Source organism: Stegodyphus dumicola, chromosome 5 (genome assembly GCF_044657685.1).
Source record: "Stegodyphus dumicola isolate Sdum_Otavi_A_Nest chromosome 5, ASM4465768v1".
NCBI lineage: Eukaryota > Metazoa > Arthropoda > Arachnida > Araneae > Eresidae > Stegodyphus > Stegodyphus dumicola.
In genome coordinates, this window is record NC_140772.1 from 193,207,072 (window position 1) to 193,279,160 (window position 72,089).

Below are 72,089 nucleotides of genomic sequence, written 5' to 3' on the forward strand. Positions count from 1 at the left end.
TGCAAAATGTGAGTTTTCATGCACGATATTTTCAATGTTCGTTATTTCCCGTAATGATCTATTTAAAATTTCAGAGATGATTGAATCTCACTCTCCATTCTTCTAAGCGGATGAAATTCTGTGAATTCTTGCACGATTCATTCTTTTTTTTGGACGAGATCCCTATGCATTTAGAAATACGATTATTTGAATACTGAACTGTTTCTGATCCCGTGAAAATATCTTCATGACTTTAAAGAGGAGCATGAAAAAAATTATATGATCCTTTTACAGAATTCGAGAATATTTACAAAATCCTGGAAGTCTGGCCATTTTAGCATGATAAGAAAACAATTTTACTACACCTACAGAAAATCAAAACGCCTTCATAACGGAGCCCAGCATAGCGTTGTCGTACCCTTATGCAAGTCGGCCGCGGTTCGAAACAATTGCAACGCAAAAGAGAGGTGCGCAATTACATGCTATAATAGTTCCATACAAAAAATTTCAACGTTTTACGGATGATTACTTTTGAATTATGTGAGATGCACACATACATACATACTTATGTACAGACATCACGGAAAAAATTTCTTTTGGTTCCATTTTAAATCCATATTACAATCCGTTTTGGAAACAGAGTCCTTTATTCTGTACGTACGTACAAACGTCACTCAAAAAATTCGTCCTGATGGATTCGGGAACTGTCGAAATGGATATTTCTGTTGAAATATAATACCCAAGATTTTTGCCATTTCAATACTTCCTTTACTTCGTACAAGAAAATAAAAAATGAAAGAAAATAATTTTTTAATTATCACAGACAAAATTTTTAATCTGAAAATTTCAGGTTCTATGCAGCCTTAAATTTCCAGATTAAATATTTTGTTTGCGATAATTTTAAACAGAGACCCTCATTGGGCCTGGGATATTAACCGTTGGATTATATTGGGCCTGGGATTATAATCTTGGAGCCGAAATCCAAGGCTCCAAGATTTTCAAGAGCCACTGCTCTCTTATTATCATTATTATTTACGTGTTCCGCCCTAAGGCACTACACGGAAGGGATGGATGCCTTAGCGGAGGGCTTCCTAAGGGAAACTGGCTCATATTAACACGTTACACATGGGGAAAACCACGAAAACGCCCATGCAGCCAGCTCGTTCGTAAAATTCGAACCTAGGACCGAACTACCAATATTCACTTTTCCGCTCGGCCGCTAATCACTGCACTAAAAGCAAAGAAATTTAAGCAGCAGCTATTAAATATAAATGTGTGCAAAGAGTAAATATTTTCGGAATGGTATTCAAATCTAATCATGCTCAGTATTACGGTTCAAATTCTGAAAATATTTATTAAAACACTAAATAGAACAAAAAATATGTCTTAAGCTTATTCTTCTAATTTCTATTAAAATTTTTTGTGTTACATTCAAAAAATTAATTCAATTATAATTCCTTTTCTAAAATACAGTCAGTCATTTAACACAGACCATCACTGTATTTCTTTTCTCAAAAATAGAGCGTCTACTTTTGAGTAGTTTGCAGAAAGTTCTTTATGAAAATCTGGATGTTTAGTATTAATATTAAATACTTTTTTCTTGGAGAGAAAGATTCAACTCATTCATTTTTTAAAAATACCAGCTAGAGAGAAGATATCAGGCATACCAATTTTGATAGCAAAAATAAGTGGAGAAAATAGATGTTTTATTTAGAAGAAATACTGGAAGTTCATCTTTTAATTTTAAGGCTCTTTTTAGAACTTGCGTTGACATACGTTGACCATCTTTATTTCAGGCTAATAGAATAATGATCCAAAATCTGAGCGTATTTCCTCATATAGAATACCAATGTGTCTAAGCATTCTTAAAATTAGAATATTCATTGTTATAGAAACTTTTGATGAAATCTCATTTTCGAAAAATCGTAAATCTTCATGAACACACAGCGAATATTTTTGGCATTTGGACAAGGTTTTTACACTTCTTGTATAAACTTAAAATATTTCTGATGAAACTCAGCATTGCTCAAGCTGGCAAAACATAGCAAGCTCCAGTGAATTTTACCTAAAAAAACATAGAGAATTATTAATAACAATAATGATAAAAATATTGTATATATAATTTTCTATTACAACAAAAAGTTAAAAGCATTAAAAATATTTATTTTCATTCAATGAATTCACTTTCATAATGTATTACCATTCAAAAACGGGTAATAAATGCCAATATGTTAAGAATGATCAAACTAAACATTTTCAAGATTTTTCTATTTAAAATTCCTGTATAAAATATTTTCGTTACTTTTTTTTATCTTCCTTTATTTAAATATGCATCAGCTTTTCAGAAAATTCACTTATTGAAAATATGATTAAAGTTAACGTTAAAAGATTAAATCTATTTACAAACTCCCAATTTCACACTTATTTGTATGATGTAAATAAATAAATTAATTTAATATTTTTTGTTCGTTGTATTTTCCTTGTTATTTTTTCTATTTTGTTCAATTAAATATTACCAGAAGGAATTTAATTGAATGGTATTGTGCTGCCATCTATGAATGAAAATAAGTATTAATAGCTTATGACGGTAGTATTTATTTATTTATTTATTCATTTTTTATTTAAAATATTAAAAAAGAAACTCCTAATATTGGCTTGTGAAATGAATAAAATGTAAGAAAATTATTAATTATTTCTCATGCTATCTGAAATATTTTCACAGTTAAGAATATCCACGAATCGATTAATCATAATCGTTTTAATCGACATGTTTTGTCACCTGATTGTTGTGTGTTCAAATTTTATTCTTTTTTTCTTGTGATAGTTATTTTTTGTTTTATTTCACTTGTCATTATTACATGTGCTTTTACTAAATTTGAGCGCCATATACTTTAATTGGGAGTTGTCCTTTTTACATTTAAAGGTGTGTATAAATTTTATGATTACTGCAATCGTGTTTTCATTTCCTCTGTGCAGCAAGTTTCATTGCTGATCTGTTGTTTGTCATATTCTTAGCATTTCTCTCCAAAAAAATTCATTGATTGTGTAATCTGCAAACACCCGTTGTCAATAATATACCTTTTACTTTTATTTTATAATTTGGAGATAACCATCCTTTTATATTGTAAATTTATTTAGTAAATTAGAACCGCCTTTATTATATTTCTTATACGGTAATTTTTTGCATTTTTTATCCAAATTTCTGTTTTATCCCGCTTGCATAATTGTGTCTTTTAAGACTACATGATTTACAATGGCTGAAAAATTAAAATAAAAGTACGACTTATTCTACATATTCTGAAATATATAAGTTATAATACAAGAAGAATAAACATGAATTGCACTGGAGTTTGTTTCATAAATGAATATTTTGATTATCACTTTATGAAACTCAATGTAATATTAAGGGCTTTCTTGTTTATTAGTCATTTATAACCATCTATTATAATCATTTGGCGTAAGTCCAGTTATTTTGCATATGTATTTAAAATGTACAAAATGCTGCATATTTAAAAATTGCTCTTTGCTTTTCAAAGTCGTAGATGAAATACAAGTAAATTTAAATATGTATTATTTTCGTGTTTAGTCATTTGTAGTTTTGTACAAATATATATATATATATTTTCTATAGTCTAGCATGATAAGTTATTATTTATTTTCTCCTGATCATGAGATTAAAAATTTAGCATTATGCTTATTTGTAATTTATACATAATCTGCTAACTTTTTGGATGCTTTTATCTTTTGATTTTTCTTTTTTTCAAGATTAAGAGAATAACAATCTTTATGAACATGCAGTTTTTAAAATGAACATCAAGATTTCAGATCAACCAGTATTATTTACATAATGAGCATAAATTTTAGTTTTCTTAATTATACTCACTTAATTACTATTTGTTTCAATATGTTACATATTTAAATTTATGTTATGCATTTGCAAAAGATGTAATTTTGACCTTCTGTAAACAGAAATCAATGAGAAATTATTCATGAAGACAAACTGAAGCATATTAATTAGTATAGTCTTGTTTTTTCTCCTTCAGATTATTATTCTTTTGAATTTTAGACAATATGTTGTACAGAAACTATGATCTGAATGTTTTAATTCTCTACAAATAATGTATCTGCATTATCTCCTTTCTTTTCTAGAAAGATTGTTATTTTTTAAATTATTTTTATGGAGTTTTATACTTGTAAATTTATACCACAATGCATGCCATTATTAAAACCATTAAGATGTATAATTCTGACCATGTATTATGCAAATAATTGTAATTTTCTGTTATCTGGACCAGATGTGCATATATGGGTATGTATGTACATATGTATGAATACATATGTATGAAGGTATACACACATGCACAAATATACACATACATGCCTATATACATATGTTTCTGAATTTGGTCCAAATGAGGAAAAAGTGTGCAACAAATGCGAACAGTATATTTTACATATTTTATGTCAAAGTGCATTATCGTAGAGGTAATTTAAATATGGAGAAACTGAATAGGGAGGGGACAACTACTGAAGTATGTTAAGCTTAAAAACTTTTACAGCCCATTATCAGATTGTCATTTGATTTGCATACTAATTTAGAATTGTTTTTCTGTGTTTAGCTTCCATATGTGTAAGCAGTTTATTTATCAGTTTTAGAATATATAATTTACATATTACATATTTAATAGCACTTGTTATTATTATTAATTAAAATTTTTTTCAAAATTTTTTAGCTACGACTAAGATGTCTCTCAGTAGATCTAACAACTTTCCAGATTATGGATCCACAGATTCCCGGTATGGTGGAACAAGACCAGTTAGACCACAACCTAAATCAAATTTTGGTATGATTTATTTATGCTGAGCACTGCATATCATTACTTTTTCTAACTGTGCGATTGTAGTTATGCAAGGTTATTTTTGTATTTACATATTCCTTCGGAATGGAAAGTTGAGTTATAGCTTTTAATATTGGTAACTTATACGTACTTTCCACTGAAATAATTTTTCTTTTTTACTTTAATTTCAGATATCACACTATATCATCAACTGTGTGACGATATTAGTTGCAATATATTTTCTATAAATAATAATGGTAAGTTCAAAACTCTATTTCTGTCAATTGTAATTTATTATTTGTCAACATGACTTTTTTATATGTGTAGGGGGAGGAGTGTAGCTTAAAATGAAGAACTTTATTTATTAAACTGATGCATTTTTTTTTTTTTTTTTTTTTGTTTAGTAACAAAATCAGATGATTTCTAAATTTTATACAAGAGACTGAAAATGGACAACTGTAACAAAAAGTACAAATTTACCTTTGTGTTTTACTTTTATATATATAAAAAATCAGTTTTTTATTTCCTAATGAAAAAGTATATTGTACTTTTTCATTGAATTATAACAATACTTCACTTGAATACTTCACTTTCACTTGAATTATAACAATACTTCAAGTGTTGTTATAATTACATAACATGAAAACACACTACAGCATAAATGTAAGTTTAGTAGAGCAAAGTAAAATTAGGTCCATTTTTAGAATATGTAGTAAAGTAGTATGATGATAAATTAAAAAACTGAATGTGCACATGTATGGTTGTCAGTCTCTTGCCATAAAGAATTTCTTTCTGGGTTTCTATTGAAAGAATGTGCCAGAATCATTCTGTTTACGAAAACAGAAATGATATAGGGATTACTGAAATGAATTTTAGTCTTATGTCCTGTACTGAAGAATTTTTGTAACTGTATGTTTTTCTGATGTGAATGATGAATGAAAATTCATATTACATGGCGAAAATTATTTAGATATTATTTTGATAAAGTACACTGGTTTCATGAGTAATTTGCTTACGGAATGGAAGATAGTTTTTACAAAACATAAGATTGAAATTTACGGGCGCGCGTTTATACACTGGATATAAAAATGATAGATTCAAGATTAAGGAATGAGCATAAAAAATTAGATTTCTATATGTACCTAAAGGCTGTTTATTTAAAAGAAATTACATACTTTAAGAACTTAACAATTTTCATTATTTGTTATTACTAAAACATAGTCTTATCATTAAATATCATTAAAATAAAAATACTTCCTTCACTCATCCCAGATACCGAGCAATCCAGAAAAACTAAAGACAAAACTTGCTCACTTACCTGGGTAGTGTGATGTTGAATCTGTAATAAAAACTCTAATATGTTGATTTATCTAATTATATTCTCACTATACTACAAAATATATACATTTTTTAACAATTATCGGGAAATTTTTCTGGCCCCGAAAGTTATTACACAATCAGTTCACGTCACGAGGTCGAAAGGGGAAAACCCTTTTTTTCTTCCTACTTCAATGACAGCCAACGCCATCTGTGTCTCGTACATCAAAATGAAGAGATTTGTTTTTAATATTTGTTAGATACAGCTAATCAGTTTCACAACATTATTGGATAACATGAAAAGTTCATCATCTTCGTCTTCCGGTATATCTTCAGGCACATCTTCAAATTCTCTTTCATCTTCACCATTATCATTCTGATCCATAAATAAATAATCATTATCATGCATTTTTCTTTCACCAACACCTAATGTCCTTCCTGCAGCAAAATTAATGTCTTTGCATTTTGAAATAGCACTGTTTGTTTCTTTTCACGGGAGCCATATTTACTACTGTAAGGAATACTAGATCAGCTGTATTTCAACTAAAGCAAATGCAATTTACTAAATCCTCCAGTTTTCAATTAAAAATCATGGGTTTGAATATAGAAAGAGAAAACATCTAACTCTTAATTCAACAAATTCATTTAGGTTTGAAGTACATTCTTATTCCAAATTATATACCTCTTTTCTCAAAACCTTACAAAAGCTTTCTTTTGGACACTTGCTAATCCACCCTCTTTGCAGGAATATTTACTCCCTCAAGCATTTAACCCACACCCGTATTGTTCCCCTTATCGATTGTCAATTTGGTATACCATAGTTCAAAAAGCTAGGGCAAATCTTCGAATAAGTGACCTCAAAAGATAAGAGCATTGCACATGCGTCTTTTAGGTTGTTTCTTGATGAAATGGGTGCGTGTTATACAGTGAATATACTTAAAAATGTAGCTTGAAATTATAGATGCATGTTATACACTGGTGCACATTGTGCGTCGGAAAATACGGTACATAGAGTATAACATTAGTTATAAAGAAAATTGTTTCAATTAAGTTGCCCTTATGAGTAGATTCTACCAAATTAACACATGATGCAGTTTTTTAATCATGAAATACTAATGGTGAGAAAAGTTATATTGTTACTAAATCAAATTTTATGACACAACATGTTTATTGATAAAAATTATATATTCAAAACTGAATTAAAATTAATTTATTACGTGCAAGAAACATTGTTTATCCTTGTGTACCGATGTTTGAAATAGTTAATATTCAAAGACATTTTCAAAGATTAAAAGAAATTATGCAGTTTATAATTTTTTAAGAATGTTAAATAATCTAGAATTAAAGAAAAAATTTCTTGATGCAGAACTTGCAAACAGTGGCTTTGTGCTGTCAAATAGGCTCATAAATTTATAGAATGTTAAGTAACTTTGAGTTAAAAAAAAGCTTTTATGATCTAAAACTTGCAGACATTGTCTTTGTTTACCTAAATTAATTTTCTGAATTCTGCACACTGATTGATATCTTTGGGAAGTGGAGTATGTGTACTGCTACACACACACACACACACAAAATAAATAAATAAATAAAAAATACACATTGATTTTACACAGATGATCCAGTAAGTGGTATTCACTTTACCATGAGTCTTAAGTGGAGAAACTAAATGAATCAGATAAATGAAAACATTATCATTAAAATACATTTGATACACATTACAATGTCTCAATTTCATTAGTTTATTTGGTAAAGGTATATTTTAGGGTATCCCTTGGCGATTTTTGGCGGTACATGGATACCAATGTGTTTGCAATTCTTTGACTTGTTATCTTGGCTTACGTAGTGACAATTTTTGTGCCAAAAGTTGCCGCAACACAAAGCCAAAATAACAAGACAAAGAATTGCACAAACTCGGTATCCTTGTACGCATCGCCCTATTTTCACTTGAAAAAACATAAGAGAATTGCACAAACTATGCCTTACGCACTTCCTTGGGTTTGTCCATGTACAAATAATATATTTTCACTTAAAAAATCAAAGGAGCACCAAATTCTACAGTGGAGGCAGACAAAAAATACATAATCTCAATAAACTACATTTTTTAAACCAAACAATAAAATGACATAAAAAAGGAAAAACATGTTATGCATTTAAGCACTGCACAAAGCAAATATCCACTTACCTTATTTAGAAATTTGTTCGTCTTCAGTCTGTGGCATACAAAACTCCTTAACAGCATCCAAAAACTTCCTAAAATTATCTGAACTAGAATCCGTATATCGGCGTCGCCACATAAATTCACAAAAATAAGAATAAAAAATATACTATGTAGTTCCAGACTGTCCGGAAAATGGCTACTAAGTAAACCTTCATTTACACACCAGTCAATTAATGCACTTTTCCCCTTTCATTCCAAATCATACAGAAACTTCAAATTAATCTTACTACATTCAGCCGTTGTACCGTCTAAACAATGAAACGAGCAATGCACTTCCTAAGCAACACACACCACAAAAGCCCTTGCAAAACATCCCATGATTCAAAATTTTCCGGAATAATGCAAACGATTGTCATAATAGGGTTTCCATAACATTCAACTACCATAAATCATACAACAACTTGGTGATAAAAGAAACAAAACTTCGCGATAATACAAGGAGTACCCTAAAGTCAACTTTAACCGTACAAAACACAACTTGGTGATAAAAGAAACAAAACTTCGCGATAATACAAGGAGTACCCTAAAGTCAAATTAACCGTTTATTTATTTTGTTGAAATCCACAAGATTGCATTTCTATCTGAATAAAAATAAATTAAATGTTTGCTATTATAATGAATTCAAATTAATCTTTGGTATTATATGTTAATGTTATGTTGGCTAAAGTATTTTTCCATCTACTCTGTTTCCGGTTTAATTTTTATGTTTGTGTGTTTCATTTTTTATATTGCAGTCACAGCTTTAGAAAAAGCATCTAAAGAAGTTGGAACCCAGTCTGATACTCCATTACTAAGAGAAAAAATGTAAGTGCTTTCCCCCCTTTCTTCTTCTTCTTCTTCTTTTTTTTTTTTCAATTAGCTTTCTATTTAAAACAGAAAGAAATAGGATACAATATGCAAAAAAAAAAAAAAAAAATTATTTATATGCCTCATAAAACCAAATTAACTGTCTGTATATATACTTTTTTAACGTTTATTTATACCCTAGAAAATTCTCTTAAGATCTAGAAAGTAAATTAATTTCACTTGTCAGTACTTTGCATTAATCACTGGAGTTTGGATGTGGATCGTTGCAGTATATGACTGTTTGTTTTGTAATTATCTGCAAATTATTATAGTTTTATTTTTAAAACAGCCTCTGTTACTTTTTGCAGTTAATTTATGTTCATAATTTTTGGAGGACTTTTTTTCATTAGCAGCTTTAGCAAAAGGCTGCATTGCCAGCTGTGAAAAGTTCCTAAATGTTTTTCCATCTAAAAGAAAAGTTGTTTTAAATATTCCCAATAACAGTTTTATTTTTTTGCCTAGACTATAGACAATTTGGATGCATCAGCTAGTACTTTGTTCATTAACAACTTTAAAATGTGCAGGTATTACAAAATAAAGTATGTGCATATAAACATTTGCATATGTGAATTCAATATATATATTTACAAATATTGTTTCAAAATAATATAGTAAAGTTAAATTAAATTTAAATAATTCTCTTGCACCATTGCTGTAAGGAATGAAATTTGAATACAGTCAAAAGTCTTTAATCCGGATTCGTCAGGACTTCGGCGATTCCGGATTATTGGTTTTTCCGGATTATAGATCATCAATTTAAATCTGGTAAGATGGCATGCAGAAATTATAAAATTAAAAATATGAAGCCATAATTTATGAAATGAAGAGCAATTATGATCTAAAAGGTATCAAAATTCACAAAAAAAAAAAAAAAAAAAAAAAAAAAAAGCTTAATATTTATTTGTTTACTTTATTAAACATTTCTTTCAACGCGCACATGCGTAAAGCATACATTATGCATAGTCGAAATTAGAAAATTGCAACCGAAAACTATTTGATGTGTATTCGTGATATTTATAATGATGAGGAATTTGATTTAAATCATACCAAAGATGGAGTACATTGAGATTTTTTTATTATATAGTTCCTATTCCACTGTTACTATAGAATGTTTGGTGCTCTTCTGATATTGGGAGCAGATTAAAAAATGTATGTATGGATATATGTGTTCATGTATGTATGTATATGTGGGTATACGCACACACACATATGCGCATAGATACCTACACACATGCGTGCATGCATACATTTTTTGGTAGTATTCTGTTTTGAGGACCGTAAAAAATTGCAGCGAAAATGTATGTGCAAAAGCGCCGAATCTAGCAAACGTGCCCATTTAACAGCGCGCCAAATCTAGCATACGCGCCGATTTCAAATTGCGTAAGTTTAGATAATTCTATTTTTCTTAAGACGGCATTGAAATACTAGTTTAATTTTTAAATCCGTATTTGATTTTAAATCCTTTTTTGATATCCTATGGATTTAACAATTTGGGAATTGCCCATGAGGAAAAGTATGCAATAGAATTTTTTCAAAGAAAAGATATCATTCATTATAAAAAATTATGTTTGAACAACCAACAAGATGAAATTATGCTTTAGTGATAACTTGGTAGTGAAATAGCGATGCATAAATCCATTCAGTTATGTTTAGCCTTTTTTTATATAAATTATAATAATGATCTGAAATAGTTATTTACTCTTATGCTTCCATTCAGTTATGTTTAGCCTTTTTTATATAAATTATAATAATAAAAAAGTATTATATGAAATTTACCTTTCATATAAATTAAAACAATAATCTTTTGATAGTTATTTACTATTATACTTCCTTTCTTGCGTTAGGGCTGCCGCAATTATTTTTGGCAGCACTGGCATCAACAATAGTTTGGCGATTTTTTATGATCTTCAAAGCGGAAAAGTACCCATTTTTTAATACGGTCCCAATAACAGAAGAGTACTGAATATTTGTATTCTGGTTACTGTAATATGTTTGCTTAAGTGACTTTTTCATTAAAAGCAACTTATGCAGTTTATACAGATACAATTTAAATGCTATCTAGGGTGTATTTTTGAACATGCTGGTCTGATAAGCATTATTCATCATCATGAGTGGCTTCTTTAACTGTTGTGCATTATAAGTTGCCGTCTAATATTCTTCTGCATCCATATAAATGTCATTAAACACTATCCAGTATATGAGAAATTCAATCAAACATATTTATTCTTTTAATTTTTAAGATAAGCAGCTGAACATGAAATGTAGTAATATTAACAAAACTGAATCATCACTTGAAGTAAAAATGTGTAGTTCGTAGATTCCTTCGCTGCCTAGAATGTGCAATTCGTAGATGTTTTTTTAAGTTAAAATGCATCGCTGTGTACATGGATTCTTGTCAAATATTTTTGGTTAGAAACTTTACGTTTTTGCTATCTAAATTTTTTTGTTTTTGTTTCGGAATTTTAGCTTAAATTTTGTCTTAATTGGCGAGAAATTTGGTTACCTGAAGGCGCATATAAGAGTAGTTTCAATTTTTGAATAAATTATATTTGTTAAATAGAAAAAAAAAATAATACTATTATTGCTTTATTAACCTTTATATATAATATTAGATATATTTTAAAAAGTACTTTGAAAAGTTTAAATTTTATGTATTTTATGTCTTTCTAATGTACCTTGATGGTACAATTTATTCTAATCATTTTTTTACAGACATGCTACACAACAGAGTACAAAGGACCTTGTTAGCAGTACTACAAAGTTTTTAAAAGACTTAACCACTGTAGTTGCCAAAGGAGGAAGGGTAATGATACTTTTAACTTTATTAGTGTTTGAAAGATAAACATATCAGAAGCATCTAGAATTCTAATTACTTATGCTCCTGAATTAACTCTCTGTCTAGAAAGTATATCAGTTTCAATCATACCTATTTAGTATTTTTTATTCTGGTCAAATTCTAGATTTAATTTTTGATTAAAACTTGGGAATTCTTTGTAGATTAGAATCCTCTTCAGGCTGCAGATACTTCATGTACAAAAAATAAATATATGAATTAATAGTCAAAGTTGACCTTTTCTCAAAATTTTAGTAGCTAAATTTCCTGACCAGTGGTAGTTGATTCTGGGCTCAACTTCTAGAAATTGCATCAGCTGTCAACATGGTGTTTTGGGGGTTTTTTTCCACGTGTGATGTGATTATATGCCAAAATTCATTCAAAAGTTGTCCATCAAGGCATTCCTTCCACGACGGAGAGTTCTTAAGTGCTTTGCTATAATAATTGACCTAAACTATGAGTTTTGGTTTATTCTGCTAAACTTAGCATTAAATATCTCATATTAATCATTAAGCAGCAAAGAATGTTCTGTATTTCTTTAATATAAAGTAGAATATGTTTTCAGTTATAAAATATAGTGTCATTTTTAAAACATGGAAAAACAAAATTGGTGATATAAGGCCACATTGCTGTCATTTGTTTTGATATAAGGTTGTTTACTTAAGATGCTTTTCATGCTTACTTTATTATATAGTTTAGCTTTCTATTAAACTTAAAGTGTTATTGGTTCTTTTATAATCAAATTGTGATTTTATTTTATTGTGTAGGAGCATCGACTGCAGTGTGAAAGAGTTCGAAATGAATTTCGAGCTACAGTGCAACGTTATGACACATTACAAAAGGTGAGCTGTAATTTTTGCCTGCAAATAAATTTTAGTTGTTTTACGATTAACTTTGTAACATTTGCCAAATTTCATGTAAATAAACATATTGTTACGATTTTTTTCTTTCTGACACCAGTTGTTATGTCATTTTCTTCCTTCACATTCATACTGCGCTCGTGTGGGTTTGGAATGAATAACGACGACACTTGATGAAGTATCGAAACACACTTTATTGGCCGGTATTAATCAGGAAAGTTCCCAAAATCTCATTCACAGTCGTCGAACTGTTATAAACATGCTGACACGATCAGCGACACAGCTTTCAGGTTATCAAGCTATCACGGTGGAAACAGCTTCAGTGCAGGTTATCAAGCTATTACGATGGAGACAGCTTCACTGCAAAGCACCAGAATACAGCTCCCCACTCTGCTTGGTCGTTCTCGGAACTCCCTGTACTCTCAAGAATCTCCATGCTACAACTCGCAATGCACTTGACGACACACAGAGCACGCTCCCGACTCTTCGGTTCAGTCATTCCTGGAGCTCAACAGGCTCTCTTGACAGATGCACTAACCGCGATACACTACGAGACTCTTTTGGGCACTCGGCACTCGCTGTCCGGCTGTCAAATTGATCGACACAGCAGGGATTGAATTGCTAGACGAGACACCTACTAACTAACTCTTCGTGTACCAGCAGGGTTTATGTAGCTTTCGGCTGGTGTTCGAGAACATATTGGGCTAAACTGGTAAGAATTCATTCCAGAAGGTTCTCCATCCGTCCATGGTATATCGCAAATTTTGTTGCCAAATGTGGTAATCCTGCCTTCCTTGCTATTTTATGGTAACTCTAAAACTGCTTTGCAGGGAAGCCATCTCACTGTGTCTGTACATTTTGTAACAATATAACCATTTGAAATGTTAACACTGAAATTATCAACCAGGGGAGTACTGTATGCATTTTTGACATTTAATGGGATTATTTGAAAAAGTATTTTTTTCCTCTCCCATATTAAATAGCTTTCATCTGTTTTTTATGATAACTCTTTTTAAAAAATTGCTGAGGTGCCCATCCTATAAGCTGTTTCGTATGTTCGTTTGTTGTAAAATAGTAATTATTTATATGTCGCTTAGAAAAACCAGGTCTTTAAAAGTGAAATACAGTTATTACATAGGTATAGAAAACAGCATGCTAGAGATTTTGATTTTTTGTTTGTTTGTTTTTTCTTTTCTATTTGGAACTCTAAAAAGTTACCTTGACAAAAGAATTAACAAGTGATTTTTTTTTTTTTTTTTTTTTTTTGTAATTCTTGTGCATTGTGAATGGAAAAAAAAGTTTCTACATCCGTAACATGATATTGAGGTAAACTATTAAGTTCAAAATTGGTGCATACACTCACTTTCTGTGGATGACAGCAATACAGTATGGTGAAGCAATTTTTTCAAAATTCAGTTTAGATTTTGTAAATTAAATCTTCATTTTATAAATAAATAAAAATATCAGAATTTTATTATTTGTACCATGAAATGGAGTAGATACCAAAAAAAAAAAAAAAAAAAAAAAAAAATCTTTTAAACAAACTTTGTATAAAAATTGCAACTTAATTTCTGAACTTTCGGTGAAATTTTGAAAATTTCTCAATTTTTTCCCTGCTATTAATATCCTTTATTAACTTAATTTCTGAATTTTTGGTGAATTTTTAAAAAAATTACAGTTTTTTCAACTATTTTACGTTCATTATTAAAAAAATTAAGCATATAAAAATGTATTAAATATAAAGTTTTTAAAATTTCCGTAGATTATAAAACAGACTCTTCATCTCCTTTTTAAAAAAGAAAAATATACTGAATGGGTGATGTTCTAAAGCATTGCAATCTGAACCAGAAAAGGAAAGGAATCCCTTCTTTTCAGCCATCACATTCCTTGGAAATATGCTTTCAACAGTATGATGTCATTACATAACTTAATTATTATTACTGCTTCTGTGCAGATTTCCGTGCATTTTGTATTCACTTCATTTTATTAATCTTAATAATAAAGTTTAGGGATTGATTACCATTTAAAATTATGTGCAATGAAATGTATTGTATGTATCGTTTTAAACATTTTCTGCTTCATAAGTTTATATACACTTTCCTCGGCATTTCAATTTAAAGGTTGATTTTCTTAATTTTTTTATGATAGGTAATATTATATTCTTGTATGGGTTTCTAAAATTCTAGCATCCGAAAATGTATCCATTATAAAGATATGGAATCTGTGTTTTTTATTTAACAAACTCTCTCCTCTTCATTTAAAATAAGAATTATCAAAGCAAAACTGTTAATTAGATACTTTTTAGAATTTTTTAAAACTAGTTGCATTTTTATAAGCCCTTAAAAAAAATAGTTTCAGAAAATGATTGCAAGGACTCTTGAATCAGCATCTGCTGTATAAATTTTTCTTTTTGCAGCATAGTCTTACATTATAACACCATTTCGTTGCTTCTTTAGGTGTAAAATACGATTTCATTTTGTAATTTTCCAAACTAAATCTATTAGTGTGAATTGTTCCTTTTTCTTGGAAGAATTGGTACTAATGTATTTTTCTTTTGACCATTTTCGGCACACAGAAACTGTTGCCAAACAGTGCAATTTAGCACCGAATGGATAAACATGATGTCTTAATGCATTCATAAGATCGTTGGTTTGGTTTTATGTACCCATGATTCTCTTAGTTTAGTTAATTTTTTTATAAAGAAGGATTATAGTAATCAGTATATCTTTGTTTTTGAAAGAAAAAAAAAAAAAATGTTGAAAAAAAATTACTCTGTAAACCTTTACAAAACTATGATATTGGTTTTTAATATTTCTCCAAAAGGAAAGAAATTTAAATGTGAGTTCTAATAAAATGCTGCCGTAACTTCATGCTGGTGTAAGATGGAGCTATTATACAATGTAAATTCAATTTATTCATTTTCTATATGGACACTTTTAAGGTAATCACTTGACAGATTTTATAAGTTGTGCTGAATACATTATTTTCTAGCAGTTTGTATCTATGGCATCATAAAATATAAAAAATAAATATGTGATTAAAATAAAGAACTCCAGATCAAGATATCTGTATTTATTTGTAGCAATTAGGTCCAAAGATGAAGCAAGCCATGATACAGAGCCAACAAACAAGCAAAAACATATGGACTGCAGACGAAGAGGATGAGAATCAGTCATTAATGGAAGCTGAAAATATCCAACAGCAGCAACAAATTCAAGAGGAGTTAGAATTTGAACAAGTAAGTTCCGTTTTCACATATATGTGTAGTTTTCTTTATTAATTTTATGTATGTATCTTATGATCTTTAGTTTAAAAAACACAATAAAATAAGTAAAATTTCAATAACTGAATTTTGAGCTATGTAAAATTTTCTGCAAGTTGAAATGAATATTTTTATACAGACATACTTATTAATATTAACTTATATTGACTTGAAATATTTAACAATTCAAACTTTTTTAAAATAAAACTGAAATTTTTATGTATTTATTTTGAAATGAAGGTCATAATTATTCCCAAACCAATGAAGATCGTGCCCTACATGTCATTTTATAGACCCTTTAAATCTAAAATTTGGAATTACTATGGATCTTTGAGTATGGGAATTTTTTAAGTATCTGAAATGTAGTGTGAATATATTTTCTTTATTTATCACTTTTATATGGCAGGCTGCTGCAATCAGATTGTTTTATGTTTTTATTATGTATTTCTGTATGGCATAATATATATGTTGAAAGTTTAGTGTTCATTTAGCTATAGTATTGTAGTTTTTTCCTTAAATTTGATTAGGACCCCACATTTTTATGACACTGTTTGGAGTATAGTGTCTTCTAGCTGTGTAATTGGTTTCAGTCACCAGTCTTGGTATATTTCCTTGATTGCTGAATATGTCTAAAGATCCTTGATAATTTAGTCTTGATAACCCTGCTCACAGAACTTTCTACAATTAGTTTTTTTTTTTTTTTCTTTTACATTGTTGAAAAATTTTGAATTGCAAATTATTAAAAAAAATTAACTTTCTATTATATCTTATCTATATATTTCTGAATATAAGGTGATCCATGTATAAGCCAAGAGTGTTTTTTTTCTTGCAAAATTTACCCAAAATTCAGAACCCACATAACCACATAGAAATAAAAAGAAATTCCTGTAACATTCAAACGTGTCGTTATGAGGGGCAAAATGCTGCCAAGTGTGTTAAATGGGTCGAGTATTTTTGAAAATCACTGTAAAGTGAAATGCCAGATGCCTACTACTGTAGTTTTAATGCTGGTAACCTTATCTGAAGCTTAGCACATTTTCCCCATTCATTTATTGTTTTAGTTGTTTTGTATGCAATCTGTGGTATCTGTACTAACCTAATTTTCTTTTCCATTTTATTTTTTGTTTGAAAGATGAGTGTGAAGAGATCCCTACACAGCAGATTTCAAACTGCCATGTAAGGATCTCTTCACTTCATTTCTCTGAGCATAAATAAAAGAGTGGAAGAGGGAAAAGTATTGAAGAAGGGGAGATGTTAGAATAGTGATAATAATAATAATAATAATAATAATAACAAAGTACATTGGTCATCAGCTTATGTTTCATGAAGGAAAACCTCACCACATAGATGCAAGAGTTGTGAATGAATGCTTTTATTGCAACCCATACAGCTATCGAAATGAGGGCACTGAACATTACAAAATCACCTGAATAAGCTCAAAGCAAACCAGTGGATTTCATTGTCTCCATAGGATGAGGCAATAATTTTCTGAATTGACACAATTTATTCATAAGAGAACTTCAGAACTAGAAGGAAAAGTTGAAGCCTTTCAAACAACATGTGATAAAATTACATAAAGAATATAACTTCAAGTTGCATCAAATTGGCAGTATGGAGGAAATTCTCATGTTATTTGAGTTGCTATCAAATTACACTGTTTATACTAAAGACCATTTTTATGAAGGCAATGGGTCATAAAAGTGCTGTTTTGCAGTAATTTTGTACATGTGAAACCTTCTATAATTTACCATCTATAATTAATTTTAAATGAAAGACTGTGTCTAAGGGTGTAGTATTGCCAAGAACAGTACATGTACACGAAAGAGGCTGAATGACTGAGTGTGGCATCTTTGATTAGCTGTAAAGAACATGGAGCCAAAAAAAAAAAAAAAAAAAAAAAAAAGGCAATGTATTTAGTAAATTAATCCATGCTGATTTGGGACTCATTTAAGGCTTATCTTACAGATCAAATGAAAGACAAGTGCCAAAACTTAAAAAACAAAAATGGATGGAATACCAGGAAGACTATATTGATATTCCAACCACTGAATGTTTAAATAGGCCTTTTAAGTGTTGGCTTAGATCTGGTAAATGGATGGCAGCAGGAAATAAAACCATAATGGATTATTACTATTAAATTATTATTTATTACACTATTAAAGTGTGAATTTAAAAAATAAAAATAAAAATAATAATTAGAAAAAGATCTAGTTACAATTGTGCAGTGTGTAATAGATGCTTAGTTGGAATTTTCATATGAAGCAATAGTTAAAGCTTTTAAAAGGTGCTGCATCAGTAACTGTATAGATGGCAGTGTGGACAATTTTATGTAAAAAGGAGAACATAAATTCTACTATCAAAGGTATTCTTAGTGATAAGTTAGTCTGTCCCTCCTGCACTCATCAGTTTTATATTCACATTACTGTGGTTTAATTTTGACTAATGAGCATCTGTTTTGTAGAAAGATAATCCGCAGTCTCTATAAGCAACAATCCTTTCTCTGAAAACTCAGAAATTTTCTCAAATGACTGCCGTTTTTTCCAATGAGACGTACTGAAACTTCACATGTAAAAGCACAATGGAAATATACCCACTTCCAGTGCATAAAACAACTACTATTTCTTCCTTTTTTAATGCTTCTGGGTGCTATTACTGGTACATATTATTCATCTATGCATTGTGAAGCTAATCATTTGCACAGCCTAACAAAGTCTACTCGTGGTACAGATTTCAAAGCTATTGGATATTTCCTTCATGATGTGGCATATTAGATGGCCTAGAAGGATATTATTACTTTTATATAGACATGTGACAGTTTAGTTTTTCGTGCTACCAACTTTATATGCAATATCTTTCTGATGCAGATATGCAATTAATATATTGATTTTCATGATTTTAATTTGATTCATCATTTCTTATACATTAAAATAAATTTTAATGTATGCAGTAATTTCTACCATATCTTGTTTAGCATTATGTGTTTGTAAATATTTACACATGAACCATTATTTTATACTTCCAGGTTCATGTGAAAGTCTCATTAACTTAAATTTTTATTGCTTGAAATTTTTCCCCAGTGCATTTTTTCCTTTTTGAAACTCGATTGCAGAATTTTAATGCAAAAATTGAGTGCAATAAAAATTGAGATGGAGCTTTGATAGACTGCCTTTATGTACTTTGCTTAAATTAAATAATCTGATCTATGAAAGTCTTAAATCATAAATTAAATGTATGCATGCATCTTTACCTGAGGGCAATTTTCATTTTTATAACCAAGCATTAATTTAAGAAATGAATATGAACAGTTTTTCTCTTTAGCATAAATTAATAAAATGTGCAGTAAAAAGTTGATTTTAAAACTATTGTTAGAATTTTCATTATTATCTTAATCAAATCTAATGGAAGAACTTTTATTTGCAATTATTAATATGAGTTCTTGTGTTTGATAATCACAATTCATGTTCAAACAAAACACATTTAATAAAACATTAATATATCTATAATATCATTCATCTATTAATACAACATCTATAACATCGTATATCTATTAACACATCTATAACATTGTATATCTATTACCACAACATCTATAACATCGTACATCTATTAACACAACATCTATAACATCATATATCTATTACCACAACATCTATAACATTGTACCTCTATTAACGCAACATCTATAACATCTTACATGTCCTCTCATAAAACAAAGTGGTAAGAGTTCTATCAATTTCACTCATGCAGTCAACAGCTAAAAATTAGACAGCGCGCGAGAAAAAATGTAAGCTGTGGATTTAGAATCCCTTATTAATATAATTATATGTAATAATTATTAATATGATTAAATGTTTAAAAAACATTTTTTTAGGGTTTACTGTTAGAAAGAGAACAAAGGATTAGACAAATAGAATCTGATATGCTGGATGTCAATCAAGTTTTTCGTGATTTGGCAGCAATGGTTCATGAACAAGGAGATTATATTGGTATGTTTTTAAATGAAATTAGTTATATAATTTGGTGAACAAAAAGTATATGAATAATTTATTTTGTACACATGATTCAATTTTGGTATTTTTAAATTTCTGTTTTTGCGAGTAAAATGCTGCTACTTGTTAAACATCATATACTCTAAATAAGGTACTTACGTATTAACGCAACTAGGCCAAAATTCGCATAAATTGCCAAATTTGGCGACCCTACTTACAGCAACCCTATGTGTGTGAAAATAAACAAAAATTTATTTGTAAAAAGAAAAAATAACACTGGGCGTGTACTACCACAGCAATGGGTTTTCGACGGAATTTGCCGAGAAAAGAAAGAGACTTTTTTAATTACTGTACCTAACAGAAGCGCCGTTACCCTCATGGAAAAAATTTGCGAAAATATCAAGGAAGGAAGCATCATTTATTCGGATTGCTGGAAAGGATACAATACAAGTGAGTTCGAAAATGCTGGATTTCTGCATGGAACTGTTAATCACAAATATAAATTTGTGGATCCCAACACGGGCGTTCACACACAACATGTAGAGCGCATGTGGGGCTCAGCCAAATGGCGCAACAAAAAACACAGAAGAACAGCCCGTCATCATCTTGACTCATACCTTATCGAATTTATATGGCGCCAAGCTCAAGCTGTTAATGGCGAAGACGGTTTTCAATCAGTGCTAAAAGCAATAGCCAAAAGATTTCCGCCGAAAAAATAATTCTGCAACTTATTCAAATTCGAAACCGGAAGGGTTTAATTGCTATTTTATATTTTGAAACAAAATAATATAAAAAACTGTATTAAAAATTATCTGTAATTAATAAATGTACATTTTCTTTCTATTCATACTTTTTTACTCAAACTTACAAATCGTGCCAACCTGGTTGCGATAATACGTAAATACCTTAAATAATTTACATGCTGCTCAGTTGTATGAAAGGATTCGTTTTAAGTTAGTGTATTTACGATATTAGGAGACATACAGAGCATACAAAGCGAAAAAGAATGACAAAGGAAACATCTTTATAAAAAAATATTGGATGATGAAAAATACATTCTTATTTAAAATGTATGCTGAAATATTATTAACTCGTACTTTTCATATTAAACTAAAATCTGAGAAATCATGAATCTGAGATTTTTAATAACTGAACATTAACAAAAGTAATTCCAAAAATTTTGTAAGTTTCTAAGCAAAGTATAATGACAGTAAATCAGTGGAGTATTAATTAAAGATTTGTGGTGACATGGTGTTTGGCTGTGTTAGTTGCATGTTCTAGATAATAAACAACAGTATTAATGATTAACATATTTAGTAACAGCTTACGAAACTTCAGTAATCTTCAGTAACATTTATAAAGGTATAAACAAGAAAATAATTGGCATTATTTGCGTCAGAACAATTATATAGTATTAATCCCGTTGTTTTTTTAGGCTAAGTAAAATTATTAACTTTACTATGAGAACAGAGTTGGTTCATGCTAGCATACACTTGCATGTACTTATTCTGTGGGGTGCATTTCTGAGATTAATCATGCTTCTTTATTTTCTCTGTTATATTTTCAAATCTTCTGTTTCATTATAGCTGAAGGTGACATCAGAGGAACTGTGAAGTCACTGATTATTGATCACTCTGAAATCAGGCTGTTTCAGGTTATTATTGCAGAGCATTGAAAGTGTGTCATTTAAAATCTCTTAATAGCAGGGCTATTTGATATCTGCATTATAATGTGTAACTTTTGTGGTGATTGCATGTCAAGACTCTTGCCAAAGATTTCAAAGATTCATAAAAGTTGATGTTTAATTTAATTGGAAGTATAATTCATTCATTTGTGACTGCAAATAGAAGTTTAGCCCGTGAAAAAAAATGCCAAAACAAATATAAAAAATTATGCTAGACCTCTCGTAATCTAAAATATTTATTGCATTTTAAATATTTTAAAACATTCTTTAAAAACATTTATTTTAGGTTAAATAAAAAATTATGATTTTAAATAATTTTTCAAGCAATTTTTAAAAGAAAAATAATGTTCTTTTTGTTTATTCTATACTATATACATAGGCTAAGCATAAATCTCGTATGGAAATATTTTTAACCTTTTGCAGATAACCAAGTTTTCCTGCTGTGTTTTTTGAGCATTTTGTGTATCTTTTATAAAGTCTTTAACAACTTCTTTATGGGAGAGATTGTTGATCTTTGCTAACTCATAACAAATTATTGATATCTTTGGTTTTTGCCCTCTTTTAAAGGATTTAGAAAAAATATAAAACATCTTAAAGGTTTTAGGAAAAATATATGCCCCAAAACTAAATGAATAACTTTTATAAGTAGTAAATAATCTTTTCATCTATTGCAGCAATTTATTAAGGAAAAATAAATTATTGTGATGATATTTTTGTGCTACATTTGGTGATTTAAGAAAGAAGTATATGCTAAATTCTGAGTGATGTGAGAATGGATGTGTATATGCTGTGACCACAAAATCCTTCCTTTTATTTTTGGACATAGACATGTACTTTCAGTTACAAAAGTGTTTTGAATGATGTGAAATTCATTTTTTAATTTAAAGAAACCAGTTTTGTAAAAATTATGAAATCTAATTTTTTTCGTACTTTCGTCTGAAGTATTACTTATATTGGGGAAAAAAAAAAAAAAAAAAAAAAAAACTTGTATTTATTATATAAAATAAATCACAAAAAGTTTGACTGTTGTGGGTCAAAATTGGACTAAGCTATAATTCCAATTTTTTTTTTTTTTTTACTTTTTACTTCAACTTGTACTGAGAAGCCAGTTAATAAATGAATTACAACGATTTCAAGTTGATTCCCCTCCCTTAAATGTCATTCAATGATATTGTTTTTTAATTTACTGGTATCTGTAATTTATAATTTTATTACATTTGCTATACCAAAAGAATTTTCACACAGGTAATTTATAAGATTTCAAAGTCTAAAAATATTTTGTTAATGCTTTAGAATGGAGTTTTATTACTTTATAAATCACAGTCTATTAATGGCTGCATGTTAATACCTGCAAGTGTTTTCTTAACATGAATTCTATGAGACTGTGTGAATAAGATCTCCATTTTGAAAAAAAAAAAAAAAAAAAAAAAAAAAATGTATATTTATCAGTGCTTTTAAAGATAATCTGCACAGAACTGCTCCTCTGTTAATGTCTTAATATCAGAAACCTTTTTCTAAATTGATACATTATTTTTAGTTATGTACCCATGCATATGTTTCACTCTTCAACTTGTGTATGGGTCCTAAGTATAATCCCTGATATTAATACGAAATATTTCAATCAATTTTGGTCGTAAGGGAGTTAAACTTTTTTGTTTGATATTTTTATAACGTGTGCAAAATTTTCCTAAATATAAGACAAGGACAAAGGAATAAGGAAAGGTTAGAGGAACATCTAAAAAGTTAGATTTTTTTATTTTTACAAAATCAATTTCTTTAAATTTAAAAGTACGAAGACATGAATCTTTGCATCATCTAAAATACTTTTGTAGCTGGAAGTATATGTCTAAGATGATCATTTGCGAATATAAAGGCTGAGTAACGAGTTTTATGGACATGGTGTATATTTAGGATATAATACCCAAACGTGTATTTAATTTATTCTAGCAGTTCTTGTCTCTTAAAGAATATGTCCCAAAATTAAGCTACGAAAAGATTAGTCCATTTCCAATGCAAAGATTCCCCCCCTTTAATTTGAATATATATGAACTCCCTGTGTACGACAAATTTAGAATACAAGCTTAATAAATTTATTAAACATGTATTTATAAATCAATTAAAAGCAAAGAACAGTCTAGACCAGTGGCTCTGAACCATTTTGCTGTATTCACTATTGCTGAAAGATCACTTCCCTATTTCCAAGATTAAAAGAAATATATGCACATTTATTTTTACATAATTTTTTTACAGTGCAGCATATTCTTAGCATTTGCCAGTTATAAAAGTGTTTTAAATGATGCAAAATCATGTTTCCCAATTTTTAAATTGTAAAAATTATGAAATCTATTTTTTTATACTTTTGTCTGATATGTTACTCATATTTAAAAAAAAGTTTTGTATTTGTTATATGAAATAAATCATGTTATATAAATAAATCGCAAAACGTTTCACTATTGTCTGTCAAGAATTGACCAAGCTACATAATTTCAAAATTTGTAATTTTTGACGTCATATAAGATACATCCGAAAAATGTACACACACTTTGAATTGTCATAGAAAATTTATCTTCCAACCTTCAAAGTTAAAGTTTTGCCTCATCTTTTACTGTGCCCCATGAAAAAAATCGAGTGATGTAAGGTCTGGAGAGTGTGCAGGAAACTATGGTCTCTCGTATCCTAGCCACTGACCTGGTTCATTGATCTCTGTAATAATGCAGAGGGGTGCCATTTTGTTCACAATAAAACCTATCATTACCATACATTGCATGAATGGCAGGGAAAATGGAATCAGCGAGCATTGTTAGTTCTTTTTCTCCAGTTACAGTGCCTTCAAAACAGAAAGTCCCAATGAGTCCCCTAGGACACATTCAAAATCACACATGTTAAAGTAAATGTGCAAAATGGTCACCTATACCATCTCTACATTTGAGAATGAGCCATGACTTATTCTGGCCAAACAAATTCACAGCCTTTTGAAATATAATTTGGAGATTATTAAGCAAGTACACTAAATTACGTGTATTGAAAGTTCCATTAAATTTAAATTGTGCCTCATTTGACTAAACAATGCTACTCGTAAATCCCGGTTCATGTGTAACTATCTCTTGAACCCATTCACAAAACTTGTGCTCTGTGTGCAGTACTTTACTACACTATATAATAAGTATAGCTAGTTGTGGTCAGTTTTAAAGTGTTCATTATAACATCTACCATATAATTATAGCATACATTAAATTATTATTTCACTAATTATACCAGATAAAAGCGAAACTTATTGCTAACCAAGGTGACTTTTATTTTAGTATCTAATGTTCTGTTAATAACATGCATCAGCTGCTCATTGTCAGATGATCGTTCTGATGTTGACTCCTGTCATATCAATATATATCTTGTACATATATCAATGTATATATATATATATATATATATATATATATATATATATATATATATACAAGTGTCATATCAATATATATCTTTAAAAATTAAATAATTTTTAAGTTAAATCATTATTATGAAAGAATAACTAAAAGTTTGCTCTATTTCCAATTATTCTTTCATGCCATCTTCTTTGTCAGGGTTTTGGTGGTGTATTGTATATTATTTTTAAATTGCTTTTCTGATTTTCATAATTCTGTTCCTTTTCTCTTCGCTCAATTTAGAAAGAAATTGTGATCAAAATTATAGATTGAGTAAGTGATGAAGGTAGAAGACTGCTATCTCAGTTGTGTGATTGTCAGTATAGATTTAGTGATATTACACTATGCAATTGATATGATCCCAAGTATAATAAATGTTAAAAAAGGGGACTGTAATCTCAGTTACATGATCAACAAGGTTCATTTTGCAAGATTGCTCTGAACATTACCATATATTAACTAATTCGTTCTAAAGTCTTGTAAGCATTACAAACAAATTAGTCAACATTTTATTTATAAAGTTCTCTGAAATAATAGCACCTATATTATATTGGTTTACATGCTAGTATCTTAATGGCTTACTTTGTTTACTACACTTGCAGAAATACTGAAAATTGTGTCAGCTTACAAAATGTTATTAATATTTTGATTTCATCACTTGACAAATCACATTCAAAATTTATGTCTTGTATTTTATGAAACAGGTAAGTGGACTAACCAAAGAGTATATAACATGTTTTTATTTCATATAATCTATTTTTATTTCTCTTAATTTTTATCTTTATTAATGGTTAAAATTTGGAAGATGTTTTTCTTTCTTAGGAACCATAGAAGAGAATATTACATCTGCAGCTTATAATGTCGAAGAAGGCCAAGAGCAGCTACTTAAGGCTAGGAACTATCAGGTAATTTATTTCCCTCTTTTGGATTACCTATGAATCCAATTACAGGCTGAAATTTAATTGCAACTGTATATAATGTAGATCAGAATATTATGTATATGTAAGTTATTAAGAGCAAAATAACATTATTTTAAAAATGTTAGTTTTAAAAAAAGTCAAATTTTATTTTAAACTTTCATAAAAAGGGGGCTTGAAAGTGGTAGACTTGAAAATTGGGTTTAATTCACAGTTTTATTGTATGAAGTACTTGCTAGGTATCATATTTCAAAACTAATTGATACATGAAAACATTATTGTAGACTTGATTCTCCTCCAAATATTTTTTTTGTTTTGAATTTTTATTTAATTAATAGTCCTGTTTTTACATTTTGTAACATTTCAGAATTGCAGTATTTTATAAAATTGTTTTAGTCTTTAATAAATTTAGTCAAAATAACTATTTGATAACATTTGAAATACACATTGCTAACAATAAACGTAAAATTTTCAAAGAATTTCATCAATTATCTTTCGATTTAAAAGAATTTTAACAGTTTAAATCAAGTTAAAACACAAAATTGAGGAACCTGCATTAAAAGTTTCAGTACATACAGTAGTATCTAGTTGACCATGAAAGTTGGTAGAGATCCTGCCAGATGTATACCTGTTGTTCTGGAAGAAATTTGAACAAACAAATTGTTCCTTATTTTGTTAGATAATAAACACAAATTGTGCGTTCATGGCGCCTTGAAACAAACGTACATGTTGTTCCATAATGACGTCCCGATAGATTTGGCTTTTCATGGTTCCAATTTGAACATGCAGGTCAGTTCTGGAACCCAGAATAATTCTGCCCCAAACGAGCACTCCTGCATCACCGTAACGGTGTCGTTCAATGATGTTTTCTTGGTGGTAACAGGTACCTGGAGCTCTCCATATGAAAGTCCGGCGAGAATCAGACTGCAAGCTAAACCTGGACTCGTAGGAAAACATCACACAAGCCCACTGTTGCGGTGTCCACAATGCATGCTCTCTACTCCAGGCTAACCGCAGGCGACAGTGAACTGCAGTAAGTGGAATGCATCTGACAAGTCTACGAACATATAGACCAATCTGCCCTAAGCGTCTGTACACGGTCTGCCTTGAAATTGTCGTACCAGTGGCTGAAGAGAGCTGACAAGACAGGTCTGAAGCTGTGCTCCACCTGTTTCTTTTGGCAGTAACTGCCAAATACCGATCCTCATTCGACGTTGTAACTCTGGGGCGACCTGTGCTGTAACGTCTACTCACATTACCATCATCTTGGAATCATTGCCAAAGCCTGGAGATGACACTCTGGGCAATTCCAAGTTCATCTGATACTTCCAGTTGGGTACGCCCACATTCCAGATGGCCGATAATTCTACCATGTAAAAAATCATCCAAATGCGTCCTTTGTGTCATAACTATTTGGTTATTGCACTGAAATGCTCATAAAGCACCTGCGAACAATTTTACTTCTTTGCCTGTATTCCTTATACAGTCAAAAGTCATTAATCCAGACTCGTCGGGACTTCGGCAATTCCGGATTATCGATTTTTCCGGATTTTAGATCATCAGTTTAAATCTGGTAAGATGGCATGCAGAAATTATGAAATTAAAAATATGAAACCGTAATTTATGAAATAAAGAACAATTATGATCTAAAGGGTATCAAAATTTACAAAAAAAAAAAAAAAAAAAAAAAAAAAAAGCTTAATATTTATTTGTTTACTTTATTAAACATTTCTTTCAATGTAAGCTGTTTAAGTTGCTTTGTTTTTTATGTGATAACCCAGGCAGCATGCATTCGTAAATTGCACGAGAAAAATACGTGCAATTTACGAATGGCCTTTCGTATAAAAAACGTTCAAGTTGAACGTAAAAATATCATAAAAAGTGTCCAGTGGCAATTACTAAATATTTACGTATATTTTTTCGTTATACTATACGTAACTTTTACGTAAAATTTAGGTATATTTACGCGAGAGACTACTGTTTATTCTCAAATTTTACGTATAATATACGTAAATTTCAGGGATTTTCAGGAATTCAGGGTAAATTTTTACTAAAAATATACGTATATTTATCGCATATACGTAAATCTCAATTTTTTGCTTCCCGTATGCGTATATATTTAGTAAAAATTTACGTAAATTTCCCCGATTTTTTACTGTATATAAACGTATATATTAGGTAAAAATTAAGGTAGATATTCCCCGTATTTTACGGTACAAAAACGAATATATTTGATAGAAATTAACGTATATATTTCCCGTAATTTACGGTACAAAAACGTATATATTTGATAGTAATTGACCTAAATCTTCCCTATGTTTTCTTTGCATATGCGAATGACTGGTAAAAATTTAATCCGATGTATTCTCTACTTTACTGTGTATAAATGCACATTTTTTGGTAAAAAATTTGCATAAATCTCCAACTACCTTTTCACTGCATTTTTCATAAAATGTACTTATTTTAATCTCATATTTTTTATATAAATCTATGCGCAAAACTTTCTGTATGCTATGATTAAAAGGTAAAATAATTTTTATATCAAATTCTTACATATCTACCTTTTAGTTATGTACAGCAATATGGAATATATATAACTGGAAAATTTAAATGCACTAGTAAGTAAAAAAAAAAAAAAACTATTAAAAAATTACGTAACACTTAAAGGCTAAAAATGACTTTTAATATTTCATTTCAAAGTTACTACAAAATATGCAATAAATTTCATAAACATCAATTCTGTGTTTTAAATCAATTAATGCTATCGTTCATTTGCATTTTTGTTTACTAAATTCATTTCATAAATTTAAATTTAGTAAAAAACTGTAGCAAACAGTTGTTTACTAAATAACACTTTAAATAAATTATTTGTTTTTCCGAAGGACATTTTCTTATGCCATGTAAATGAACGATAGCATTAATTGATTTAAAACATAGAACTCAGGTTTACAAAATTTATTGCATATTTTGTAGTCACTTTAAAATGAAATATTAAAAGTGATTTTCAGCCTTTTAGTGTTATGTAATTTTTGAATAGAAATTAATTTTTTTGCATTTAAATTTTCCAGTTATATATATTCCATATTGCTGTACATACCTAAAAGGTGGATATGTAAAAATTTGATATTAAATTAATTTTAACTTTTAATCATAATATGCAGAACATTTTTGCATAATTTATATAAAAAAATAAGAGATTAAAATAAGCACATTTTACGAAAAATGCAGTAAATAGGTAATTGGAGATTTATGCAAATTTTTTACCAAAAATGTGCACTTATACACAGTAAAGAGGAGAAGACATCGGACTAAATTTTTACCAAAGTCATTCGTATATGCAAAGAAAACATAGGGAAGATTTAGGTCAATTATTATCAAATATATAAGTTTTTGTACCGTAAAATACAGGGAATATCTACGTTAATTTCTATCTAAAGTACAATATAGTTAATTAACAAATTCAGTAAACGAAGGTAGGACAAAAGAAAACATCATACATTTAGATTATTTGAATGAGTGTGCTAAATTTTAAAATTGTTAAATATAGACCAGGAAATTGTAGAAAACTTACCTTTTCCAATAGTTTACCAAGTTGACTTTGTTATTTTCCTTGAAGATGAATGTTTAATGTCATAAATATTTCATTCATATCTTCAGATAATACACAAATATATACATATTTATTTATTAAAATTCAGTTTATCCCAAACATGTTAAAGAAAATATTAATTTGCATGCAAGTTAATCGAGTAACTTCTGTTTTAATTACACACATAATTATGATATGTAAAAATTTTACATTTATCAGTCAATCTTGCAATGTATTGTAATCTATTATTGTTGTCTTTCTCAGTTTAAAATCTTATAAATATATTAGATCAGTACTAAAAGTTCACCTCTACAAAAGAAATGCTTTATTGAGGTATTTTTAAAAAGTTCCCTTTTACAATGTAACTGTTAATTTCAAAAATAAGTTCATAAAATTATGCAAATTCAAAATTACCTAAATATGTTCTTTATTTTATCTTATATACCAGATAAAATTTTAAAAAGTTAATTTGTTTAGGAATATTGAAGTTTTTAAATATTTATCTCATGTGACTTTTTCTATAACATCATTATAAATGTACATGTTGATGTGGACATACCAATTATTTTTTTTTCATCAAATAGCTTTATGGTATTAAATGACTTAAAAAGAGGCCACTGGACAAAAGAAAGCAATTAGAAGTTGGCTAATTTTTTATTAATTTGTTGTCAAATGCTGTGCATTTTAGATTATGCTCATATGATGACAATGAGTTATTTAAATTATAAAATTATTATGAACATATCCCACATAAATTAACAAGTATAAAATTTCAAGTTGTTTGAAGTATTATGAACTGTAATACTTGCAAAAGAAATACACAAGAAATTAATTTAAGAATTAGGTTTATTTTACAGGTATTCGAAAACTGCAATTACTGTTAAACAATAAAAACTAACATTAAATCTGAAGAGCATATTTTTTTCAATAATAAAATTCAACATAGACTTCATGCAGCTTCGCCATATTTGTTCTATAGTTCGCTGTCTTTAATATCCAGCTCGATTTTTGTAAAAGTGAATTCTTTGTCACCCAATGTTTTGAGAACAGCTCCTAAACAAGAAAAAGAAAAATTTGTAATAATTTCACACTTCAGATGTTTTCAGTTTTTAAATATAGTTGAAGTATTAAAAGATGCATATAAAATGCACTGAGTATTTCATATTTAAAAATTTACATTTCAGTAATTAAAAATTTAATTTCATACTATCACACAGTAAGCTTTAATTATATACCTTACACAAAGCCTATAATTTCAAGTAAAAAATACTTAAGATTTGTTTAGAACTGCAAGGTTGAGAAATTCTTTAATGGCTATGTTTGTATTTAAGTACATGAGAAAAAACTTAATTTTGTATTAATTATATTGCATTAGCCTTTTCAATTTTACTCCTACATATAGTAAAGAATATTCGCTTTCTTACAGATAACTTTTTCTTAAATAAAGAGTAAGCAGAAAACTAATCACAACATTATATACATATAACAGAATACTTCATAAACATATACATGTCATTAACATACGTATATGCATTAACAGGCTATTTTACACATTTCAATAAACCAGAAACCAATACACAATCAAAAATATTATCCGTAAATTCCTCCAAAATCAGAGCAAAAATCTTTAATTATGATAACAATGGCATCTCAGTTTGTAATATAAAATATTTCAAGTCTACATTCATGTGCATTCTAAGCAAACAGAAAGCTGAATAACAATAAAATTATAAATACCATAAAAAAGTTAAGAGCCACGTAGAATGATAGCAAGACTAAATGAAGTCTTCCTTCAAAAATCAATTTAAATTCAAAAATTTGCCTTCCTATTTAACATCTCAAAACAGGGTTACTGCTTTCACTAACTAAATTTCCTGTCTTGGCAAAATAAAAATTGTCACTTCTGTTGCAGGAAATATTTGCTGCAAACTTTGTATGCAAATAATCCAGTGAAAAAATTTTAATTGTGGCTTGAATATTTTCTTTATTAAATAAATGAAAAATTGCCACATAATATTAATTTATGATCCACATGAAGCTTTTTACCTCTACCATATCATGCAGCTATTTTAAAATATATACTCTCATATAAAAGCCACAGAATTTTTTTACCAATATTAATATAGTATAAATCATTAATAAATCTTCTAAAAACAGCCCCAAAATTTCTGAATTTGATACCCAAAACATAATTCTACGTAACTGTTAATGTATGCATATGCTTGCACGTACTTAAAATGAATTATACACACAAAAATTTAACATATTAACTTTAATAAATTCTCAATTAGCAGGATGACTCAATTAAGGCAAAATATGAAAGAAATGTATCTGATGGAATAGTTGTAAAAGATATATTTAAAAAAAGCTAATATTGTTTACCTTACACATGGCAGAAATTGAGTAAACTGTACGCAGCTGGATTATTTATTAAGAATAGAAGTTAGATCAAAGTACCAAAGGTCACACTAGGGCTTTAACCATTTGGGTGCAAAGAAGCACCTCAATTTAAAAAAGCTAATAGAATTTTATAACTTTTACAATCTAGTACAAATATTAGACACATAAACAACACTAAATGCCATTATTTACTTGCATATTTTCCTTCTTTGTGTACTTTTAATTTTTCAGGATATGATTTAGAAACAAAGTTATGGTAAAAATGTATACTGGTAAAAAAAATATTGCTGAAACTGATAAGTCCTTTTAATTATATACTATAGTGCAAAGAGGGATGAAATATGTGACTAAATATGATAAATCAGATTACAAGAACATTAAACAAATAACATGAAAAACTGAAAAAAGAAATTTTATTTGAAATTATTTTTTAACTCGTGGAAAGACAGACAGTATTTCCAACTTATTAAATTCAATTATATTTTACCTTCGTCAAACCAATATTGTTAAGAGAGTTGTATTTAAAATCGGTGCTAAGCTAAAGCTGCTTTCTTGCCTAATTTATACTATTGAAAATACCGGTAATTGTCAAAGTTATTCGTACTCAATATGTGCAAGATTATTAATGAGCTGCCAAACCGCAGTTAACCATCTAATATACTACATTCAACATTATTATTTTTCTTTTTGAATGTCAGGTTTTCATTATTTCTGCCAATATATCTGTAACAGGACATAAAGATTGAGTTAATGTAGAATAGAAAATTACCTTGCAAGTTAGCACCTTTACCTTAGTGGCAGTACTTCATTCTCTAGAAAAAACATTTTAAATTATTATACTTAAACAAAAAATTCATATTTGTTACAGCAAAACATCATTAACACAATAAACCAGAGTTGAATGCAAATCTAGTTTAACTCCATTCTTGAAAACTAGTTTATTACTTTCAATTTAATTTAAAAATAATAAAATATAAGGTACATATTATGATGACTACCTAGATATCTCGCCTAAACTGGCAATCCTTGTAGGTTATACAGGTTAACCCTAACATAGGTTGTAGAGGGTACTAAGATAGAGAGTATTAATCCCACACTAGGGACTCTAACATTTGGTAGGAACAGTTTGAAAAGTGAAACAGATATTTATAGTGAACCAATGCAAAACAAAAACAATAGTTCTTTAGGGACAAAGCCCCTTTGGACTAATAAATACGAGTAAATTAACAGCTTTTAGCTATTTTTTTCTCTTTGTAAAAAATAGACATACAGAATATTTTTAGAAAATAACAGTACTTTAAGCATGCATTTTCCACATATTTAACACGATAATTCATTCTAGCTCTGTTGCAATACTGGCAAAGGTACTCCTCTGTTATTAGGACGGGATTCAGAAATGTATAATGAAACCTCAAGATACGAGGAAAGTATGAGCAAAATATGAGCATTAATTCGAGTAACGAGCAATGAGCCAGGCTGTTGGTATGGGTGGTGCCATTTCCCTATCCGGTTCAACTCGGGGAATCTTATCGTCAGATCACTCAGTGTTCTTTTATATACGTGTTTGTGCACTTGTAAGTTAATTGTTTTGACATTTAACGTGAAAATAATTATTTCAAGATGCCTCGCAAGAAGATTGTTGCCTCAGATAGTGCTGCAAAGAAAAATTAGGAGGCCATGGCCGTCGATATCAAGAAAGAAATCGTAGATAAACATAAGCATGGTGACGGAATTGGCGAAGACTTGCGGCCTTTCAACATCGAAAATCTATACTATTCTGAAGAAGCAGGAAGAAATTAAGAAACCTGATGTAGCCAAAGGAATTATCGTTGCTTCCAAGCACCATAAAAGTACTCCTAGATGTTGAGAATCTGTTGTTGGTGTGGATTAATGAGAAGGAGTTAAAATGTTGGTAAAAAAGTTAAACTATTGTTATATTATTTACCAGTGTTATTTATTAGGAAAAACTGACTTGATATTAAAATGTTGATATTTTTTGGGGTGTGGAACGGGTTAACTGAATTTCCATTATTTTCAATGGGGAAGCTTGTTTCTAGATACGAGAAATTCGCTATACCAGTTGAATGCTGGAACGAATTAAACTCGTATCTCGGGGTTCCACTGTAGATATGTAAGCATGTGTATATGCATGTATGCGCATATATGTGTATAAGTATACACATACATACACAAAGAATATACACATGCACACACGAGCACCTACATTTAAAAATGCATGCATATAAACACACATTTCTGAATCTGGTCCTGATAACAGAAGAATACCTACATGAATCATTGGATTTACATTAATCAGTTTTATTAGAATTCTTAAATGCAGAGGATTTACATTAATCAGTTTTATTAGAATTCTTAAATGAAATCTTCACTATCCGAAAATTCAGTTTCATTTCCAGCTGAAACTGTATCAGGACAATCTCATTTACATTATTTCCCTCTAACAACTGAACATTTTGAAAACCTTTTCTATTCCATGGAAAACTAATGCTACATTAAACATACATTTTCTAAATCTGAAAATTTTAAGTTAGCTTAGAAACTGTAATCATTCTTAAAAAAGTTTGACTTATGCAGATGTTAGATCAATAAAATTACTTTCCTGTGAAAAAGTAATATGGCATTGAACAACATGATTTTACACATCAAGATATACTGAGTGAAAATTCCTGAAATGTTTTATTTCTTGGTATCTCTGCAAGAATTGTAGAAATAAGACTACCTCCATTTTTTAAAAGAAAAATGTTTAGTAAATACTATGAAGAAAATTGGTTACATTATTTACAGTTCATAATTAATAGAAAATAAATCATTTCTTAGCTTATCAGAATTTATTTTTATCACATTCATAAACAGTACTAATTTAAACAAACATACCATTATGATTTCAATAACTATGAAATAGAAAATCCAAATCTGCATCTTTGATGGTCTAGTAGATTGGACGTCTTCGTTTACTACAATTCAGCAGGGTGCTGACTCCCCAGACTGTAATATATATATATATAATTAATTTACAAGGGAAAAAGCAACAAAAATATAAACAATTTCTTGGTTTTATATAAGCATTTCTGCGCATTTACAATTTTAATTTTTTTAACTTGCTAGTTATATCAAAATACATGATTTAGTAAAATATAATTCAAATAATTTAAGGTATTTTAGATCAAATACTAATTTTTCAATAAATTTTTTCATGCAAGTCTAATAATCAACATAACTATCAAGTTTTGACTTCAAAAATTATGTTTAGAGAAACTTGAAGCTGCAGTAAATAGTAATAAATTTATTCAAAACTGAAAGTAAAGCATTCTTACTTTATTTTCTTACTTTAACTATGGCAGATCTTTTAAAACAATAAAATCAAACAAACAAAAAAGAAATGCATTCGTGAAAGGACTTAGGACTTACTTATTATTCATGAAAGGATATATTTCAGTAATTACAAGTGCATAAAAATTCAGTATATATATAAAAAAAAAATGAACACAGATTTGGAACAAAGTACCTGTGTTTCTATGGCATAAAATTTCCTTTTTTAATAGCACAATATCTTTGAGTTAAAGATTATATATTAAAGCAAATTTATAAAACTAAATTCAAAAATAAGAAATTAAATTATTTTTAGGGAAAACACTAAGCAAATAAAAAATTTTGAATTTCATAAATAAATGAAAGTTACATGCTTTATTTTTTGGCATAAGGTAGATAACATTTCCATAACAGATTTCTGAACAATTAGTCATGTTAATATTGCCTTTCTTTTTCCATTAAAAGCTATTTCCTGCTTAATTACAGTATGCTTTAAGATAAATATTAAAACGTTTGAGTAAAAATAATATAACTATAAAAAGGTGTGACACATACAAACAGGAGTGACACAAACAGTAAGAAACAGACTAGTGCAAATTTTTTTCAATTTATTGTTTTGGTATTCTATGTCATTAACAGTACCAAATCCTGAAAATGAATCATTAGGCTCGTACACAAAAGAACAACACATGGAAAATCACATTTTCTACACAGATGCTATTTATAAAATTTCATATAGGTGAAGAAAGTACGAGTATTAAACACTGAAAATATAAAATATTCACTTACTTTCTTCAAATAATTAGTAACTTCGATGGATTCAGTCACAAACGCCAATCCACGAACAAACAGTATTCTTTGCGACTTTACCATTCTTTTTGACCTCCATTGCTGAGTGCTGACTTCACAAATATCCCGCCACAACCGGAAGTAGAAAGTGTCTGCTTTGCCATTGGTCAGTGAACAAGAATTGCAATGCTTTTTTTTTTCTTTATAATTAAACATATTAAGAAAGCCTCTAAATTAGCATATGAAATAAACTTACTCTTGCATTATATAAATTTATATTCACAGCATCTCTGTATTAAGGTAATAATTAAATTTTTCTACAAAAAATAGAAATGTCTGTGTATGCGCATGCTCAGTGTATAATCATAAATCCGGTTAATTTTTATAAGTTAGCGTAAAATTAACTATGCAAATTTTGAGTTCATTTAACTGGACCCTTGTACTCATTCTGTAGATCTCCATATTAAGAATGTCTTTAACTGTTTCAGGAAAAATATAAAATTATTTATTTACATTATTTATTAATTTTTTCCTCATATAAAAATTATTAAAATCGCTATATCATTTTTTCCGTACATTAAACAAAATTAAAAAAAGTTAGCCTCATATGATTTTTATAACAAAGATTAAAGGAACTGAAATATATGTAAAATATCAGGATTCAGCTTGCAATTTCGTAGAGTTATTATTATTATTATTAAATAAAAATATTAGTATATCTTTGATTATAATTAATGATCCTTTGGTCTACATTAAACTATTGTTCAAGAAGTTAAACGTTTTCGAGCATCTTTTGCTGTATTTATTATTCTATTCCTCGACATGAAAGATTTGCTAGTCTTATTCCAATTTAATTGCCCACATTTGCTAAATAAAATAAGGAGAGTATTGTACCAAACTCAGTAAGTACACAAATTTAATATACAGCTTATTCCAGTTAAATGGGTAATAGGATTTTCATAAAAGAAATTAAATTGTGTAAATTAATGTAAGTGTTGATATGAATAAAAATAACAAATTTGATATAAGAAAATAAATAAGTTATTTTGAAGATGTTTGAATTAAGAAAATATAATTTTTTGCATAAATGCACGTAAAGATTTAGCTCACATGTTAAAATTTATAGAAAAATTTTAGCCTCATATATGAATGCCCTTTTTTTCATGTTCGTGGACAAGGAAAACAAAGTGAAATGCCAGAAATACACTAAATATTTTGAAGTCTAAAAAGATTAAAAACTTCATTTTCAATCTTTTTAGACTTCGTATAATATCCGTAAAAGTGACGAATGAAATATACCATAAAGGCAGTAGTTTCTTTCAGAACATTCGGATTCGTATAATATGCGTAAAAGTGGCGAATAAAATATACCATCATGGCGGTAGTTTTATCAGTACATTCGGATTCGTATAACTTTCGTAAAAATAACGTGTGGAAAATAACGATCAAGAGTCAACAGTAACTTCAGCCTATTTCAATCGTATAAATTTCGTAAAAGTAACGTGCAAAAAATACCATACCCTTATTTCACCAAAATTATACGTATATTTTTGGAGACGTGCTGCCTGGGAATACATTCTCTTTAATTCTATAAACAGACATAATTTCTTGTTCAGTTACAAAGTTCCTCTGTTCAAGTCCTATAATTGCTGTGTCTACCGACTAATTTGTCAATTGAAATTTTTTCGTTTTCAATAACCTCTGTCACTTTCTTCGCTATCGGAAGTGAATTATAATGACGAGGAATTGATTTAAATCATATCAAAGACTGAGTACATCGAGATGAAATACTACATTTAGTAAGGAATTATAAGCCAAATAAAATAAAAACATCTGCCCTGAAAATAAGGATAGTGCTGACAGATCAGCTTCCAATTCATTGCGCGCCGCGGGCGGCGTTAAAGATAAACAAAGGATATGCCTTTATCCATTTTTTGCTATTCCACTTTTTGTTTAATGACATATTAATAAATATATATCAGAAAATCTATTTGACATAATCGAAAGTTCAAGCTTACTTTTATAAAATTGCTCTAACAGTCTGCAAAAAATAATAAGCCGGATCCAGTTCGAAGATTAAGGAACAACGCAATCTGCAACATTAACTGAAATAGATAATTAGATAATTTTAGCCTAGCTGATACCGTCCGTTATACATTAAACACGCACTCGTAAACATATTTTGTGCACGTGCACAAGCATATTTGCAGCCGTAAAGGTCTTACGCGCATGCATCAACGCAACGCATGCGCAGAAAGTTTGTAGCTTTGAGGTCCGGATTATGGGTGTCCGAATTAACGACATTTGACTGTATATCACTCTCTTACACTCTCGTCAATGTGATGTACCATCGATGTCATCTGGTTACTTCCTGAAATTTGCATATGATTCTTGAAGATGTGTGTAGTGGTTTTACAGGTGATATATTTATTTTAGAGTTTGATTTCCGCTTGACTCCAAATTATCATTAATTTATGGACATGAGTGTATATTAATGTCTCAGTTCATTTATAATTTCAGTACTTACTAGTTCAGATAATTCTTAAATATTTTTAGTTTGATGATTTTGTTCCCTAATTAATATTATGTATTTAATTACAGAAAGCCTATCGGAAGAAACTTTGCTGCTTTGTTTCGATTTTAGTGATTGTTGCTATCATTATTCTCATAATTGTGTTAGTGACTTCAAAATCATAATGTTTTCAGTCTTAGGTGCACATTTTTATCAATTGATCACTATCTTGGATACATATGTGTATATACATATAAATATAAACTGAGGAAATATATGCCAATATATTATTTTCTGACAAAATATAGTCATGCAACTGTGATAATATTGCACATACATAGCTGTAAGTGTGCTGATATTTGTATATGTAATACTTGTATATGTAAGCGATAGAATTTCTTTTACTGTAGTTAAAAAAATATTCATTAATTCTCTGATTATTTGTAAGGACGAAAATTTTTTTTGATATTTTTTATGTCTTTGTAAAAGTGAATAATGTTTATGTTTCTTTAGAAAAATTTGTCATGTTTTCTGCTATAATTACTACAATATTTTACTCATCCCTGCCATATAATTGCCCTTTACTGCTGTAGTAATGAATAATTATAATCAGGTAATGGAAATTTACATAGTTAAAAATCATTTAATATGAATTAATCTGTTGTTTAAAGTTCTATTTTAAAACTGAAATCTAAATTAAAAAAAAAAAAAATTCTTTGCTAAACAGTAGTCAAAAGTTGTTATGGGTATTCTGTAACTAAATTCATACTGTATGGCATTAGCAGTATTATTTATTAATTATATCAATGATGTAAATGCTTCTAAATCTTATAGTTATATTTTTTATATAATCTTATAGATATATTATAATTTTTTTTCAAACTGATATCTGATTCAAAACTAAAATATTGTTAATTTTAGGTAAAGTTATAAAAAAAGGGGGGAGAAAACAATTATAATCTTGTTCTTTATATTTCCCCTGAAACTTCCTGAAGCATTCATCATCAAAAAAGTATGAATTAGTTAAAATATATATATATATATACTGTAAAGTATTTGCCTGTGCACAGCAATGATACATAAGCTACTGAGAATTAAAATTTTATGGACTGAATTTTAATGAAACATAAATCAGCAGAAAACCTTACACTATTTTCCTTTTCTCTCCATGTAAAACTAATTCTTGCAGTTGCCATTAGGAAATGATAGATCTTTTAAGCATGTTACTTTATTCCAGCTAATTTGAAAGTACAGTAGTATCTGCCAATAAGATACATCCACCAAACTAGACATTTTATCTCCCAAATAAATATTTCTCTTCTTCAGAGGGTACATACTAAAATAATGTAATTTAATTAGAACTTCAGGTTATATGAAGCTTTATATAAATGATATATAAATAACTTAATTACAGATATTTGTTTGAAGTTCATGAAAAATTTAAAGTCTTAATTAAAAAAGTTATTATTGCAAAAATGTATAAAATAAACAATAGAATTTTGTAATTTTTTACAGAAATTTATTGAAAATAATCCATTACACGGGTGTGTTTGAAAGTTTTGCACATTGATGATCCTAAGTCCCTCTCTCTCACCAATAGTTATGATATATATTTTTTTTAAATTGAGACGTATAAGGCATCAGTATAGTTTTTTTTTATGTTACTCTTTCCGTTTGACTCTTCTTCATCTTTCTGCTTTCCAATCTATTTTTATTAATGCCTACCTCATCATTCACAGCTGAACTAAAAGATTATACATCCTCAGTGGCGTCTTCAGCGCACAAATTTTCATTGATTTCTAAATATTCTTGAATTTGAGCACTGCCATTGATAAGTTGAAACAATTCATTTTCATCATACATTCATTGAGGGCACTTGAAACTGGAATTTAAAAGGTCTGCTTTCTTTTCTTAAAACAGTGCTGAACATCACTTTATGATACAGATTGAACAGCCTTTGTGATTCATTGAGCGGCATTCAATACATTTACACATTTTGCAAGCTGATCACTGTTTCTGCAAGCCTGTCAAAGAATATGCCATAAAAACAGTTTTCTGTAATGAACCCAGACGTTTCTAATCATACATTGGTTCAAAAGCTGTAATATTGATGTTGCATTAGGTAGAAAAAACACTAATTTCCCTGATAATAATCAAGTTTCATCTGCATTGTAGATATTTATTACCTCATATCCTTCTCAGATTTCATTTAGCTTTTTTATCCAGTCTGTTACATGTTCCATTATCTACTGATTTTTCTTCACCACTAATAGTCTTGGAAAATAATGTTATGTCTTTGCTAAAATTTGTCTAACCAAACATTTGGTGATTTAAAGTTCTGTAGTGCACTCTTTCTGAAACTTCTTTTGCCTTTTCTTGCAATAAAACTCCACTTACAAGAATATTGTTTGATATTGCAGAACAAAACCAAGTGAATACTACTGTATCAGTTTCACATGCTACAATTTTTCTAAATTTTACAGTCTTGGAATGTTCATTTGAATTGGTAATTTAATAATGTTTTTATTATCTTCTGTATCCTTTAGCACACAACTTACTGGGTTTTTTTTTTTACTTATTTCACATTTCTACCCTAAATCTCTCAAACTAATGTTTTCAATCTGCTACATGGATTACATCAGCTTTTTGTTTTAATGATAATTTTTTCCTCTTTTTAGCAATGCTAGATAACATATGAAAAAATGCACATGTACAAAATTACATTTCTTTTGCTTCCTGCTTCTAGTAAGAACTAAGAATGCTCAAAATTTTCATTCTATCCAAATTGTGAGATCCTTGTGCCTTGGCATATGGTCCAGTCATCCCACCACATTTTTTTCCAATTGGTCCGCATCTTGGATTGCGTTACAACATGCTGACATTATTTTCTTTTCCCTTCTGAGAACTGTAGCAAGAATAACTGATTTTGAGTTCTGTTGAATGTGAAATATCCTTTTGATTGTACAACTTGCATTTCCCAATGTATTTCCCCCCTTTTTCCTACTGAAAAGCAGTTTTCAAAATTTATGGATTAACTTTTCATTTTATTGTTGCCTTGTGACAAAATTATCTTTCACTGAGCACAAACTTGCTTTTGAAACTCAAAAGTTTAACAAAGAGTATTTCTGTTTTCAATAATTTCTGTAACTCTATCTTACTTTTTAAACGTTTTTTCAATGTGTTCAAAAATTAATTCAAGATGATCCCTTAAATATAGGTGTTCTCTATTCAGAGGTGTCCCTTACAGGAGGGTACTACTGTAAATGAAAAATCTTATGTCACATAAGGCAACAACTTTCTTTGATGAAATGTAAATTTCATCATTCATGTTAAAAACAGATGCAATTTTATTTGTATAGTGAAAATACAACACTAGCTTTTCGATATTGAAAATTATTAAAGAACATATACATTGCTCTGAAATCTTTAATTTGGTTGCAGTATAATTATATACTTGTTTAAAAAGTATATTACACATCTATTTTGTCAAGATTGGCTCCAACGATTTCCCACCACTGCATAGTTGATGAATGCTGTGGTATGTTAATGTAACATGACATGAAAAAAGGAAAAACTAGATCATGGACATTTCTAACATTAATATTTTGTAATATAAATTATGATGATTAATTATTTTACTCTGTCAATTTTCGAATTGTTTCTGCGAGAATAGAAACCTTGTTTATAATTTAAAAAATTATACACTTATCGGTATCATCTTGAATTAATTTTTAAGTGTAATTCAGCTGTACCAGTAATGTGCCATGGTTTTTATCAAATGGGAGTAGACTAGATATGATGATACTTGTTTTTAATATGAAGACGAATAATTGCAATGATTTTGTATGCAGTTTGTAAAAATGGAAAGGAAGGCTATAAAAGGTATTTGTGAATGTAATAAATGTTCAAACAAATAAAAAAATATTTGCACATGGATTTTTAAAATGTGAATTCAAATAGATTAGATAACCTAAAGCTAGCAAAACAATTTATTTCTTAATTTGCAAGAAATTAATCATTTAGAAGTTGCATAATATTCCATTTTGAAATTGCAAATATCTTATTTCATTTTAATGCAGACAAACATCTGGTGGGAAATGTACCCTTTTATAATTTCTTGTTTCTGTTGCAAATTTAAGGTCTCAAAAAATGTGATGGGCAACCAGCTGAGAAGGCAGCATATTGACAGCTGATTAGCAAAGCAACTTCATGCTCTATAATAATTTTATGTGAAGAACTTCTTAAAATAAACCTTTCAATCATCGTTTTAACTAGGAATGACTAATTCAATATATATAATTTGAGCTGATTAACCTTTACAAAATTACCTAAATGAACATGAATCAAAATACAGTATATGTTTGGGAGAAGCTTGAGAAAATTAAAATAGCTCATCACTTTATCAGTGTTAATTAATATTATACCTTTAACATGATATGAGCAGGTGAAATCTGTGCAATCTACTCTTCATGTAATGTTCATGTAGCTTGTGTGTTGTAGGCAAAATACTGAGTATCTTTTATATCGCATTTTTTTTTTTTTTTCCTTTTAAGATATAAAGCATTATTTATTGTAATGTTTTTAAATGTTAGGTAAAAATTAGCTTGGAAATATTACTACTAAAACTGTCAGAAAGTCTAGCTTAGTTTCTTTAATCCATTGACAGCATACCAAGATACATATTAATTTTTGTCTTATAATTAGCTGTTATTAGTTTTTTCTGATAGCACTGTATTTTAATTTATAATTATTAGACATAAAAATGAAAATTTCAACTGTTAAGAAGTGTATTTTTTTTCTTTTATATAATTGTCAGCTTGTATGCAATTACAGATCTTTTAAATTCAAAACATAATTAAAGATCTTACTTTTTACCTAATGGCAATCTTCTAAGAACTGATTTTGCATAAAGCACTTGGAAGGTAAATTAATACTTAATGTTTTGCGCAAAAGAACACTTGCCAGGATGAGTGAATGACATGTTTCATGGTCGCATAATGTCATGGGTTATCTAAATATAGCAAAGCACATGGGAGTTAACTGCCTAATTAAAAGGATTCCTTCAAGAAGGGAACCTAGGGGAAAGTGGCTCATACTTGCATTACACATGGGGAAATACCATGCAGCCAGCCCTTTTATTTAGGATTGAACCCACTTCAAACTCTCAGCATTCAGCCACTGATGGGGTACAATGTAGTGTAATGTAATTGTAACAGTCCAAAATTCTTGGAAGGATTCTGATAAAGTTTTCAACATCAAACAGACATTTGTAACTTTGTTTCTAACATCTAAAATGCATAGAAGCCATTCCTTTTAGAAGCGGGGTATATTATTCTGTTTTCTATAGCAAATTGTTCCTTTGGAAGTGAAGTTGAATTATTACTTTTTTTTTTTTTACAAAGTATCAAATATTTATTGAATATCATGTACATTATATTTTTAATAGTCAAAAGTATTCTGCATTCTTATATAATTCATAAATGTAGTCAGTTCTTTTTGTGAAAGTTGTACAGGTAACTAGTTTCTTGTATTGTTAAAAGTTTGATAATATTAAGTATTCATATCATAAAGTCTCTATCAGTGTTTTACATATTTTTAAAATTCATTTGTATAGTCAAGAATCAACTGAAATATCTTATTTCCTACTTTTAGAAAACTACATTGTAATCTGTTTTCTGTGCTGATTAGAGAAATAATATATATATTGGTCACTATAGCTCATTCACAGTTTTTAATTTCATATTAATTTTTACAATTGTGTATAATAGTTATTTATTAATTTAAAAAATTCATGTATATTTTAATCTGTTCCAAATTATAATTATTTTATGTAATTTGTCTTTTAGTAATCTTAATTGTTTTAAGCAGAAGTTATGAAAATGAACATCATATGTAAATAATTACATAATTGTGAAATGTATTTTTTGTCTTTTATTTTAACTGAGTCTAATACAAAATAATTAATATTTTCTTTATATGCATGTAGTAACCATATCATTTAAAAATGCGACTAATTGATATTGAGCGAGTAAGAGAATGATAGATATTGTATTCTGCAGAGGCATAATTTTTTTTCCATTTTTCTAAGCTGCTTTGAATATTAATGTCATTTGTTCTGATGGTAAAAAATTGTAAGATGGGCTCATAAACTTACTAGCAATTAGAAAACATATAACTGTTATCATATAATGAAGTAAAATTGGAAGTTTAGGCATAATAAGTTATATAAATGACCGAAATTCATTAAATATGCATGTAAAATAGTCTTAATACTCTGTATTTGAATTTCAGAACTACAAGTATTTATTGTATATTGTAGTAGCTACATAAAATAAATGTGGCTTGAAATAAAATTTTGTTCTTTTTTCTCTCGCTATGAACAGTAATATTTATTTTACTGAAATTTAAATTTTTAATATTTTTTAAAATTTTAAATAATACATATATTGCTTGCTATATTACATAAATTTTAAACTTTTAATTTTTGAATAAATTGGGTTAAAATAGTTGCCTTCGACTTTTTTGAAATGTTATAATTAATGAAGAAACATCATCTTGCTTTTCTTTTTTGAACTACATAAAACTCCACTTTTGATTGATAGAATTTGAAGTGATATAAAAAAAATATATTTTTATTAATCTGAGATTATAGTTTATCTAATAAAAATATTTTTATTAATCAGGTTATAGTTTATCTAATATTGAATTTAAAATTGCAGTGTTTTTGTTCCATATTTTACTGCATTTTTTTATTAAAGTTACTGTAAATAAATAGATTTAATGATAGAATCTTTAATAAAATTTTTAGGATTAGAATCATGAGATAAATAAACTTTTGGATTTTAAAAAGTGTACATTTCTTTTTATCTTTAAACTTTTAAGCAAAAAATATTAAAATATATGCAACTGGGCATTAATACAAACTGGGAAATAAGTTCTGAATATAAAGGTTTTCAGATTTTGAAATGCAGAAAAAATACACACATTTTCTGAATTAGCCATCTTTACTAGGGATAACTTTAACCATTATCAATATACTTAATAGAATACCAGTTTTAGCAATTTTTAGTTTCAATTATTGTGTAATTTCTGTGTTGCCTTTTCTTAAAAATTCTTTATTAATCCCATTATGTATACAAATTCATCCACTAATTTTATTGATAGCTACATTTGTTGTTTCAGATATATATATATTTGTTCTGATTATTAACCTTTGAACTTTGATTCTTTTCTGAGTTAAATCTTGACAGTAGCTCAAGACATTGTTGGCTTTTTATACATGTGTAATAAATAATTGATTTAAAAGAAAATATTATGAAATTTGAGAAAATTTTTTAAAATGTTATTTTTATAATGTTAGCAGTTTATAACTCTTAACTTTCAATTAAAAATTATTTCTAATTTCTCAAAAAATATGCATGATAATGATTTATTGATATGATGGATTTATTAAAAAAGTGATAAATTGTTTTACTAACTTTTGGAATCAATTACTGAAAATAAAACATTTTAATTATTAATATTTCATAGCAAACAAGCAGAACCAGTGAATGTATAATTTCCAAATTTAAATAGTTGCCCATTTATAAAGCAAGATTGTATCCATAAATTATTTGAATGAAAAATCAAAACCAAAATATCAGTGTTATGATAAGGCTATGTAAAAAGAATTATCCAAACTCCTAATGAAAGCATATTTAATGAAAGTAAATTATAAATCAACAAATTTTGCAAGAGAAAGTACTTTTTTTAAAATTATGCTTGGATGATTGTGACGTCAGTGACTGTAGCAGTAGCTATCAGTGGTTAAACATGTTTTATGAAATTGAAATATTTTTGGTCCATATCTACCTAACCCTAAAATCAGCCGTTGGAAAATGATAGAAAGTCTGAAAAATACAATAATGAATGACTTAAGTAAAATTACAAAAAATTACTAAAAATATGTCACAAAATCCAAAATGATTATTGAATGAATGAATCCACTACCAAAAGCCAAATCATTGCAATAAAGAGAGGTAATCCATTGGCACAACTTTAACGATGTAATACAACATACCAACCTTTTATGATTTGAATCTATATTGAATCAAACCTGTACATGTAAAATTTCTACTGCCAAAATTTTTAAATATCTAACCAATACTGTCTATTGAAAAATGGTAAAAAAAATATCTAGAAAATATATGAAAAATAAAATAAGATTCAAATATATGCAGTATTCTTTAATACTAGTGTTTCAACTCAGTGACATAGTACACTTTGTAGCACTTGCATCATAATATTAATGTATATTGTTATGTTACGTAAGGCGTTACGTTCGAACAATGGCTAGCTCAGAAGGGATTCGTAAGTCATCTACCCGATGAATTAACAGCTATCTTGTCATAAATGGAGTACTTTATTTAAACTTAAGCAAAAAGATTTATTTACACATAAAGACAAGTTAAAAGAATATGAAATATTTATCTAGCTACAATATCTATCTAGCCACATCATGCAAACAGCGTTCTTAGCTAATTAAACTGGAACTGTTCGTTTTCCTCTGACGTCCCATGACGTCAGTCTCTATCTGGCTTTTGATTTGTTAGCTTAGTGATGCCATTCCCAACATCCTCCCCCCTTTGAGTTGCTGGATAGCTACTCAAAACATTTAAGTCTGTCAAGTTCAGTCTAAGTGGCATCTTAACGGTTCTACCAGCTCGTGTCTTTATAGTCTTAGAACTGTCACATACATCGGAAACATCAGTTGAGTCCGGAGATCGGGGTGACCCAGAAATTTCTGAATGATGAGATTTAGTTTTGTATCGTCGACATTTAATACAGTCCTTCAGAACACTACGTATTGCTCTTCTTCCTCTTGTAATCCAGTACTTTTCACGCAATATGCTTAGTAATATCTGGGTTCCAGCATGACAGTTTTCTCGGTGAAAATATTCAATCAGTCCTTGAGTAAAGATACATTTATCAGGAAGAAGAATAGGTGAAATGAAGAAATGCTTATCTATGCGTTCAGTAATTCGAGTTTTAACTCTGATAATTCCGTTCACATCTTTGAAAACACACAAGTTCCGAATAGAGGTTTCACTAGGAAAAAATTGAGCTTGCACATTACGAATAAGCAGAATTTCAGCATTTTCAATCTCCTGCGTTAGAAGTTCTCCCCCCCATCTAGTATCACGACGCGATCTTACGTTACTGATAAATCTCAATATTCATGGAACCATTCTAACTATTGAATGGAAATTTGAGAATTTAATGGCATACCACGGTACTCTCTCTTCCGACAAATTAATATTACATAACCTAACCTTTCTCCTTTCAAGTGTTATTTCGGGTGTTTCCGTTATCAATATTTCGGTGTCAGGCCAGTTGTCTCTTGCTTGCAACAACCATGCCGGGCCTTTCCACCAGCAGGATTCTAACAATTTCTTAGGGGAACACCCTCGCGAAATCAGATCAGCGGGATTCATTTTCCCTGGCACATGTCGCCATTCATTATTAGGAAACAGATTATTTATTTCTTTTACTCTGTTCGAGACAAAAACATTCCAATCACCACGTTCTTTTAACCAGTATAAAGCTACCCTAGAGTCACTCCAAAATATTGTTTTAATCTCATGGGCATTTAAAGCCTGCTTCACTGAATATGCCAACCTGGCACCAATGCAGCAAGCCATTAACTCTAACCTAGGGATCGTTACTTTCTTCAAAGGTGCAACTCTGGTTTTTGCTCTAACAAAGTAAATTTTTACCCCTTGAGAGGTTCTCGTTCTAAAAAAAATACAGGTGGCATATGCCTCTTTGCACGCGTCTATGAAAACATGCATCTCAGTGGAATCATTTATTTCAACATAACGTGAGATTTCGATATCTCTTAATGCATCTATTTCTCTAAACCATCTTTTAAAAGACATTTGAATACTATCTGGTAAGGGAGTATCCCACTTTAGATTTAAATTCCACGTTTCCTGCAGTAAAAGCTTAGGTGGTAAGATTGCAGGACTCAACAGACCTATTGGATCAAATATTTTGTGAACTGTAGCTAAAATGATTCTCTTAGTAAAATTCTGATCTTCACTTACAAGATTAAAGTTTAAATTACACTTAATAGTGTCCTTATCAAGATCCCACAAAATTCCCAATACTTTCGTGACACCAGTACTATTAGAAACATACTTACATTTTACATTACTCTCCCAGTTTCTTAAATTAAAGCAACCCCGTGACAAAATATCTTTTGCATTTACAATAAAATCTTCCTGCTCCTGAATATTTGCAACACCAGAAACACAATTATGTATGTAAAAAGAATGTTTCAGTTTTTGTGCTATAGCATCAAATTCAGAGGGTACATTATCTAATAAATGTGTAATTGAGGCTGCTAATAAAAATGGACTCGACTTTAACCCAAATACTACTCTGCGATGTCGGTAAACAATCTGTTCACTCTCGGACGGATAAAAAAACCGCAAGAAATCTCTATGTTGAGGGGCTATACTTAACATCAGAAATGCTTTCTCAATATCTGAAGATAATCCTATTGGATGAATTCGAAACCTATCAAGTATCTCTGGAATTATTTCTAGTAAGTTCGGACCCTTATACAAAAGGTCATTCAAAGAGCATTTACCACTTTCTCGGGCTGACGCGTCAAAGACAGGTCTGATTTTTGTAGTGGTACTGTCCTTAATTACTGGCCGATGAGGTAAAAAATGTTCCGTCTCAATATTATCAGTTACCTTTTCAATTATATTCAATTTTTCCCATTCCCGGAAAATCGTAGTATATTCTTCTAAAAATGCTTTATCTTGTGCTCGCTGGCACATCCTTTTATGCCGCTTCCAAGTTAAATCTTTATTTGTCGGCAAATCGGCCACATCAGATTTAAAAGGTAAACAAAGTTCATATCTACCGTCTGAAAGAATTTTCACATTATTTTTAAACTCTTCCAAAACTCTAGAATGTTCTAAATTCTTTCTATTATTTTCAATGGGATCTGAAATACCTATGGATTCTAAAGACCACAAATCTTTTATCGAATAATTACTAACATACAACGAAATTGCATTCAAAACAGTATCATCATTGCTATCTCCAAATGACTCATGTTTCCCAGTTAACACATGTCCTAAACAAGTGTCGATCAAAAATAACCCTGACTCCAACCAAACACATTTATTAGTAAATAAACCGCCCACAATATCCGCTCCCAAAAGCAGATCAATCTCACGATCAGAAGAACCCAAATCAAACTGACGCCTCTATCTTTCAGTTCATTAAGAATTTTACTATCCTTCACTTTTGGCACTGTGCCACAAATTTTGCTCTCGGAAAGTGCTTCGATTTGAAAGGAGAAAGTTTCATCTAATGCCGAAATCAACAAATTATAAACATCGTGAATCTGCGTTCGCGTTTCTCTTCCACCGAATAACGAATGCTTCAATTTAATTTGCCTTAATAGTTTTAAATTTAAATTCTCTACTAATTTTTTACTGACATACGAATGCTGAGAACCTGTATCCAGTAATGTGCGTACTTACATTAAAGAATGGTGATTTTTATTACAGTACATGCAAGAATTTTTTACTCGACATGTTTTAAAAGTGTGTCCAAATCTGAAACATCCAAAACAGGCCCCTTTTTTAATTAATATATTTTTCTTAGCTTCTAATGTCATATTTCTAGCAGAAAAACATTCTTTAGTTGGGTGCCGTTTTTCACAAAAGAGACAGTTAAAATTGCGCTTACCTGGGCTCTCAGAATTTGATGTACTTACTAACGCAGCTGAGGTGGCGGAATCTGAATTTTTATTTAGTGTGCATTGGTCATCAGGCTGAAGTGCTTCTTTTAAATTTCTGTTTCTCTCCCAAGCAATTAATACTTCTTCGGGCAGGCAGGATTCAACTAAAGGCGTTAAGAAATCACCATACTTCTCTTGCGTTCTTCTAAGACTTTCTAAAGCTCTAATCTTGGTTTCTAAATCATCGTAGAGAGTGGGAAGATCCGTCTTCACACGTCCACTGCTTGCATTACGCATAACCATGCTTAGAAGATCTCTGACGTATATCTGTACAAGTAAGTCTTCTCTTCCAAACCTCTCTCGAAGCTGGGCGATTGCTTTCGGGTAATTCGACGCCTTGCTGGAAAGCTCTCCACTACCCGTGCGGCTTTGGACCGAGGAACAACTGCTTGCAGGAGGTACTGGAATTTATCTTCATGTGGAATCGTCGGATCTTCATGGATCTTCGAAAACTGGCTCCAAAACGTCAAAAATTCTTTTGCTTCGCCGTTGAATTTCTTTAGTTCGATCTTCGGCAGTTTAAATTTGCGCTTCTCTGGTAATTCAGTAGGTAAAGGATTCTTCGACAGCTTTTCGATTTGAGAACACAGTTCAAAATATTTATCTCTATAAGGCTCAGAAGAAATAAAATCTTCTTCATATAGCTTTTCAGCCTCTTTAGATTGTAGAATTAGCGACGTTACTTCCTTTTGGCAAATTTCAAGTCGATTAAACTTGTCTCTAAGCTGTTGTTCCAGAATCGAAAGTAGCTTCAAATCAGGAATATCTGATTTCAGTTCTGCATCAATTTTGTTTGCACATGTGGTAAAGGAAGTTCTTAGACATTTTCTTTCGGTTTTCAGCTGTGTAAGCTCCATTTTCAATTTATTTTAGCTGTTATCGCGCCCCACGTCTTGGCGCCACAATGTTATGTTATGTAAGGCGTTACGTTCGAACAATGGCTAGCTCAGAAGGGATTCGTAAGTCATCTACCCGATGAATTAACAGCTATCTTGTCATAAATGGAGTACTTCATTTAAACTTGAGCAAAAAGCTTTATTTACACATAAAGACAAGTTAAAAGAATATAAAATATTTATCTAGCTACAATATCTATCTAGCCACATCATGCAAACATCGTTCTTAGCTAATTAAACCGGAACTGTTCGTTTTCCTCTGGCGTCCCATGACGTCAGTCTCTATCTGGCTTTTGATTCGTTGGCTTAGTGATGCCATTCCCAACATCCTCCCCCCTTTGAGTTGCTGGATAGCTACTCAAAACATTTAAGTCTGTCAAGTTCAGTCTAAGTGGCATCTTAACGGTTCTACCAGCTCGTGTCTTTATAGTCTTAGAACTGTCACATACATCGGAAACATCAGTTGAGTCCGGAGATCGGGGTGACCCAGAAATTTCTGAATGATGAGATTTAGTTTTGTATCGTCGACATTTAATACAGTCCTTCAGAATACTACGTATTGCTCTTCTTCCTCTTGTAATCCAGTACTTTTCACGCAATATGCTTAGTAATATCTGGGTTCCAGCATGACAGTTTTCTCGGTGAAAATATTCAATCAGTCCTTGAGTAAAGATACATTTATCAGGAAGAAGAATAGGTGAAATGAAGAAATGCTTATCTATGCGTTCAGTAATTCGAGTTTTAACTCTGATAATTCCGTTCACATCTTTGAAAACACACAAGTTCCGAATAGAGGTTTCACTAGGAAAAAATTGAGCTTGCACATTACGAATAAGCAGAATTTCAGCATTTTCAATCTCCTGCGTTAGAAGTTCTCCCCCCCATCTAGTATCACGACGCGATCTTACGTTACTGATAAATCTCAATATTCATGGAACCATTCTAACTATTGAATGGAAATTTGAGAATTTAATGGCATACCACGGTACTCTCTCTTCCGACAAATTAATATTACATAACCTAACCTTTCTCCTTTCAAGTGTTATTTCGGGTGTTTCCGTTATCAATATTTCGGTGTCAGGCCAGTTGTCTCTTGCTTGCAACAACCATGCCGGGCCTTTCCACCAGCAGGATTCTAACAATTTCTTAGGGGAACACCCTCGCGAAATCAGATCAGCGGGATTCATTTTCCCTGGCACATGTCGCCATTCATTATTAGGAAACAGATTATTTATTTCTTTTACTCTGTTCGAGACAAAAACATTCCAATCACCACGTTCTTTTAACCAGTATAAAGCTACCCTAGAGTCACTCCAAAATATTGTTTTAATCTCATGGGCATTTAAAGCCTGCTTCACTGAATATGCCAACCTGGCACCAATGCAGCAAGCCATTAACTCTAACCTAGGGATCGTTACTTTCTTCAAAGGTGCAACTCTGGTTTTTGCTCTAACAAAGTAAATTTTTACCCCTTGAGAGGTTCTCGTTCTAAAAAAAATACAGGTGGCATATGCCTCTTTGCACGCGTCTACGAAAACATGCATCTCAGTGGAATCATTTATTTCAACATAACGTGAGATTTCGATATCTCTTAATGCATCTATTTCTCTAAACCATCTTTTAAAAGACATTTGAATACTATCTGGTAAGGGAGTATCCCACTTTAGATTTAAATTCCACGTTTCCTGCAGTAAAAGCTTAGGTGGTAAGATTGCAGGACTCAACAGACCTATTGGATCAAATATTTTGTGAACTGTAGCTAAAATGATTCTCTTAGTAAAATTCTGATCTTCACTTACAAGATTAAAGTTTAAATTACACTTAATAGTGTCCTTATCAAGATCCCACAAAATTCCCAATACTTTCGTGACACCAGTACTATTAGAAACATACTTACATTTTACATTACTCTCCCAGTTTCTTAAATTAAAGCAACCCCGTGACAAAATATCTTTTGCATTTACAATAAAATCTTCCTGCTCCTGAATATTTGCAACACCAGAAACACAATTATGTATGTAAAAAGAATGTTTCAGTTTTTGTGCTATAGCATCAAATTCAGAGGGTACATTATCTAATAAATGTGTAATTGAGGCTGCTAATAAAAATGGACTCGACTTTAACCCAAATACTACTCTGCGATGTCGGTAAACAATCTGTTCACTCTCGGACGGATAAAAAAACCGCAAGAAATTTCTATGTTGAGGGGCTATACTTAACATCAGAAATGCTTTCTCAATATCTGAAGATAATCCTATTGGATGAATTCGAAACCTATCAAGTATCTCTGGAATTATTTCTAGTAAGTTCGGACCCTTATACAAAAGGTCATTCAAAGAGCATTTACCACTTTCTCGGGCTGACGCGTCAAAGACAGGTCTGATTTTTGTAGTGGTACTGTCCTTAATTACTGGCCGATGAGGTAAAAAATGTTCCGTCTCAATATTATCAGTTACCTTTTCAATTATATTCAATTTTTCCCATTCCCGGAAAATCGTAGTATATTCTTCTAAAAATGCTTTATCTTGTGCTCGCTGGCACATCCTTTTATGCCGCTTCCAAGTTAAATCTTTATTTGTCGGCAAATCGGCCACATCAGATTTAAAAGGTAAACAAAGTTCATATCTACCGTCTGAAAGAATTTTCACATTATTTTTAAACTCTTCCAAAACTCTAGAATGTTCTAAATTCTTTCTATTATTTTCAATGGGATCTGAAATACCTATGGATTCTAAAGACCACAAATCTTTTATCGAATAATTACTAACATACAACGAAATTGCATTCAAAACAGTATCATCATTGCTATCTCCAAATGACTCATGTTTCCCAGTTAACACATGTCCTAAACAAGTGTCGATCAAAAATAACCCTGACTCCAACCAAACACATTTATTAGTAAATAAACCGCCCACAATATCCGCTCCCAAAAGCAGATCAATCTCACGATCAGAAGAACCCAAATCAAACTGACGCCTCTATCTTTCAGTTCATTAAGAATTTTACTATCCTTCACTTTTGGCACTGTGCCACAAATTTTGCTCTCGGAAAGTGCTTCGATTTGAAAGGAGAAAGTTTCATCTAATGCCGAAATCAACAAATTATAAACATCGTGAATCTGCGTTCGCGTTTCTCTTCCACCGAATAACGAATGCTTCAATTTAATTTGCCTTAATAGTTTTAAATTTAAATTCTCTACTAATTTTTTACTGACATACGAATGCTGAGAACCTGTATCCAGTAATGTGCGTACTTACATTAAAGAATGGTGATTTTTATTACAGTACATGCAAGAATTTTTTACTCGACATGTTTTAAAAGTGCGTCCAAATCTGAAACATCCAAAACAGGCCCCTTTTTTAATTAATATATTTTTCTTAGCTTCTAATGTCATATTTCTAGCAGAAAAACATTCTTTAGTTGGGTGCCGTTTTTCACAAAAGAGACAGTTAAAATTGCGCTTACCTGGGCTCTCAGAATTTGATGTACTTACTAACGCAGCTGAGGTGGCGGAATCTGAATTTTTATTTAGTGTGCATTGGTCATCAGGCTGAAGTGCTTCTTTTAAATTTCTGTTTCTCTCCCAAGCAATTAATACTTCTTCGGGCAGGCAGGATTCAACTAAAGGCGTTAAGAAATCACCATACTTCTCTTGCGTTCTTCTAAGACTTTCTAAAGCTCTAATCTTGGTTTCTAAATCATCGTAGAGAGTGGGAAGATCCGTCTTCACACGTCCACTGCTTGCATTACGCATAACCATGCTTAGAAGATCTCTGACGTATATCTGTACAAGTAAGTCTTCTCTTCCAAACCTCTCTCGAAGCTGGGCGATTGCTTTCGGGTAATTCGACGCCTTGCTGGAAAGCTCTCCACTACCCGTGCGGCTTTGGACCGAGGAACAACTGCTTGCAGGAGGTACTGGAATTTATCTTCATGTGGAATCGTCGGATCTTCATGGATCTTCGAAAACTGGCTCCAAAACGTCAAAAATTCTTTTGCTTCGCCGTTGAATTTCTTTAGTTCGATCTTCGGCAGTTTAAATTTGCGCTTCTCTGGTAATTCAGTAGGTAAAGGATTCTTCGACAGCTTTTCGATTTGAGAACACAGTTCAAAATATTTATCTCTATAAGGCTCAGAAGAAATAAAATCTTCTTCATATAGCTTTTCAGCCTCTTTAGATTGTAGAATTAGCGACGTTACTTCCTTTTGGCAAATTTCAAGTCGATTAAACTTGTCTCTAAGCTGTTGTTCCAGAATCGAAAGTAGCTTCAAATCAGGAATATCTGATTTCAGTTCTGCATCAATTTTGTTTGCACATGTGGTAAAGGAAGTTCTTAGACATTTTCTTTCGGTTTTCAGCTGTGTAAGCTCCATTTTCAATTTATTTTAGCTGTTATCGCGCCCCACGTCTTGGCGCCACAATGTTATGTTACGTAAGGCGTTACGTTCGAACAATGGCTAGCTCAGAAGGGATTCGTAAGTCATCTACCCGATGAATTAACAGCTATCTTGTCATAAATGGAGTACTTCATTTAAACTTGAGCAAAAAGCTTTATTTACACATAAAGACAAGTTAAAAGAATATAAAATATTTATCTAGCTACAATATCTATCTAGCCACATCATGCAAACATCGTTCTTAGCTAATTAAACCGGAACTGTTCGTTTTCCTCTGGCGTCCCATGACGTCAGTCTCTATCTGGCTTTTGATTCGTTGGCTTAGTGATGCCATTCCCAACATATATAATAGAATTGATGGAAACATGAACTTTCTGTAAAAATATTAAGTTATAAAAATAAAATGCAACAGCAACAAAAAAAAAAAAAAAAAAAAAAAAAAAGAGGTAATTGAAGACAATTTCAAGGTGAAGGAGAGAAAAAAAAGTTACTGGAGCAATCAAAAGTATATTGCACACTTTTGAAAATATATTAAATTATTAAATTAATTACTAAGTTTGTGTTGTCAAGACAGAAAAGCATATAATTATACTGGATTTTAAAATAATATATCTAAACATGGTAAGCATATACTAAATTAATTTAAAGAATATTGAAAAAATTGTATCTGCTTACAGAATATAAGCTCAAAGAAGAATAAAGACCTATTAATAGTATTAATAGAAACATGAAGAGACTGTTTAGAACTAGTTCTAGTGTTTCAAAATTAACAAGCCTTTTCAAAAAGATAAATCAACTTGAATTTCTGACTATTCTGTGTTTAAAAGCTCAGCCTCCATTTCTGTAATTATTTTGGATGTGTCTTACATGTTTTAAATACATAAATCCAAATCTTTTTCCATTATCACGTATAGTTTTAAGGAAATCAGTAACTATACAAAATTGAAATATTGCTTAAAATGTGTATATTCATTTCTAATTAAAAAATTAGACTTCATTTCTATAACTTAGACTTTCATTGTAGTATTATTTGTGTCTTATTGTTATCCTGTAGCCATCAATTTGAGATTTGAATCTGGAAGTTCAGTCAGTCTTCATATGAATTCAGCATTCTACTTATTTTTTCTGTATTGTAACATCTCAATGAAGGCTTTAATTATACACTTTTAAAAATTCAAATTTAAAGTGCTGTTTCAGAGGTTGTAAGGATCTTAAGTTTTACTAACGTTTATTTTATTTTAAATCTTTACTATCACTTCTTATTTTCTACTTCCGGCCAGAATTATAAGCGTGAAGGAGTTTATGCAAAGTTGTCTGGCGAACGCCAAGTATTTAAGTGTGGCCTTTTTGCCAAGCAGAAGAGAGGAAGCCGTGAGTTCGAAGCAGGCCGCTTACCTTAGAAGTTACGCAGTTGCTACTTTGCCTTCCAGGCCAGCGGTTTTAATCCTCTTGATAAATTAAACGTATTGTAGTGTTCACAGTCTCTGTGCTACATACGCTTCCTGTTATTATAAGGCCAATCTTATTCTAAAGTTAAATTAGAGTTTAGTTTTATTTTGATATCTTTTAAGTTAGACCCCGAGTGGAGGGTCATTGTATTCCGAAGTACGGAAGTCATTGTATATAAAGAAAAAAATAAAGGGTTTTGTATACCCTTCGTCTGTATCCTGTCTACTTACTACAATTAGTGAACATAGCTTTAGTAAGCTCTCTGTTCTAGTCAGGTCATTGTATGTTTCCGAAGAAGGTTAGAAGAAACATTGAGCCTGATAAGGTTGGGTTAAATTATTCTAGTATTTTTATTCAACTATTCCATTCACAGTGAAAACAAATATATTTGACAAAGCCTACTTTCAGTTTTACTAATACTACTATATTATGTATATTTTTTAAGAGTTTCTTTTATGTTTATAATATAATCTAATAAAAACTGTACCTTTAAATTTATTTTGAGTCATTTGATGAAAAGTCTCCAATTTTCAAAGTAATCTTTCATATTTTCAATTCAGTGTTCGTAAAACTTCCGTTTTTTAAAAATATTATATCAATTCATGCAGATATAGCTAGGTTGTTTACCCTTAAAAACTGACTTAATCCTAAAAAATACAGCATTTTTATGGTACTAAAGGATTTAATATGTGCAGATAACCTTTAAGTGTCTAAGAAAGGATTCTGTTAGAGAGAGAATATTAATTAAAAAAATAGTTTATGACCAACATTTGTTTTAGATATAGAAAAGTTAAAACTTACATTATGTGTTATTTACTTGTATTATAATATTTCTTGTTATTACAGTATTTACTATATACAATAATAAACTGTATATTGTAAGCTGCAATATAAATAACAAATATTGTAATAGGTTATTACAGTGTTACAATATTACAATAATAAATATTGTAACAGGTTATTACAGTGAATAGTATGAAATAGGCGGTTCAAGGGCAGGAGGCGGTGTGTGGTTAAAGTCCAGAATTCAGGGGCGTTGGAAGTGGAGGCGCAGCTAAGAAGGAGTGTGTTATGAAAATTCATTGAGTTGATAAGATGACGTCACTGAAGAAGGTTAGATATGTTATAAGTTTAAATGTGGTTTATTAGGTCTTATATATATTTTAACCGAAGAATAAAAATATTTACAGTATTTGAATTATATTTCGACAAAACTATAAATAACACATTGCCGTGAACATGCCTATTCATATTACTGCATCGAATAATCTTATTTCCTGTGGCAATGAAGAAAAAGTATCAAGATCCAGGACAAGTCACAAGTTATAGAGGTTTAGATGCTTTATATCGTGCTGCTTTAGGCAAAATATTGGGGAAAAAACAATCAAGAAATGGTTGGAGATTGTAGATGCTTAGACGTTACACAAGCCCCTTCAGCATCAATTTTCCACGAATCGCGTCATAGTTTATAGTAAAGACAGCCAATGGAAAGCTGACTTAGTGGATGTTTCTCATTTATGTAAGTATAATGATGGTTTTCGATACATTTTAACATGCATAGACATATTATCAAAGTTTGCCTGTGAGACTCCGCTCAAAAACAGAAGCGACAGGAAGATGTGATTACGACTTTTACTGGAATTTAGGGACCGTAAGTTAAAAATGCTACAAACAGATCAGGGAACAGAATTTAAAAATATGAGGCTTCGAAGATTTTTGAAAGAAAACAACGTACAATTTTTCACAACGTTTAATTTTACAAAAGCTTCCGTAGTGGAAAAATTTAACCGAACTTTAAAAATTAAAATGTGGAAGTACTTTACAAGTCGCAATACTTTCAAATGTATTGATGTGTTAGATAAATTAATGAAAAGTTATAATTACACTTATGATTTGAGTACCAAAAGAGCTGCTGCGGAGGTGAATGATGAAAAGGAGTCCAAGGTATAGTTTACATTGTGCAAAGACTTGGAAGAAGCGAAACTTGCACATTGTATTTTCAATGTAGGAGATGTCGTTCGCGTTTCGAAACACAAATTATTATTCCTGCTGGTCTTTCCTGACTTCATCATCATTCCGTGGGTCTGGATCAGCCGATATTGATGTCGTAATTTGTCGTGCCACCGGACTCAGCAGCTCGTATTTCGCTTCGACCCTGGAACAATATCGGCAGCTTTCTGGGCTATGTCTCTAAGACAGGGCGTCGGCGTTTCCGTGTGATGATCCCTTACGATGACGGATAGTGATGTCATATTCCTGGAGACTCTGTATCCACCTAGCTATTTGACCCTCAGGATTTTTGAAATTTAAAAGCCAGGTGTAACGAACCTGCACTTTTCCATGGCGGCCCGTAGAGCAATCACAAAACATCCGATGGTTCAGTTTTTCTAATGCTATTTATTATTCGTTATATTTACATATTTACAACTGTCCTATTGTTAGGTGGACTACCTTCACAGAAATCATGTTGCCTAATCAAACGACATTTCGTTTCTACTTACATGCATTGCGCTACTGCCAAGCAGCGCCCTCTAATTCTCTCTTTACAACACCAGGTCAATGATGCATGATCAGGGCGGAGGAGGAATTTTCTGCCGTATAGATAATGATGGAAATGCTCTACGGCTTTGACTATGGCGAGCAACTCCTTCCTGGTGACACAGTAATTCCTTTCCGGTTTAGACAGGCATTTGCTCTAGTAAGCCACTTTTTTTTTGGACTTTTGGCCGTCTATTTCTTGGAACAAAACAGCACCGACACATTCATTGCTTGCGTCCGTGTCAAGAATAAATGGTCTGTCGAGCTGAGGATACGTCAGGATTGGAGCAGACGTTAAAGCTTCCTTTAAGTTGTTAAATGCATCGTCGCATTCTTTTGTCCACAAGAACTTTTGCTTGCTCTCTGTCAGCTTGTGAAGGGGTCTTGCGATTGAAGAAAAGTCCTTCACGAATCTCCTATAGTAGGTGCAAAGCCCTAGGAAGCTTCTCAGCTGATGGACATTTTTTGGGACGTTTCCAGGATTTAACGGCTGACACCTTTTCAGGATCCGTGCGCACACCTTCTGTAGAGATGATATGTCCCAAGTAGGTCAATTCCTTTCGGAACAATTTGCATTTAGCGGGACTCAGCTTCAGATTGGCTTCTTTCAGTTGCTGAAGCACCTTCCTAAGATTTTTTAGATGTTCTTCAAAACTCTGTCAGACGATGATGATGTCGTCCAGGTATATCAGTCAGGCTTCGTAGGAAAGACCTTTCAAAACAGTCTCCATGAGGCGTTCGAATGTTGCCGGCGCATTAAACAGTCCAAATGGCATCACCTTGAATTGCCAAAGCCCTTGTCCCGTAGTAAATGCCGTCTTTTCTCGGTCTTCAGGATGTATTTCTACCTGCCAATACCACTCTTTAAATCAAGTGTTGAGAACCACTTGCTTCCAGAAAGAGTGTCTAGAATGTCTTCAATTCTAAAAAGAGGGTAACTTTCTTTCTTCGTAACCTCATTCAACCGGCGATAGTCAACGCAAAATCTTGTTGAGCCGTCTTTCTTTCTGACAAGAACGATGGGAGATGCCCATGGACTTGCTGAAGGCTCGATGACATTGCCTTCTTCCATATCCTTTAAAAGTGTTCGTACCTCTTCCTGTTTAGCAATCGGTAGACGTCTTGGATGCTGCTTGATCGGAGGATGGTCGCCGGTATCGATTCTATGCTGTGTCAAACTGGTTCGATCCACGTCAGAAGACAAGCGGGAGAAAACATCTTTAATTACGCGATCGGCAGCATTCCTCTGTTTATCGTTTAATTGCGCATTCTGCAATAACTCCGATGTAATGCTGTCTGAGGACATGGAATCTGGGATATTACTCTTTCAACGCTGGTTACTGGAGTACATGCTGCAACCACTTCACCTTTCTTCTCGCCTTCTCAGTTACAATGGCAACTCTCACAGGGATAACTGTTCTCGATAGGTCGATGAGTGTTGAGGCTACTAGTACTCCTTTCGGGCTATTACAGTTATTGGGATATTCTATGATGCTGTAGCGGAAATCTCTGTTTTCGGCTATGGATCCAGGGAGTAAAATTTCTGTTCTTGCCGGTATTGTGATATTGTCTTGTGCTATGATTCTGTGAACAGATTTAACTTCTTCATCATTAATTCCAAATAACGCTATGTCCTCAGACGCAGAATGCAATTCGTTATTTTTAAAGTCCAAAGAAAAATCGTATATCCTTATAAAGTATAATCCGAGTATGCAAGGATCCGTAACGTCTACATATGCGATGTGATGGTGAGCGGCACTTCCAAACGTGATGTTAACGTTTACCTTCCCCGCGATGTCTATCTTCTCACCGGACAGAGTCTGGAGAGTAACGCAGGGCGGCGTTCAGATAAGTTTGCTTCCCAGTTGTTGAGCCAAATCTTTTCGGATGATGGTAACGTTGGCTCCTGTATCTATCGTCATATTACAGGGAACTCCATTAATATGTCCTATTTTGAAAAGTTCATTACTGCCGCCTCTCACTGCAGAAATCTGAAGTGCTTTAAACTGGGGCTTTTCATTATCTGGCAACCTCCGCCCCGCGAGATGGCCACTAATTAGTCTCCCCGCTGCTTGCTAGGAGCGATCTTAACATCCGTACCCTGGGGTATTTTGCAGTTTCGTCGTATGTGTCCTTCAGCACCGAAGCTCCAGCACTTTACGGTCGGTTTCTTGTCACCAATATTCCGTCTCAAGGCTTTCAGTTGTCTAGTTAAATCGTCTAGACGAGCAGTGACTTGATCTTCTGGCTCCTGGATTTGTGCAGTTCTGATTGGGTGGCGATCTCTACGAGTGGCTTGCTGGGCTGCCTCGAATTTGATGGCGTACACTAGAGCGCTTTTCAGATCTTTAATATCCGTCATTCGCAGTGCTTTATGTATTTCAGGATCCCATCGATGAAGTATTGCAGCGATAGGATTTCCCTTGTTTCTGTCGGGCACTCCGAAAACGCGAGATGGGACAGCCTTTCAACATCTGTGACGAGCTCCTGAAGTGTTTCTGTAGGCTTCTGTTGACGAGATTTTAATTGTAGTCATTCAAACATTTCTCTCCAAACCGCAACTCTAATTCGCCGGACAGAGCTTCGAAATCCACCCTTTGGTTTTCGGGAAGAGTCTGAAGGATATCCACTGCGTTTGCTCTCAAAGAATCAAAGAAGCAGCAAGAGGACAGGCCTTAGCTTGGGAATCCCATCCATTCGCTTTCGCCACTATAGAAAATTGCGTCTTATATACTTACCAGGAGTGTTTCCCATCATATGTAGATACATAGCTTCAGAAAGGGACGAGTAGGCATGGGTAGAAATTTAAAGCCTTTCGAATTGCTCTGTGCCGTCGCTACGAATTTCTTTAAATTATAAACTTCTTTGGCAACTGCAGATACCCTCTCATCAATTTGCTGTTCGATATGTTCTTGGACGATAGACACTTTTTCTTCAATTTGTTGTTCGATTCGATGTTGGTCGGCCGAAACTCTTCCTTTGATTCGCTGCTCCACAGCAGAAACTCTCTTTTCTATTTTTTGATTCGCAGAAAAAACTCTTTCTTGAATTGCTCCAACTTTATTTTCAACTGCGTCTATTCTTCCTTCCATAGAATCAAATTTGTTTTCTATTATACAGGTAATTTCTCTTTTGATTTCCTCTTGACCTGTTTCAATCTTTTCCTGTCCTGCTCCACTCGTTTCCTGATCAGATTTCATCTCTTCTTTCATTTCTTCTTTAAACGAGGCAAAGGCTGATATCAACTGCCTTAATTGCTCTTCCATCGCTCTTGTTATTGGCATTTAAACCCCACTCCTGACACCAAAAATTGTTGCGTGCGTACGAGTTCGTTTGAGTTGAATGCACAAGTCCGATGAAAAATGAACAAACTTTATTATTATCACAACAAATAAATCAAAATTCTTCAATTTTCTTAGATATTCGTACAGTATTACAATATCTCACAGTAGATATCTTTTAACTACTCAAACGTTCAACAGAACGTAATTCCAACAGCTAAAGAAAGCTAATCCGCGAATTCGCTACAGTTAACAAGGGCAGGTTTCTAAACAAACTCTTAAAACAACAACAAACAAACTAAAATCACCGAATTGAGAGGTTTTCCTCCTTCTTATAAGATTTTTACATCGCGCGCGAGAATTTTCTGGAACTTTCTCGAAATCAAAAAGAGATATTTATTAAATGTTAAATGCACGTGCTCTTGTATTTTTAATTTTCCGGCTTAGCTTTCCTTTAATATTCATCACGCGCTACACTGCACGGGGAATAAAACAATTTAATTTATAATTCAGCAAACATTAACTATTTAAATACCAAATCCGTAACAGTATGTGCTTTAAGAAAGGTAAAGTATCAGAAAATGTAGTGTGAGTGTAAATGTTTGTCTAACGATAAAAGCCGCGATAAACCTTCTCCGTTACGCGCTTGAGACATTACAAAGGGGATTCACAGTTACTTGTTGATTTGCAACGCTTGCTACATCACAAAAGCGCAATTATTATTTTAAGAACTTTTCACTATTATATTTTAATGAAAATTATTAATGAGATACATTCCGATGACCTCATAGATCACGTGACTTATGTATAGCTTTTATAAGCAAACAATGCAGATGACCTTAGAGATCATGTGACTTATGTACTGCTAATGTAAATGAGCAAAGCCATTCTTCCTCTTCTTCTCCTGCGGAATGTATCTCATTACTTTCAAGACATCGATCATCTACAATAACATTATTATCCTAAATCATATTATTATTTTTACCTTTGCCATTCCAGTCTACACAAAGTTGTAGAAACAAAAAGATAAGGTATCGTCTGTCCCCTTCCAAGCAACATTTTTGCGACACAAGGAGTAAAATAGTTGTTAATGTCACCTAAATACTTACATTGCAGTAAGGTTCATCAATGCTTTTTACAAAATATTTACAATCATAAAATCAAGAATTAATATACGACATTAAATGTTTACGTAACCTTGATAACGTGCTGGTAAAGTAATTCTTCTTCCACTATGTGTTGTTTTAAATTTTGAATCCTCCGTCTTTCCATTTTCGTGTCCGTTGAATGGGGTGTTTTGTTTCTCTCTATTTGTTAGGGTTCAACAAACATCTTCACCTGAGCTTGTTTGCTTGCTAACAAATAAGCTTGTTTTAATTGATCGACGAAAACATTGATATCCTTTTCCTTAATTTTCACTGTATTAATACTTGTCATTTCCGGCAATGACAGGAAAAGGTCCTTCATAAGGGGATTCTAATGTTTTCTTGACACGCACCACTCTGATAGAAACGTATGAAAATGAATCTAAATTCTTATGGAAAAATAATTTCTGTTTTCTTTTACATTTCTTTTACCTTTACTTTACTTAAAAATTGGTTTTAAATTTTCCTTTTCTTTTTGAAGTTCGCTAGAGAAGGTTCGCTAGAGGAGATCTGGTTCTAATTTGGCTTTTAATTCTTGAAAGAGTTTTCCTGGCAACTTAGTGATTCACAATAAAGCATTTCTGCAATGGAGCTGTTGGTATCATCACGTAGAGATGCGCGTGTACCAATGACTGTAGTTGGTAAAGTTTCACTCAAACTTAATTGTGAGCTCTAATTGCTGCTTTTAATGTTCTGTATTGTCTTTCATTTTTTTTTCTGTTGCATTGTGGATGCTATGAAGTTTATGAAGTTGTCGTTTGCATTTTAATTCCCCAAATTTCTGAATTTGCATTTTAATTTCTGAAAAGCTCTGATTTGAACCAATTTCCTCCGTTTGTGATCACGCTGTATCGAACACCTAAGGACAAATCCAATTTGCGTAAAATGCTTTTATGACTGTTTCTGTGGTAATATTTTCTATGTGTATAACTTCCATCCAGCAAGTAAAACGATTGATGCACGTTAAGAAATATTTATTTCCATTTGATGGAGGGTAGGGTCTAATTATATCGATATGGACAATGTTAAATCTTTCATCGGGTTCTTCAAATAAATTTTAATTTAGAATATGTGTGGCGAATAATTTTATTTTTCTGGTAACTAATGCAAGTTTTAGCCCATTCTCTAACATCTTTTTAATATTCTTCCAAATGAACCTTGATGTTACTTGTCTCACTGATATTTTGATGCCAGGATGGTTCGAGTCATATTTTGTGGAAAACATACATTCGAAATTCATTCGTTGTGGTAGGAACGGTCGAATATTTGGAATTGAAACATCACACCAAATTATTACTCCAGAGGGTGGTGGGTATTGTTTAAAATTAACATTTTTGCTATAATTTAGTAATTCTTTGAGTTCTTCATTATTGATTTGTTCAGGTGCAACTTTATCGTAATCGATGCCGAAACGGATTCAACTAGACATCGAATCTGCAATAATATTATCTTTTCCAGTTATATGTTTTATGTTGGAAACTGAGAAATGCACTGGAGGTGTCCTAATTATCTACGTGATGTTCTATCACTTTCCTATTGAAATGCAAATATAAGTGACTTGTGATCTGTGAATATCGCAAATTCCAGTTCTTCTAGCATATATTTAAACTCTTTGATGGAAAGACAGAGACTTAAAAAATCCCGGACATATTTACTGTAAGATTTTTGAGTGTCACTCAACTTTTCGGAATAGAATGCTATTGATTTCAAGACTCCGTCTTCATATTGCTGTAGAACAGATCCTATTGCAAAATTAGAGGCGTCTGTACACAAATCTAATGTTAGATCTGGATTAGGAAAGGTTAATAAAGCAGCACTGGCTAAATCTTCTTTGCATTTTTCAAAGGACTTCTTTGCTTCTTCTGAAATGAAATTTCCCTTCGGACTTTTTTGTTGAACCGTTTAAATATTCACTTAAGGGAGCTTGGTTATTAGCTGCATCTTTTAAGTATCTTCTGTAAAAGTGCTAAAATTACAACACGAAGGCATGCAGAAAGGAGAGAGAAAATGCCTTATACTATACTCCCATTTTTAAAGGGCGACTGAGGATTAAGCGACCCAGTAGCCAAATTCTGAGGGTCAAGAATCATCATGCACCACTTTTTAGTTAGGGCGCCACTGTAAAATCATTAGGATTTTTTAAAGCAGGAAATGTGAAAAATGAGCAGTGCCCTCGCTGGAACTCGAAGCAGGACCTCTCGAATATACAACAAGTGTGCTACCGTTACACCACGAAAGCATGCAGAAAGGAGGCAATGTTCTTACAACAGTGCCTCCTTTCTGCATGCTTTCCTGATTGCTTACAACAGTGCCTCCTTTCTGGATGCTTTCGTGATTGCTTACAACAGTGTTTCCCAACCTTTTTTTGCGGTATTGCCTCACCTAATCCTCTTTAAAATTCTTATGCTTCCCCTAGCATGTACATAATTTTTAATATTCAAAAATTGAAATGTTCATGAAAGAAACTTGAATGATAGGTTTTACGAAGAAATTTCTAAGCATTTAACTGTCCATATCTACAGCGAAAATTCTTTATAAAATATTTAAAATTCAACGCAATTTAAAAACGTTTTTACGTATGCATCACTCATATCTTTGTTTTTGGGAATAAAAAATGAAGTTTTGGAATTTTCGACGAAGAAAATTTGGAAATTTGAACGCCCCTTGTCCCCTTAAACTCTGGACTTAAATTCATTTTCGAATTGACTCCCTTAGCAATTGGATTGCACCCTTCCCTGTGGGGCGTGGTCTTTACATTGGAAAACACTGTCTTACAATGTTTTAAGCCGTTTGATGTTAGCAAATATCATACAAATTCTAATCTGTTCACTCCCATGAGTGATTTCGATTAGTTGATAGGTAAACCATACTGTTGAATTATATTAAATGCTTTCGTAAGATGTTTTTATACTGTTTCTCAGTTTCCAACACTATTAGGATGTCATCCAAATACGGAAAAGTAATGTCTAGTCTAGGGATCTTCAAACAGTGGCATTTTAGTGAAGGCTGAAGACATTTTATTGGCCCCCCATTTCAATTTGAATAAAAATTGAAGAATTTAAAAAAAATTGATTTCAAGAAAAAATGCATTGTCAGTCTCTTATTCTTGATATTTAAAACTTTTTATTGACATGCGTGATATTATTTCAGATAAAATTTTCTAAAAATGACGAGTTTCTCAAAAATTTTACTTTATCTTATGTAATTTTAAAAATTAAAATTTTGACTACGCATAAAATCTCAATTCCATAAAAGGGTAGATTCTTATCTCTATTGTAAAAGTGGTTAATTTCATTCGGTCTAAAGGACTTAAACACAAGCAATTTCAATAGTTCTTAAGTGGTTTGGAAGCTGAACGCGGAAGTGCCTTGGTTGAGCCGAAGAAAGATGCTTCAGCGCCTGTTTTCTTTGAAGAGCGAAATTCAACAATTCATAGACTCTAAAGAGAAATGTTTTCACGAGTTCAGTGATGAGAAATGGTTGACAGACTTTGCATTCGTTGTTGATATTACAGGTCATTGCAATGATTTGAACTACCGCTTAACAAGGGAAAGATCTACTTGTTCATAATCTTTATTACTTTCTGAGAGCTTTTGAGACAAAATTAATCCTGTCAGTTGCTATATAAGAATTCCACTTTTGATGAATTAATTTATATCTCATGTTTTATTTGTCATGACTTGTCCTTGTTCCTCCTTAGTGCAACGCATACATGCAGTTCAGCTTCACTTTCTCACCGCTCCGTCTAATCTTTTTCCACCTGTTCGCTTTTTCGCCTTGTTTTGGCCTGCGATTGCATGGTCACCCACTTTTCTCTCTGGCCTCGGACTTTTAATTTACCCGCTCGGACTCTACTACTTGCTCAGTCTCCATGTGCCCTCTGGGCCTTTTCTCATGAGAACGTCGCGCTTAGCGCGATATATCGGCAGTACTTGTAAGGATACAGATACCGCAGTCATACTCGTTTCCAAGTCAAGGAAGATGACGTTGACTCTCCAGGAACGTGCTTTACTGGTAAAATTGTTTTACCAAAGAGACTCTGTACCGAAGCTTTGCGGAAATTTCGATCTTTGAAGCGGTTACGAAAAGGTCCACTCACTAGTTAATGACTAACAAACATGTTTAGGAAATTTGAAGTACCGGGAACATTGGTGATTCAGCCAGGAACTGGACGAAAGTGTGTTGCAGCACAGGTAGTGATGATGTAGCGACGCAAATGAAAGAAGAAAGATCGCAACCCGAAGGCAGCACTAGTGTTCGGCGTATTAAAGCATCTGTTGACCAACCTCGTTCCACGGTTCATACGATTCTTAAAAAGGTCTTACGCTCCTATTCCTATAAACTGTCGCTAGTGCAGCAGCTCTTACTAGCTGATCTGGATAGTCGACAAACTTTTGCGTTGCAGTTTCTTGCGTGAGTTTAGCTCCAGGATGCATGGCCATAGAACATTTTGTGCACTGACGAGGCCTACTGTCATATGGAAGGTGCAGTTACACACACAACTGCAGTATTTGGGCTGTTACAAACCCACATCAATTCCTACAAATTCCATTACACACTTCACATGTAATGGTTTGGTGCGGCTTTACTGCAACCTTCATTGTAGATCCTTTTTTTTTTTTTTTTTTTTTTCGTAGAGCACAACACCGCAAGGCCTGTGACATGCACCGTCGCCGGTCAACGATACGCTTCATTCTTAGAGCAATCCGTTATTCGGCTCTTCAGGCAAGGCGCTGTGATTCAACCACAGTGTTTATGCAGGATGGTGCTCCTCCACACATCGCCCATTGTGTGAAACAAGTGCTCAGTCGCCACTTCGGTGAAGACAGAATCATCAGCCGGCAATTTCCTACACCTTGGCCTACTAGATCCCCCGACTTGAATCCTTGCGACTTTGGGATGTGCGGATACCTCAAGGCCATAGTGTACCGTGATCCCATCACATATCTATCCTAACTTAAAGAAAGAATAGAACGCTATGTGCGTAACATTTCCCAGTTCATGCTGCTTTCAACAGTCGAACATGTCATTTTACAATTCCAGATAGTAGCAGACAATGGTGGACATCATATCGAGCATATTTTGTAAACTTTTGTAGATTATTTATATGTTCTCAATAAAGCTATGGTATGTCACTTAGGACTGGTTTTTGAAACTCATTCTTTTTTTCCCCTTGATAAAATTTCCATCATTTCATTCTGCCATTACCCAATTTTCATGCAATTTCGCTGTATAGTTTTTGCTACAGAGAGCTCGCAAATTTCAAGTTTAATTATGGACACCCTGTATATACAAATGTGTAACACTATCTCCTCGCTTGGAATCAATTTTAGTCTTGCAAAACAAACCTCCCTTTTTCATGCAAATTTTCTGACTACACTATTTCTTGACAGACATGTGGCCCGCGGATCTTTGCGAATTTATTGATGTGGCTCTCGGGCGAGAAAGTTTGAAGACCTCTAGTCTAGTCCTCTGAAAACTGTGTTAATGAATCTTTGAAAAGTGGGGGGGTCATTTCTTAAGCCAAATCTCATCGCATTAAATTCAAAAAGTCTAAATGGTTTTATTATTGCTGTTTTTTGTTTATCTTTTTCTGCTATTCGAATCTGGTAATAGGCTGTAAGTAAATCATGTTTAGAAAATATCTTATTGCCTTTTAAAATGTGATGGAAGTCTTAAATTCTGGGTAAAGGATACTGTGATATAATCTCTGATAATATCATTTTTAAGCATAAAGTTGAATTCTTGTTTGGCTATTTCTAATCTTTTAGGATCTAACTGTCTTGGTTTTGAGTACTCTGGTTTGCCATTAGTAGTTAAATAATGCTCAATATTTTGCTTTGTTTTAGAAATTAGTAATTCAGGTTTTGTTATTTGCGGAAATTGTGTCAAAATATAAAATTTATATTTTTTTAAGGTGCTTATATATGATTCAACGGTTAACGATATAATTGCACCAATAATGCTCAGTTTAGTTACAGCATCAATTAGTTTTTAGTCCAAAGGAGCTTTGTCCCTGAAGGACTACTGTTTTCGTTTTGCAATTTTGCGTTGAATCACTGTAAATATCGGTTTCACTTTCAAACTGTTGCCACCAAATGTTAGAGTCCTCTATTATATTTGAAGAAATTAAATAATGAAAAATCTTCATAAATGTATGTATATTTCTCGCATTGTGATAAAACAACGGTACATAGAGCCATCAAATTTTGAATGACGTAATCCTCCTACGAATATGGTCATATGAATTTGGAATTTGTTTTATTATCGATTCCTTATTTTGTAAAACGTTAACGAATTTTTGATTAACAAACTCAAGGATTTCAAAGCTAGCAATGGCAACACTCTACGGGAAAAAGAAAAACCTTTTTATCTCCAGTGCGCGGAACTCTGTATCGGAAATTCTAAAGATAAGCTCATTTTAAAATTATTTTGCGACATTGCTATTGAACTGAACATTATGGTTTAGTTGCAAAGAACATGGTATTTAATAAATAAAGGTAACACACAAAACAATGTAAGCGAATGAGGTGAAAAAACGCCCCTTTAGACGTAATTTAAAATCTGAAACCTTTCAGATTATTTTTTTTTACTAAATTTTTTTTTTAATATCAATCAATAAATTAAACCGCTTAAGAAAATTTGCATCCAAAATACCTTTAGTGACACTAGCTATGAAAATTACGGGGAGGTCTCGAATCAGGAGTTAAAATTTTGTGTCCGAAACACAAGATTTCAGTACCATTTGCAGCATAAAGTTAAAGTCGCCCCTTATTTTGTCATTACACATGGCTGGAATTAGATTTACATCCGCACCACTGTAAACCAAAATTTTATCCCTGTTTTTTGGTCAATTACAAAAAGTCTTAAGTCTATTAAGAAAAGTCAGTTTCACGACAGTTCTTTAAATCTTCAACGGCAGAACTGGCTGCTAATTCTGATTCTGGTGCTCATGCAAGTTTTCCTAGTTTTTCCAGTTACATGGTAGCTTACATTTTTCCGGAAAGCATCTTGATCCGAAAGTAAAGTGGTCATAACACAGTTTACCATCCGGGTTGTAACGCATCCGACTTCTGCCTCTAGGCAATGATTTGTTATTTCTTTCTGTATACGACTTTTTTCATTTGGCTGGTGATGGAAATGGAGCTCTTCAATCGGCCGTTCCAACGAAGATATCCTCTCCAGTAATCGTAAAATGATAATTGCGACGCGCTCAGTTGAATGATTACATGTACTTCAGTTTGTGAATGCATGTCAAAATTCTTATCAGCCATAATCGCTAATTTATCAATACCTTCATCACTAACACCAATATAAGTTTAAAATTGTGCTGCAATTTTTCAATCCATAGTGTTTTTAATAAGATGGTGGAAATATCGTTGGTTGCCAAGGGATTCATTTTTTTTTCTAATAGATGGCTTGGTTTCATGCTGTCCATTTCAGTGCCTGTGAAAAGGCTTTTGTTTTCACTTTCTTTGAATACATTTAATAAACGCTTTTCTGTCAATGAATATTAATTTTCAGTTTTCTCAGTTATGTTCCAAAACGTTTCTATATATTTAGGTTCTATTTGTGAAACAATGCAGTTAAAATTGGTATCTTCTTTAGTTATTCCATTAATTTAAATTGTACTTCTATGTGATAAAATCAAATTTCTGGCTTATCTATCCAAAAAGGAGGAGTTTTTACATTTAACCTGCATAGCTTCTGAAGAATTAGCACATTTGATTGGTTTTCTGTCTTCTTTCTGTTTACCATAATATTTACCATATGTTGGGAATGGCATCACTAAGCCAA

General features: G+C 31.3%; 1 protein-coding gene and 1 long non-coding RNA gene across 4 annotated transcripts; one reads left to right on the forward strand and one right to left on the reverse strand.

Moving 5' to 3' along the window:
- Positions 1 to 2,752: 2,752 nt before the first annotated feature.
- Positions 2,753 to 45,135, forward strand: Syx13 (syntaxin 13). 3 transcript variants are annotated; one of them, XM_035350604.2, is made up of 10 exons: positions 2,753 to 2,902; positions 4,713 to 4,823; positions 5,009 to 5,074; positions 9,087 to 9,156; positions 11,911 to 12,001; positions 12,799 to 12,873; positions 15,974 to 16,129; positions 20,025 to 20,139; positions 26,068 to 26,150; positions 38,872 to 45,135. In XM_035350604.2, the coding sequence occupies exons 2-10, from the start codon at positions 4,724 to 4,726 to the stop codon at positions 38,965 to 38,967; spliced, it is 852 nt and encodes a 283-aa protein (XP_035206495.1). In that variant the 5' UTR covers positions 2,753 to 2,902; positions 4,713 to 4,723; the 3' UTR covers positions 38,968 to 45,135. The 3 variants fall into 3 exon arrangements, with proteins under 3 accessions (XP_035206495.1, XP_085673633.1, XP_085673632.1); XM_085817507.1 differs by lacking the exon at positions 38,872 to 45,135 and adding an exon at positions 33,772 to 34,076; XM_085817506.1 differs by lacking the exon at positions 2,753 to 2,902 and adding an exon at positions 3,011 to 3,152.
- Positions 30,580 to 36,379, reverse strand: LOC146997377 (uncharacterized). The gene is made up of 4 exons (XR_015041382.1): positions 36,271 to 36,379; positions 35,047 to 35,157; positions 32,921 to 32,963; positions 30,580 to 30,804 (listed from the first exon to the last, which is right to left on the reverse strand). It is a non-coding gene; the product is annotated as an uncharacterized LOC146997377 (long non-coding RNA).
- Positions 45,136 to 72,089: the final 26,954 nt, after the last annotated feature.

Bases quoted from the DNA above. Each gene is read 5' to 3' on its own strand.
- Syx13 (XM_035350604.2), top strand. From the start codon at position 4,724: ATGTCTCTCAGTAGATCTAACAACTTTCCAGATTATGGATCCACAGAT. The intron at 4,824-5,008 runs GTATGATTTATT...CTTTAATTTCAG, and splicing joins ACAACCTAAATCAAATTTTG to ATATCACACTATATCATCAA. The intron at 26,151-38,871 runs GTAATTTATTTC...ATTTAATTACAG, and splicing joins TTAAGGCTAGGAACTATCAG to AAAGCCTATCGGAAGAAACT.